Here is a 72,089-nt window from a genome sequence, read left to right as displayed (position 1 = left end):
ATACAAATGGCGTAGCTTCATAAATCTAAAACCACGGACGAGACAGAGGGCGGGGGAGAGGCGAGGGAGAGAGAGAGAAAGAGCAAGAGATCAGCTCATTGGTGGGGGGGGGGGGGGGGGGGACACATACACCGTCTGTGAGGGGACGTGTACGGCGTGCTCACGGCGGACCAGCGGCGTTCCCGGGCACCCGCGTCTCGTTCCCGGGCCCTCCTCCTCACGCTCCAGCGGCTGTGATACGTTCGGCCAGTGACTCATCGCCGATCCCCGCTCTGATTGGCTGCCCTCCTTACTCCGGTGGGGATGGGTGGGGAGCTCTTTTCACTCAGTATCCTACTGGGCACCATGTTCAATCAGGATATTGTTGCTGTCGGGTCAAAACCTCAAATCTCAATTTTTTCCATCTTTACCTTCCCCCTCAAATAGAAAGCTGGGACTACCCTTTACAACCTCAGAACACCCTCCAGCCCTGGGACCAATTCAATTAGTATTCTACACATATGTGATTTTATGTTCAAAAAGATAGAGTAGAAAGTGGAATGTTCTTTTCAACATTCTGAAAACTTGCCATTTTGGAGATTTGACCAGACAGTAGCGAGTACATATAGTATTGATTCCAGTAAGTTAATGGACGTTTTGGCCATTACCATTTTGGTCATTGTTCAGTCAAGGCTGGTTTTGGCGGTTTTGAGTTTCAGGATTCTGTATTCAATATTAGAAAAAACAAAATTCTACCTTAAAGGACAATGCTTGTTTTTGACAACCTGGACCTTATTTACGACATATTATAAGACGTTTGACTCACCGAGATCACTTTGGTGTAGTTCGGAGGCCTGTAGAAGAAATGTAAAATCCAGCGCGAGCCAGTATATCCATGTAATGCCGGTGATCGGGGCAACGAGAATGCAGCTTCTAAAAATCTATTTTCTGCCGCGAAACGGTTGTTTTCATCAATCTGTCTGGATGAATCGCTAGTTGTGCTTACATAGAGAGCATAGGCCTGTTGTGGTATTTCCCATGCCTCTGTAATATGATCTTTAGAAACGTCGTTAGACACGAAATAGCTTCCTCACTTGCTCCAGCACGCATGCGCACAGCGTGCTGGAGCAACGATTGCGCGCTGTGCGCATTAGTGCTGGAGCAAGTGAGGAAGCTATTTCGTTTCGAAAGACGTTTCGAAAGATCATGGCATGTGAAAACCACAACAGTTATGCTCTATGTAAGCACAACTAGCGATTCATCCAGACAGATTGATGAAAACAACCGTTTCGCGGCAGAAAATAGATTTTTAGAAGCTGCATTCTCGTTGCCCCGATCACCGGCATTACATGGATATACTGGCTCGCGCTGGATTTTACATTTCTTCTACAGGCCTCCGAACTACACCAAAGTGATCTCGGTGAGTCAAACGTCTTATAATATGTCGTAAATAAGGTCCAGGTAGTCAAAAACGAGCATTGTCCTTTAAAATGATGCAAACAGTTTGTCTCTGCTGATTTAAAAATTGGTAGTATTCTGGACCTGAGAGGCAACACCACCCCGTCTTCCGCTGACCCCCCGGTCATATTTAAAAACATCCAGCACACATCCAAGCTGCCAGGCCTCTCCTGCGTGCAGATGAGGCCGTCACATGTGACAGCCGGGGCCCACTGAGACCGGAGCTGGCTGGCCGGCCGGCCTCGCTATCTCGCTCATGCCGTCTCTCCAAATCACGTCCCAGTGGCGTCCAGCGTCTCTCCAGGCCCAGCTAGCGTACTTCAGCAGCTCTCGCTGTTGGACCGCGCGCCACCTGGAACGGCCGTGCCGGAGACTCATCTGCTCTCATGGATAGGGTCACTTCGCTTTGGGTTTTTTTGCGGCCGTTTTACTTCTAGCACTCGGACTGAACTGGCATTTAATTTCACTTACATAATTCAGTCTGGACCAGCTCGCGTTGCAGCCGTTCCCGAGGTGGGCGTTTGCCGAAGAGCGAGTCCTCAGCGTTTGGGACTAGTTCATCCCCTAGCCAATCACGGCATCTGACATCACATTGAAAGGACTCTGATTGGCCTGGTTGGGAATCCAACCGAGAAATCACTCTGGACTGTGGAGCTTTTCCAGACCCTGCATTTCTAAAAGTAAAGTGAGCGTGCGATTCAGGGGCTGGAGCCAGGAATTAGATTTCAGAACCGCGGACAGCTCCTCCTGGACTAGTACTCGCTGGGTTTCAGCACCGCACCTAGCGGACAGCGCCACTTGGCTCAGCAGCCTGTGCAATCTGTTTCAGTACCTTGGACAGTTCGTCAGTCCGTTCAGCTTCGCTTCAGTTCAGGGGGGAATGGTGGAGGTGTCAACAAGAGAAAGCTGTGAGATGTCAGCACCACCCTATCTGGTCAGCGACAGTGGTCAGTTGTCGGATTGGTAGGATTGAGGCGCTAATGAGTAGTCCATTCAGAGGCCGTACTGTTACAGTGCCATTGTGTTGAATGGTGGGTGATACATGTTGTGAAGGTACAAACACATTTGCAACAACAGTGTTAATACTATATTGCGTGCTGCTCTTTATTTTGACCCCCATATCAAATTAAAACACGAACTAAGTCTTTTTTCCCCCCCATAGATTGGCTTTTGACTTGGAAATGTTAGGCCAATTTCGAGCTTTAATCCTGTGAATGTAAAGACACTCCTTCAAGCCTGTGAGGTGTATGTGTCTTTGATGTGTTTACTCAGCATCGTTACATAAGAGGCTTCAGCTGGAGCCTGCTGTTTGGTTTAGGGATTAACACACGGTGAGATTATTGGTTTGATACATCCCTTTTTCCGCCTCAGAAAAATTATTTTGGACAGTATCTTTACTTTACGCTGATAATATGATTAAGCCACATGACGTACTGTATCCGGAACAAACATGGCTTGAACATGGGATCATGCAGATACTATGACGCATGTTTTAAGCAGGAAGCATGAAGCGAACTGTACTGTAAGTGTTCTATAATATGCTATGCTGATATATCATCATGCCTCAGGCTAGCGTATCAACCAGCCCAAGACCAACAGTGCCATACCAACAGGCTTCATTTGGCCACCCAAATCAATGTAATTCATTTGGTCAGGCTGTATTAGATGTTATGTCGGTCTCTGTCAATGCAGGATCTTGATTTTAATCCATACTTTTCCTATTCGAGTATGTGCCGAGCATTGTAAGCACACAGCAGCTGGAGGGATTTGATTTATGGTCTAATTTAAAGACTGCCGTTGTCGATAACCCCAGAAGCATTTTCGCTAATTCAATGCGCTCAAGTAGTTCTATAGCTTGTCTTCTAACGCCCACATTCATAAATCAATGGAATTTCTTTGACCCGTTTGGATGTGGTGAACATGCTCAGAGGGCGCCAGCGAGAAACAAAGGAAACAGGACATGAAACAGGATTATTTCTATCTATTTTCCTGCAATAGATGAAAGCAGCTTTGATCCGCTCTTTAAGCTTTGGTGATGGTCCGTGGTACGGCGTGCATGGAGCCACTGTAGATCGCATGCTGTTAAGGCTCCGCCTCCAACATTAAAATTCTCTACTGGAGAAGCCATGGACCTAAGAGGCATGTTCGTACGCTTAAAACACAAAAAAAACTTTAACACACACATACACACACACACACACACACACACAGGAATGTTAACACGGGCACTCACAGCCCTATACACCCATATAAGCACACACCGATGCATACAATACACACACACACGTTCAAAAAAGCATGCACAGCATTCGTTTCAGTGTCTCACTGTGAGTTCTCCAACTACAGAAAATCTTTCTCGCCACGGATTGAATTGTCAGAGTCCCTCCCCCTCGGGAAAACCAATGAATAATAACACAAGTACGATCCAGGGTGGTGCGGTTGGGGGGGCTGAAAATCTTGCCCCGCGGCGCTATCCTCTCACACTGACAACACACCTCCCACCAGCCCTCACAACACTCTTTCCCCTCTGACTCATCCCCCCTAATTGAGCCGGCATGTGGTAGCCAACCAGGATCGCCTGTATGGGGGCATTAGCATAATTGAATAGGCGAGTGAGTTAAGCATGCTCCAGCCGTGTGTTAATAACATGGTCCCGGATGGAATGACAAGCTGTGTCCCTCTGTTTGCTTGGCGCCACGCTACCTTGGAGCAGGAGGCATCCATCCATCCATTTATCCATCCATCCATTCTCATCCCCTCTTTCCCTCCCTCTTCTCCTCCCGGAGGCGGGGTCGACCTTTCCTCTCCCGAGGCGGCGCGGGCTGGAGCGAGGGGGAACTGGGTCTGAGTGACAATGTCCAGCTCAGGCCTGTGTGTGTGTGTGTGTGTGTGTGTGTGTGTGTGTGTGTGTGTGTGTGTGTGTGTGTGTGTGTGTGTGTGTGCGCGTGCGTGGCTAATTTCCCCGTGTGACACAGATGTTCCATTTCTGTCGCGAAAGGGCCTCTCCTCATAACCGGGTCCTGGAAAGCCTTCTTCAGCTCTCTGACCACCATTTTCCATCAGTTCCCCTGTCAGCCTCACTACTGAGGGTCCATCGGTGGCATCCAGACAGAGGTTGACCCCACTGTGTGTGATGTCAGCCAGCTGCACAGATCAAAGGCAAGGGGATGGCAAACAAGGGAGAGAGAGAGAGAGAGAGAGAGAGAGAGAGAGAGAGAGAGAGAGGCATGATGGAGAGAGAGAGGGATGGAGGGAAGGAGACAGAAAGGGAGAAAGAGGCACAATGGAGTGAGAGAGAGAGGGAGGGAGAGAGATAGAGAGAGAGAGAGAGAGAGAGAGGCATGATGGAGAGAGAGAGGGATGGAGGGAAGGAGGGAAGGAGACAGAAAGGGAGAAAGAGGCACAATGGAGTGAGAGAGAGAGAGAGAGAGAGAGAGAGAGAGAGAGAGAGAGGGGCATGATGGAGAGAGAGAGGGATGGAGGGAAGGAGACAGAAAGGGAGAAAGAGACACAATGGAGTGAGAGAGAGAGAGGGAGGGAGGGAGAGAGCGCGATGGAGGGGTGGGGGGGTGGGGGGGTGGGGGGGGGGTTCCATCCCAGTATACTGCAGCTGTCGTCCCTGTCGCTTGCGTGTGTTAATCACCGGTCTGACTACTGCTCGGAGTGGAACTGAAGCACTGCTCACTTTATTTCTTGTCACCGCATCCTCCCCCATCAGAGCCGTCCTTAGCGTCAGTCTCCACTGCGCCCAGAAGAAATACATGTAGTGGTAGCTGTATTACTGTGATAGTAATATTAGCATGGTGGGAATAGTGTAGGTAGTCGTCACAGAAGCGGTAGCCGTTTGCAACATTGTAACATTGTATTGTCTTTTTTCTTTTCTTATTGTTGGCACCTCTATGGCTCCAAACGGAATTTTCGACCTTGCTGGCCTGTTTTGGGGGCAACGCCCCCGGCCGTTTGAAGAGAAGATCCATGTGTGTGTTCAAGGTCATTTAGAGCCTCCATCGATCCTCCTGAACCACTCACGGGCCCCTCTGTTTAGCACAGCTACTGTAATTGATTTGTCTCTTCAAGGAACCGGGGGCACATTTTTAGAACTCCCCCTCTGCTCTGATGACTCTGTATTGACCAGGTTCTTTGTTTAAGACCCGCCAGATAATGACGGAAGAACAAAAACATTGTCCCGTCCAACGCGTTCCCCCTGTTATCGGATTCCCCGCTCCCTTCTCGTTTACGAGGGGTCAGTGACAACCACCTCTGTATGTTCCAGTCCAGTGCAGCTTACGGTAATTACAAGAGCAGGGTGCTTTTAAAAGGCCGCCTGATGGATTGAGATCTTAACATGAGGCGGTGGTTATCTTCAAATGTTTGCCATTTTTCTCAAGGCCCGTGGCCCTGGGATGTATTGATGTGCCTGTCTGGGGGACAGATTATGCTAAGAGACAAGTAATTACGACTTTTAGCCGTCCATTTGTGAGGCGCTATCAGGCGGCCCATCTCCCAGGTCGGATGGAGAGACACTGATCTGGTCAGAGGTGTGACTCAGATGTCTCTAAGCAATAAGTACGCTTGTGTTTTCACACACACACACACACACACACACACACACACACACACACACACACACACTCCAAAACATGCACACAAACACATAAACACATAGATATTTTATACATATATACGCATTTTGTCAAAGCAAAATACACCATCGAAGATAAATCGGAGGGCTTTTCAAACAGCCTATTCACACTGAAAGCGTAGAAATAGTGTTGGCCCAGTGTTGGCCCAGTCTGTCATACCCACATGCTTCAAGGAGTCCATCATTATCCGAGTACCCAAGATATCTAGACCACCAGGCCTCAATGACTACCGCCCAGTAGCGCTCACCTCTGTGATCATGAAGTATTTTGAAAGGCTGAACAAGGACTACATCTGCGCACAACTGCCCGACACACTAGACCCTCTACCGTTTACTGAACGATAAAGAGTAAATGGTAAATGGTAAATGGACTGCACTTATATAGTGCTTTTCCACCTGAGCGGCAGTCAAAGCGCTTTACAATGGCCTCTCATTCACCCATTCACACACACATTCCCACACCAACGGCGGTAGTTGCCATGCAAAGTGCTTACCTGCTCAGTGGGAGTAATTTGGTGTTAGGTGTCTTGCTCAAGGACACTTCGACATGTAAACAGTCAGAGCTGGGATTCGACCCACTGACCCTGAACGATCCACTCTACCAACTGAGCTACAGCCGCCCCACCCCAAGAGGACATTATTGCCCACATCCTAGCTAACCGAAGAGCATTTCACTCGTTGTACCTGATTGATGTACAGTAGTACAGTCTGTGACGAATAAAACTGACTTGACGTGAAATAGGTCAGGGGTGCTGGTGAGCGAAGCAGCAGGCTTTGCTAACGGCTCGGTGAAATGCTAATTCACCTTCTCCTGTGCCTTCGCCAAGCTAGTGAGTGCCAGGTCTCACAATCAGCAGTTGTTTTTTTTTGCTGCTTTTTAGTGTCCCATGGTGAGCCGCCTCAACCAGCCATTTTAAGTGTTGAAGCCACTCGGTTGGGCACGATAGAGGAAGCTGCCTGCATGACGCTAAACGGGAGGTCGGAGGAAAGGGTGGGTGGGGAGGTAGGAGGAGAGGGTGGGTGTGGAGGTAGGAGGAGAGGGTGGGAGGGGATGTAGGAGGAGAGGGTGGGTGGGGAGGTAGGAGGAGAGGGTGGGTGGGGAGGTCGGAGGAGAGGGTGGGTGTGGAGGTAGGAGGAGAGGGTGGGAGGGGATGTAGGAGGAGAGGGTGGGTGGGGAGGTAGGAGGAGAGGGTGGGTGGGGAGGTCGGAGGAGAGGGTAGGTGGGGAGGTAGGAGGAGAGGGTGGGTGGGGAGGTAGGAGGAGAGGGTGGGTGGGGAGGTCGGAGGAGAGGGTAGGTGGGGATGTAGGAGGAGAGGGTGGGTGGGGAGGTAGGAGGAGAGGGTGGGTGGGGAGGTAGGAGGAGAGGGTGGGTGGGGAGGTCGGAGGAGAGGGTGGGTGTGGAGGTAGGAGGAGAGGGTGGGAGGGGATGTAGGAGGAGAGGGTGGGAGGGGATGTAGGAGGAGAGGGTGGGTGGGGAGGTAGGAGGAGAGGGTGGGTGGGGAGGTCGGAGGAGAGGGTAGGTGGGGATGTAGGAGGAGAGGGTGGGTGGGGAGGTAGGAGGAGAGGGTGGGTGGGGAGGTAGGAGGAGAGGGTGGGTGGGGAGGTCGGTGGAGAGGGTGGGTGGGGAGGTAGGAGGAGAGGGTGGGTGGGGAGGTCGGAGGAGAGGGTGGGTGGGGAGGTCGGATGAGAGGGTGGGTGGGGAGGTCGGAGGAGAGGGTGGGTGGGGAGGTCGGATGAGAGGGTGGGTGTGGAGGTAGGAGGAGAGGGTGGGTGGGGAGGTAGGAGGAGAGGGTGGGAGGGGATGTAGGAGGAGAGGGTGGGTGGGGAGGTAGGAGGAGAGGGTGGGTGGGGTGCTGGGGTTTGGGGGCTCATTCCCGTGGCCATCACCTCGCCACCTCATCCCGCCGACAGCGACGCTGATTTTTCAGGGCGGAGAGACGTGCCATTCCTGAAAAACGTGTGCCTATCCAAATGAACGGCCCGGTCCGAAAGAGCTACCCTCTACGGGAGGGGAGGAGTCTCCTGGCGCGCATGCTCGTCCAAAGCCGGTGACACCCGAAGAGCGTCGCCTCTCTTAACCCCCTGGACAGCCAGCGACGTCTCCTATCGGGCAGTTTGTGAGCGGATAATAAAGTTAGAAATGACAGGAAGCCGTGTCACCAGCCAGTGGGAATGTGACCAACCAGCAGGCGATGGCGCGAAGATAACTTCAATGACTGCAACATTCCCATCTGAGTTTTACGGTCAACAGGCCTTGTTTAAATGTGCGAGTAGTAAAATGATCAGTGCACAAGCTGGTGAGAGCTTAGTGAGTTAAGTCTCTTTCTCCCTCCCTCCTCTCTCTCTCTCGCTCTCTCTCTCTTATCCATAGCTGTCAGAATAAATGACTTGACTGCCTCTTGATATAATAAACCCCGAGGAGAAACAAATTACCCAGGATGCACCGAGAGCGCCACATCCACGTGGGATTAGATGATACAGGATTATGGCATCCATGATTTTGACGCTCACCAAATTAAATGCAGACAGGCTCACTGTGGCGCCAAGATTACCTAGCTAACAGTATGTGGGTCTCTGTTCACTAATTGCATTGTCTCACCAAATCAGTGGTTCATTGTTGCTTAAGTATTTAAGGTGATGATAGCTGTAGCCTTGTACCTAGGAATGTTTTAGAATCTCAAGGTGAAACGTCATTGATGAACTCTAATCAACATCTTCATAAGGAAGTGTCAGTCTAACTCGCAGCATAAATCATCTGAATGAATAATACCATTGTAGACGTATCACTGCTACTGTACTGTGCTGTACAGCTCATCCATTTCACACAGCCCTGAGAGATAAGGTAGTTGTCACTGTGCCACTGAAATTAAAATTATGAGTTTCTTTTCGTGCTCAATTCCAAGTGAGTTCTGTATTGAAGCTCCTCTGCTTGCTGCTCTCTAGGCAGTGGCTGGGAAAATGTTTTGATGTATCCGTGGTGACGCAGGCCAGAACGAATGCGCTGGCTTCAAAACACGGGTCACCGTGTACAAGACATTGGAATTGGAAACAAAATGAGATGTCGCTCATATTTTTTCTTACATGGATTTTGTGGTGTGTAACGGTGGATCTTGAAGATATTTAACCGTTTGTTGTCTGTGAGATGAATGACATTGTAACCTACAGTAGGCCCCTGGGACCTATCTCAGTTCCTTTCACATGATGGCCCTCCCAATGCATCCACAAATAACCCCTCCGGGCCCCCAGATGTCAGTCCAGCTCCCATCATGCACCAAAAAGCTTGAGTGACACCAAGGATGACGGCGCGTGTACTACTAAATGTGACACGCCTCTCCAGTCAATATCACTGGGTAACTGACCCTTGTTACGATGATGAAGCTGGTGGAGTTAATAAACCTGGATAGCCTCCATGAGTCATTGGCTTTTAGAATGTTTAAAAGGGCGCAGTCACACTTGTTTAAGATTATATTACTTGGATTAAATGCTTAAAGCAATACATAGAGTTTTCTCCGGTTTTCTCGGAACTGCGCCCCCACAGGCTCTGCGAGTAAGTGCACTGTTGTACTGTTGTAACGTTATCAGATCGTCTTTTTCTTTTTCTGGCTTCCTCCGTTTCGCTTCGGTTTTCTCACCTCCGCTATGATATCATTGTGCTAAAAAAATGCATGATATCCATAGACGCCGGAATAGTTAGCTACTACTGTGTTGTTTAAGCAACGTTGTGCATGCGCACTTCGACTGAATGCTGCGTCCCGGGGGCGCAAGTTTTAAAAGGTAATAAATGTCAATGTATTATCTTTCTGAGTAGACTGTTTGGGCGATTCAGCTTACTTTTAGTAAATCTAATTGGAGAATTAGCACCAGACATGTTTGTAAAGGTCCAAATATCGCAATGTATTGCTTTAAATTATGTGCGTATGCCTTTTTAAAATTAACATCAGTGCAGCCATTTCCCTACACGGAAGACAGAATCGTGGAAATCATGGAAAAACTTCAAAGGCAGACTGGACTAGTTTGGCCTTTGAAGTTTTTCGGTTGTTGGTCTAACTAACCTTACTATTGCGTGCGCAATATGAATTGCTCCTATGGCTCAAGTATGCAATAAGTACGCTATCATTTCACTGATAAGACTTGCATTGTTGTCCCCTACTCTTCACCCTGTCGGTGTAACCAACAGCATGGATGTCGACAGCCTGTGAGGATGTTCGTCCATGGAGCAGCTTGTACAGCGTGTGTTGTACATGTGGGCATAGCGTGTGTGCGTGTGTGTGTGTGTGTGCTGGAGCATGCTGGGAACTGTCGACCCCGGGGAGTGAATAATAGGAGGTGGGGGGTGGAGGTGGGGGATGGTGTTGGTTGTTAAAAAGTGACCGAGTCACTCTTCTCCGCCACACTGTCAGAGCGTACTACCCTGCCTTCGTCAAATTACATGATGCTAGTCATCCCAGTGCATTATGGGATGTTGTTTTGTTTGGGAGCTGTTGATATTCCAGCTTGTTTGTACACAATTACTGAACTGGCTTTCATCATACTGAAAATCGCCTGTGGCTCAGTTTTGTCCTAATTGATGTTTTGCTCAGCTGTAATCAAAATGATGACGTTCATACATGCTGAAATAGAGCACCTGATTCCATTGTCTTTTTGCTTAATTCCCAACAGCCTTGATAGGTGGATGGAGGTGAGTCAGGTTTGATATGAACAGCTTGGACAAACACATCGTATTCTGATCATTTGTGAGTTCAGTCAGGAGCAGAGAGAGATAGATAGATAGAGAGAGAGAGAGAGAGAGAGAGAGAGAGAGAGAGAGAGAGAAAGAGAGAAGACTCAGAAAGAAAGTGAGAAAGAGAGAGAAAAGACTTACAGTAGTGAGAAAGAGAGAGAGAAGAAACAGAAAAAGTGTGAAAGAGAGAGATAAGACAGAAAGTGTGAAAGAGAGAGGAAGACAGAAAGAAAGAAAGAAAGAAAGAAAGAAAGAAAGAAAGAAAGAAAGAAAGAAAGAAAGAAAGAAAGAAAGAAAGAAAGACGGGAGAACAAAGTTTCCACTCTCCAGGAGGGGCAGTAATAAGATAAGCTGTGCAGCATGTGTCCACAGATGGCCGCCCTCTTTCCTCGTGTGACCAAAGCACTCCGGTATCATTTATCTCTTCTTCACAGCTTTGTCACAGCGACCCCCCCCTCCCTTCCCCCCAACCCCCTCCACTTCTCCTCCCCAGGGAGAGTGGAGCCACGACCCCTACTGGTCTCAGCCAAGCCCCGGCTTTCCCTTCCCATCTGGAAAGATGAGAACGTCTGCCAGACTTTCCCGTACTGTGGGCTTATCTCTCCATACCATGTTTACAGGATCTTGTTGTGCAATCCTTTAAAATGGCTCCTTCGTATGTGTGTGTGTGTGTGGGGGGGGGGCATGTACAGTACAGTACAGTGTCGGTCCTAGTTATAGGTACTGTAGGTACCTGCTATTGTTTATTATGGGCCCTAGCCGAAGGGTTAGGGTTAGGGAACATCTTAATAATACACGCTACTACATATATGTGATTTGTGATTGAAACATTGGCCTAAAGAATGAGAGAAATCAGAACAATCACAGGATCAATACACTCAGCTCTCTTTACTGACGTGAAAGAGGAAATTAGTCACGCCGTTCTATTTTTAAGAGCTGACGTTGACTCCATATTTCTCCACATCCTGAAGAATGTGTAACCCGATACCTTTGGGGTAACAAGAGAAAAATAGAGTCTTTACGCCTCGGTTTCCATGACAACCGTGATCTCTGCATGATAATCGGATTCCAGCTCCAGTATAGCTGTGAGAAAACGAGACAGAGAGAGAGAGAGAGAGAGAGAGAGAGAGAGAGAGAGAACAAAAAAGACGTGTTCCTGCTTCCCTGGTTGATCTTGGGATTTATGGTAATAATTTGCTGCAAGGAATTTGACTCCATGACCGTACCCAAAAAGAAATGTCCTTTGTAGCTCGGCCAGCCTATAGAATCACAGCTACCTGGTTTATTTATATCAATCCAGCCAGAGGCTATCAGATGAATAAGCCACGATAGCCCAACAAAGTGCTCAACTATGCAAATATAGTGGAGGAGACACTCAAAGCCTCTCTGTTCTATCAAGTGCACTATAGTCTGAAAAGAGGATGGGCAAAGTGTAATACAATACAGTAACTGAAAAACAAAATATAGCCATGCCTTTAAAAGACCAGACATACAGTAGGACCATGCCTTTAAGAGCCTACAGAAGGCTGGGTCCTTTCACGTTGAATTAGATCCCGTCTAGTTTGACGAAGCGCAGAGTGGGTTTTGATTTAATAACAGAGTTTTCCGCAGACGTTGTGTATTCCTGTCGATAAAGCCCAGTGAACACACCGCATCATACGAGCTCTCTTATCAACACGAGATGTTTTGTTTTGTCAGCGACACACTGTTTTAAAGCGTCACCGGCTCAACGACGGCCTACACACGTAAGGCAGTCGCAATTATTGGTCTCCCCGACCCCTTTATTGCACAAAATGGCCGTGATTCGTTTTGATAGCAGAAAAGGCCGTGCCGCATCACCGGAAAATGTCCTCCGAGGTGAAGGCTGCGTCTATCGCATCCATCTCCAGCCGGCGGTATGACAACTATCAGGCTATAGATCCCGTCCGCATCAGCCCAAAGACAAACGACCTTATTACAGCAAAGAGCCATTCAAAATAGGATCACGCCAGGCATGGCAAATATCTCTTCCAGGCAATATACAGAGCTGTCAGCTTTATCTTGAGGGGTATGCAGCTCACACACTTTCGTAGAACAGTGCCGGTCATGGCTATCAGCATCAAAGGCACTATCTGTAACGCCTTGCCTAACGAGTGTCTAGGCCAGTTACTGTGAGTGTCCATGTGTTTCAGTGTGGTCTACGTGTTTGTTGAGGGGCACCAGACACCCTGGGATGTTTGATGTTCAGGACACATGCACCTGTTACATCCTAATGAAGTTATCCCTGTGTACCGACAAGAGAGATGCCTGGCGGACAGCTCTCTGTCCTGTTGGTTTACCCTGTGTGTGTGCATCTGTGTGTGTGTTTGTGTGTGTGCTGCGTGCACATGTGTGAGCGTGTGTGTGTGTGTGCGTTGTCATGGTGCTGAGAGAGAGAGAGAGAGAGAGAGAGAGAGAGAGAGAGAGAGAGAGGAGAAATAGGCTAGACACACAGTGTTCTCCCCTATGGTAAATTAGTGTCCACATGCATAATTATACGCTAAAACAAATGATTATACCAGGGATTTATTTGTCTGCTTTATAATACAAATAAAACTGCTTTATCTGGGTATTGGACACCTGAGCTAGCACTATTCTTTACATTTGCCTGTACATTAGTATCTTATTTTTGCAGATGTCCCAGAGAAAAACACATTCTAGACAGAGATGCAGTTGGGCGGATTTGGCTGATAGGCCTCCGCAGCTAAAGCAATCTCAGGCAATTCTGGGGGAGGCTGGCGTCCGCTTGACCCTTGCCCTCCAAAGGTCACAGCTGTTTGTTATCCATTTAACGGTGGACCTCATTGATTCGGAGCCAATGGACTGCTGAGAGCAGGGGCGGGCTAATTGGAGGAGCACGCATTAGTGTCCAATCACAAAGCATCAAGCCTGATTCATGACGGGCCTTCCAGCGTGACTGATGGCTCGACTGATCAATCACACGCTGGTCTGCAGGGTTGATGGTGGAGTGGCTGTGTGTTACGATTACCGATGCGTGGTACGGCACAGATACCTGACCTTATCTCCATCGTTACTAGCACGTGGCTGTACTTCCCCTTTCCTGTCAAGATCGGGGTGATTTGGACCCGGCTGATTTATTCACTTTGGTTGTGCCCTTTGGACGAGGGCGCGCATTTCACTCTCTGTTTATGCGGCCTGTCAGCGACTGACAACCTCTGTAGGGGGGGACCGCTGGCCGGACCCGGTCAGTCCCACCCGGATCCCAGCCTCCACAGCAGTCCGCAAGGTCAAACCAGTGTTGTCAATCCATGGGTGTTGGTGTGTGTGTGTGCGCACGTGTGTGCATCTGAGTGAATTATAAGGATGGTATTCTGGAGGATATTTATGGAGGGACCAGGTAGCGGACATCTGGAGGGAGAGTGATGCCGGGAGCTGTGCTGAGCCCATAGGACAAGTCAGGTGGAAGTCAAGGTGGCTTGCAGGACGGCAGTCTGACCAAGCCTAATGTGAGGGACCTGGATGCGCCGGTTGGGGGACATCCAGTTGATGACGCACAATGGGCAGGAGATGTATAATGACATGGAGGGTTGTTATGTAAGAATGACACACATTGAGGCATTGGAAGAGGCCTTAACTACTGCATGTCCATTACTTAGTAATCATGACGCACTCATCTTATTCTGTGCTAGTGGGCGACCATTAGAATCCCCTTCTCCTGCCCATCGTATCTCCAAATTTGCAGAGTCCTTCTGAACCATTTGTTTGGCTTCTTGCCCTATTTCATCAGACTGATGAGTGGCTCTTGAGATTGGTCTCCCATCGGGGTTGCTGTGACACTTCGAGCTCGGTGGAAGCAACCTGCTTTTTGTCTCTTTTTCTCAACCATCGCTCCCAAGTCTGAGGTAATTTAAGTGTTCCGGTTGAGGGTCAGGGACCTTTGGTGCTATGAGGCCTCTCAGCCTTGAATCTACCCCTCGACCCCCTCACCTCCCCGGGGGATGGGAACGCCATTTATCGGCTCTCACTCCTGTTTGTCTAAGCGTATAATTCTCAGTAGTCTCAGAGGGGCTGGTGCTAGTAGCATTCTTAGTAGTATAGGCCTCTGTCTATTGTGAGACCAGGTATCAAGCCTACCACCTAACTCAGAGGACCTTCAGCCATCACCGATTCCTAATAACCCCATTTGCAGCATCCCTCTGCGGGAGACAGGGGACACCCTCTTGCGTGACCCTGGTTTCTCCACAGGGGACGTCATTATTTTGGCACCACCTCCATGAGTTGACCCGTGGCCTGGATATTGCTGAGGCCATATCTGATCTCTCGGCCATCTTCCAGACGTACTGTGATGCATCGCATCCCGCTGTAGTTTTGCCACAACTTGGCCATAACTACTCCAGCTGAAGGGAATCACGGGCAGCCCCGTGTCTAGCGGTGGCCGAAGACCGAGCGACCAGGGCTCTCGGTTAACTTTTTTCCTCAGTGTCTCACAGCTGTCCCAAATTGTACTTTCAACTGTCCCAGGCTTAACAACCATTGTCCCATTATATCTCTGCTAATCCTGTGGCCATATAATAATGACACAAATCTAACGTGTCTGGGAAGAATTTAACAATAACAAATAGGCTATTCAGCTGTGAAGTGTAAAGTTAGACATTCTATCTAGGACACAGGCCTGTCTGTTTCGATAACAACATTTTGTGACCATGTTTTTGTTGCTAGCTAACATTAGCTTACTAGCTATAACTTGTTACTGATGTCATTAAACATACTGTATATGACATATTGAACGTTTCTGCAATTCATTTGCCTTCATTTAAACGATATACAATGAAATAATGGAATACATTTAGAACTGAAAAAATGTCATCCGTTTGAGATTCTATGCCAGCACTAGAAATGGCTAGATGACCGAAGCTGTTCATAACTTACTGGAGTGTTGGGTAGATGAAGTGAATGGGAAGGAGAGTGTTGGGTAGACAAAGTGAATGGGAAGGAGAGTGTTGGGTAGACTAGGAGAATGGGAAGGGGATGGATGGGTCTGGCAGCCATGGGAGGAATATTCCACCAAGCCCATAACCATGGAGTCAACTGAGGACCAAATCTTTCACTCACCTCACACACTCTCCCTGTCCTGTCACCATCCTCATCTTCTCTCTCTCCCTATCTCTCGTTAACGCTACTCTGAACCCACCAGAGCATGAAAGAAATATCAGTAAACAAGTGGGGTTTCTTGCTCGGGTAGCCTACCAACCATTTCTGATCTGAATGGCAGTGATTATTATGTCAAGAAACATTGACTCGTCTTTTGTAACCTACCAACGTACACTTATGTCATCTGATTGGTAACGTTAGGCCTATATTACTGCTCTCAACTTACTTTTCGTCTTTTCTGTGGCTGCCCAAAAATGCTTAGCCTATGTCTACACTGTCACTGCTACCCTTCCTTTTGCTCATCATGACTCATTGAAATTACATGTGCAGCACTACATAAATGATTGACTCTTATTCAAAGTTTAGGTGGGCTTTCTGACCAATATGTACCAATGTAATAAAGACATTGACGCTAGTTGAATACCGGTATGCCTGTGAGCAGTTGGTTGCTGGGTGAATATGTGGTTAATAAATTCACTTTCCAATAATGTTTCACGCAAAGCTAGCGAGTGGAATATATATGCTCCGAATTTACTTTATATGGACTGTTCCCTCATCTATCTAGTTGGCTAACTAGACAGCTAGCATACATTCCATGCAACATTGCAAGTCGATAACCATTCACTCCAACACTTTTACAAAATCACAACAGTTATAGTCTACATAACACTAGTTGTCCACTTTTTAACATGTTTTAAAGTAATGAAATAGATAAAGTTGACATTGCTAACTTACCCAAAGCAGTCGAGCAACGAGTTGTGTTCACCTCAGACTTTTCACGTGTCAAGCGTGTGACAGCACATAGCGGTGTGCATCACATTTTTCAAATGTGAACGTCTAACAATTAAAATCGTATAATATCATATAATAGGCCTACCCCATGACACAAACATAATAATATTGTTCCAGGCACCATATCTTTGTGTCCCGGGTGTTATTTTCTCTATTGTCCCAGAACTGTCCCAGACATTTTATCTTTGTGTCCAAGGTGCTATATTTATTGTCCCCGGGACAACGGGACACCCTTAATTCCGAGCGCTGCGAGCGACCTTGGCATGTTCCTCCGAATATTACGCAAGGACTTCATACTGCAGCGTCCAGACTCCTGTGGTGTTACAGCTGGACATTAGGCACCCCGCTAGAAAAAGCTAAAACCTCTTTCGTCTCACCCCCCAGGAGGAGGGAAAATGTGTTGTCATTCCAGAAACATTTCCTCACCCCAGCACGTTCAAAGCGTCCCGAGCCTCTGCGTCCTATTCAGATCAATCTGATATCAATGAGGCAGGAAAGAAGCGATCATCTCTCTTATACAGTAGTATGCTTCTTCTCGCCTCTCTGGTTAATGGCATTGCCTCCTGGCAATATACATCTATTTACTGTATGCAGATTTGAAACAACTCTTTTGATAACAAGCCAGCCAGTTGATTTTTCAATTTCGGCTGAATACGTTTTTCAGGGTGAAATTTCACAGATGCACAGTTTAAGTGCATGTTAAGTAACACTTTGGCTAAGTTATTCTCAATGCCATTTGCTCATTTTGTGTGTGTTTTTGTGTGGTGTGTGTGTGTGTGTGTGTGTGTGTGTGTGTGTGTGTGTGTTTGTGTGTGCGTGTGTGTGTGCGCATGTGTGCGTAGGTGTGTGTGTGTGTGTGCATGTGCATGTGTGCGCGCATGTGTGTGGTGGGGATCTTTTGAGGTAAGGTTTGAGAGCTCACAGTTTTACTCTCCTTCTCCCCCTTATCTCTAAAACTCTTTGAGCAGGAACAAAGCAGTTGCAGTCCTCCATTACACCCCTGTAATCTCCCTGAATGTCAGGAGAACGCAGTCCATTTTCAGTTAAATGGCAGCAACAAATGTCAAGCTGGGATACTGTATCGCTCTCTTTTTCTCTCTCTCTCTCTGGGTGATTGTCCTACCCAGTAACTCTTGTAGAAGAATTATTTGATCTAAAGTCAAAAAGGATTTGCCAAGGTTCGCTCAAAGAGGTTTAGTCTGGTTTATTGAGAAAACATAAGAGCACAAGGACTTCAGAGGAGACGCACGTAAGTGGTATCCAGCAGAAGTGCCGCAGTCTGGTCTTGCGCGGCCTTATATTCCAAGCAATACACAGGTATGACGCTTCCAGGGATGTGATTGGCTAACCTATCTGTACACGTCATAATAAATGGCATACGTCATCAACAATGGTCAAGAGTTGAGACACGTGATATGAGAAAGAGCGGTAAATCTTGCAGGGACAATAGAACAAAGAATGGTTATTCAGGCCAGACAAAGTCTAGGTGTGTTGACCTCCTGAAGAGAGGTCATCCTGTCATAAATTAGGTTAACACAGCTATGTGAAAGGTTGAGGGAGGTGGTGAATTACAAGGGAGGTGGTGAAACTACAATTTTCTATGACACTCATGGCATTTACACAGTGGTCCTCCGGGTATGTTTGCCATAAGACCTTCAAAACACCCTTCTTATACAGTAGAGATACTGTACAGTCATACAGAGCCTGCTCTCCGAGTACTCATATCTCTACCCCTTCTCTGCATTGTCTGTACATGTTCCGTCCCTTCAGTAACTATCAACATACATATCCGCTGTTGAAGTGGTCTTAGAGGGGGTTGTGGGGGTTGTAGTTTTCTGCTGACAGGAAGACCTTTTGATTTCTCTCCTCACTCCCACTTGGGCTGACTAACAGCTTGTTCAGTCAAGGGTTATGAGCTGCAGATGGCTGGAGACAATAAACATGATCAAATACGGGGGTGTGGGTGTTCAGGGGCAGCAGGCCTGGAAGCTTGTCACCAGATGATTCGCTAATATCTCCACCTAATGTCTCTATACATATTTTCTTATCTTTACTGTACTGTAGCTTGCTCACCATTAATATTAGTTTGCCATACCATCATAATTCTTTATCACAATTTTAACTGCAGTTCCTTGGGAGGATTTATTGTGTGGGTATCCCCTCAAGCAAATCGGTTCCGTAGCTTTCCTTGAAGCGTAGCATCATGGTTATTCATCATGAATTACAATTATGTATGCACTTCATCTTTTTATTTGGAACTTATGATTACGCTTATGATATTCAAATTGATTATAATGAAATATGGACTTGAACTCAGGTGTTTAAACCACAATTTATTTTAAATTTGACAAATACTGTATTAATCGCCACTGACACAGTTGATTACAGCAGTGTTTTGATGATTTTTTAAATGTGTTTCTACTATAGCAACCTTTCATACAATTCATTTTACCCTGGGAGTGGGATCCAAACAAAGGCGCTTTAATCTCTCACTGAGAATAAGTACTCAGGGTTAGTTCTACCACCTCTTCAATAGTGGTCCTTCTAATCTACAGTATATCATAAACAATCCAACTAGTTTAATGAGATCTCCATGCCCCTCACTTTTAATGGCTATGATCAATCACCTGGTTTAGAACCATAGGGTGCTGAATCATTAGTTCAGGGCTAACGCTGAATTGCACATAGTAATCAGGATTAATTTTGTTTTCCTCAAGCCAATCAGCATAGAGAATGGTCCCCTTAATTGCAGTGGACAGAATACCAGACCTCCTCCAGAGGTCCTCTAGAAATCCTTAATTTTGAAACTCTAGTAGTGCCTTCTTCTAGAGGCTAGAGGCACCTGTATGACAGTATATCGAGCACCTCCAATTTGTGGAATAACCTGTAGAAGGTTAAGCATAGACACAAGGTTGAAATCACATATTTTTCTTAGTGGGTTGTTTATGACGTCGACTCAAATTACAGTGCAGTCTGACACAGGTTCAAGCCCCTTTGGCTTGCACACAGCAAGGCCTCGCTGTGTAGCTTGTCTTGTGTAATTTGCAATGCAAATTTCCTGTGGTAAATGGTTTGGTCGTCTGGTGTCCTGAAGCATTTCCATTTTGCCTAATGACCATGGAGAAGAGAACTACTCCAACCACAATGCCTTGCTGATTGAAAGGCACTCAACTGGCGGTGCACCTGACCAAGCTTCCCCCGAGGTCAATTGAAAATCTTGTGTTCATAGATAATGTCTAAAAAGGGGTGTTTGCCCTTGAATAATCTCCCTGTCTCTCTCTGCTCTCTCCCTTTATCCACTCTCTCATCTCAGATGGAATGAGGAGAAAACAAATCAATCTACTTGTGTGTCATGGTGTGTTTAAATATAAGGGACGTTCGAGGACTCTTGATTAGGTATTGTGAATTTGTCTCCGTCTCAGTATACAAAGAAATTTGACCAAGCAATCAGCGAGCAGTAAAAGGGAAATGGTGTACAATACACGGTAGGCAGCAGGTAGGTACAGTACAGTACCCCAGGTCTTTCTCAGTGGAATGAAAAGATGATTATGCCCCATAGGAAGTGATCTAGCTTTGTAATCACAGCTAGTCAAAGCTGATTGTCCCCTTAGCATTAGTTACACATTTTCAATTTGACTTAATCATATTCTCGCTTTCCCCTCTACCCATTACAGTCATTGAAATCGAATGAAGATTGAATTGATATCGCTACTGGGGTAATAATGTACTATCTGCTATGTCTTTGAGAGTAGTTTGAAGCCTATTATTAAAAAAATATGATTCTGAGGTATATTCAGGAGGAATATTGGTATGCAAGTTAAGTATTTATCGCTTCAATGGCAAAAAGGAATGTTGGCTGTTGCTGAAAAAAAGGACGTAGCGACGGGGGGAAGCCTAGAGAACTCGCCTCAGCACTCACTCTCTCTCTCAATCACAGACGTCAAACAGGTCCCAGTAATAGTGCAATTCCAGCTATGCGCCTGGAGCACACCAAACCCTTTATTCATATATTCAGCCCTCTCTTTTAGCACAGGTGTGTGTGTGTGTGTGTGTGTGTGTGTGTGTGTGTGTGTGTGTGTGTGTGTGTGTGTGTGTGTGTGTGTGCAGGGGAGGGTTTAAGGTACTAGGCTGTTTGAAGCTCCGCCTCCCTCCCCTCTCTCTCCACAGCCTCATCCGGTGGGCTCTGCGGGTGTTTCTTAGACCAAGGTCACGGAGCTTAGCTTAGCTCAGCCGAGCCGTGGCGCTCCATGCATACAGTATGGGATCTCCTGCGACGACGGCTGGGGCAGGCCCAATCAGAGATTCTCATCTGGGGTACTGTAGTAGTGCAGAGGGAGCCAGCTCGCCTCCACCTGCTCCCCGCAGAGAACAACTCAGGAGCAGGGAGATGGAGAAGGCTATGTATGCACCGAGATAACGGCTATCGGGATTTTTACCAGCCACGTCTATTAGGGATGATAATGGATTGTTGACTAATTTTTGGCTAATCTTTCGAGTTCGGCCTCACCTCCTCAGCTCTGGCCTCGCTCCACTGGACGTTTCCGACAATGTGTTTGTCCATGCGTCGTGGTGGTGTGTGTGTGACCTCTCCGAGGCTGGGGCTTTTGTTTTGCCGGCCAGCGCGCATTTGATTGGATTTGGGCAGCATTTGAGCAGGATGTCCATTGTCACGGAGCACAGTGGGTGCAACTGGGATTCTATTAGATCCAAAATGGCCAGCACGGTAGGCCCGCCCGGGAAAACAGCTCTTTATTCTCGTGCTCAGCTGCTCCCTCATCCCTGACTGTTTGCAGAAGAATGAGCACTATCATACCGGTCCACACTGCCTTATATTGTCATCTCCCACAATTCAGAACACCAAATGCCACCCATGCATGCTTAATTAATTTGAATTAACCACTGTCTGGCTTTTCAGAAAAAAACAAAGCGAGACTAATGGAAAAAACAAGAAAAAAAACAAAAAACAAGAGACACATACCTAAGCCTTCTCTCCTGGTTCAGTTGCTTAAAGGAGTAGTAAAGGGGAAATCATGTTTAGCCCTGTTTTAAGGTTACTTATGATCATATACAATGGTTCAGATCAAAACGTTGACAAAACTACAGTAGCACTTTTGAGAAAGTCTGATAATTGCTCTACCACCGTTTTGGTCATACAATGGATGTGGGTGGGCACCGTGAAAAATCATTCAAAAACATGTTAAACTCTCAATTTCAAAGACAAGTAACTCACCGAGGTGTTAGTTGGCGTTCTGACATATAATTCGCCATAAAGTAAGATTCTAGTTCACCTGGAAAGGCTTTTTTAAATATTTAGCATAGAACTATTTAGTCGCAGCACATACTTGTGTAAACTTCCGCTTGCACTGATTCCGATCTCGTGCAATGCCTTGATCTCGTGGTAGGCGGCGTCCGTGGATTCCGGCTCAGCTTCCTTCCTTGAAAAGCAAGCCGCAGCAACAAGACAAGCTTGTGCGAAGCATTTGTGTGGGATCTAAACAATGACACGCTCGTGTGCCGTTGCCAATTGTGGCAAAATCCGTTCATCTGACTTCTCATAGACTTCCCTACAACGATCCCGCAAGATTGAAGTTGTGGCTAGAAGGTTTGCCATGTCAGCTGTTAGCAACAGGTCCCACTCGGTACAGCACAAACATTTCTCTTCGGTGGGCATCTGTCAGCAATGTTTGCAAGCACACCACCAAACACCTGTGGTTTGTGGTATAGCGACAGCTTCATTGACGGTCTCTGGCTCTGTGGTTCGGTGAGCCTCCATCTCTTCCATTTGCTGTAGTTCCTCCTCACTATATTCAGGCTCGAAACGATAAGCGCTGCCGTCAAAGTCTAATTCATCGCGATCAAATTCATACTCTTCAAGATCAGCCATTTTGATAAGCGTTTTCTAAACTGTAGCCTAGGGTTTCCTTGTCTGTGAGCGAAAGAGTAGCGTGAGCAGTGAGCAAACTAGCTAGCCTAGCTAACATAAACAATAGCTACCGTAAGTAGTTCCGCTTCCTGAATCCCCTCTGCGGATTGATCTACACATCTACAACGATCGCGTCAATACAAGTCAATGCATTTCATAAAATGATCAATAAAACCCTACAGGATTCATACTTTGCGGCAAAATTGATTTCAGAACACCAACGGACACCATTTACCCCCTCGGTGAGCTTCTTGTCTTTGAAATCGAGAGTTTATGTTTTTGAATGATTTTTCACAGTGCCCACCAACATCAATTGTATGACCAAAACAGTGGTAGAGCAATTATTAGACTTTCTCAAAAGTGCTAGTTTTGTCAACTTTTTGATCAGAACCATTGTATATCATAAGCAACCTTAAAACAGGGCTAAACATGATTTTTCACTTTACTACTCCTTTAATACTAGTGTTTATCTCCATTGTGGAGGAAACATTTTAAAAACACTTTGATTTGCTATTGGACATTCCACCTCAGCCATTAAGTGTCCCTTTTCCTACCTGCGCTGCTGTCAGCAGCCCTGGTTGCCAGAAAGTTCCTCTCTCTACACTTTGGGCCTGAGGAAGCAGACAGTTTCTGGACCAGCCCGCCCCTGACATGGCTGTCTTCGAATAACAGGGGCATGGTAATTGGCCCCGTAATTGCTTGCTCTGTTGGACATATCTCGCCATGGCGCCCTCCAACCACCCCCCGCCCCAATCTCCCATTCTGAGCAACAGAACATCAGACAGCTATGGGAAAAAAAAACGTATTCTGTATCCACCCTCCTTCTCCTGCCCTACCTCCTACTTTTCCTTTGTGCGTTCGCTCGGTGTTCTATTCCAGTCCACCCTGTCACTGTATCTGTCCACAACGGCACTAAACCTCCCCCATCCCTCTTGGGGAGGCACTCCTTTACTCCAGGCCCACATTCCTGTCAGTGAGTGGTAAAATGTGACCAGAATCGATAGGAATTACGTTGCTGTTGCCATTTTAAGCATTGTAATTGGAGAAGGCCCAATTTGGCTTTTTTTTTTTTTATTTCCTCAGGAAGTCAATATCTATAGTCTAGTCTATAACACACTAGAACAATATGGCATACAATTGGTACTCACAATGCACTGTTTAGGAACAGTGCCCAGAGATTAACATATCATGGGGGTGTAGGCTATCGAGATTCTCATTCACTCAGTAAATGCTGAAAGGAGACTGAAATGATATATTCATACATTTTCTTTTCATGCAGAGTGAAAATGATTACCTAAAAAAAATGTATGCTTCGGAATTAAACATCAATCTTTGCAATGCAGAACGTTGCACCCGAAGGGGCCAACTTTTGATTCAAACCTCTGTGGAAGCTTCATGCTAGCACTTTAATCTTGATGGAGCGGCTTTAGCACATCAAATAGCTTGCCGAGTCATAGAGTAGGCTGCCATGACAGAATAGCTTATAGCGGTTGGGGATTTGAGCAGCCATCTTGGAATTAAGATGTGAAATTGGATGTGCTGGATTTTAGAGCGATGGGCTTTATCCACTGTAACATTGTGGTATGTCATTGACAGTTCTGTATGGAGCAAGACTTAAAGCCTACTGTGTTGAGTTTGACACACACAAACACACACACACACACACACACACACACACACACGCACACACACATACACATACACACGATCCGGCCAGGCAGTCATCACCTCCCAACCTTAGGGTGTGTCAGTATTCCATGCATGGATTACCATAGCAACCTAGGTATACAGATCCTACTGCTCTTGATCATAGTGTTCACCGGTATCAAACTGAGCTTGCTACAAATAGAGTAAGCAGAAGCAGGAAGAGCCGTCCCATAGGACCTTATTTGGGGGGAAAAATGTAAGGTAGTCAATGGCGATAAACAGTTTCTTGATCCTGTTTAAATTGTACCATGAGCATACACATACTGTATGATGTTTGTCAATTTAAAACATAATTTTGCAAGTTAAGAAAGTCGCAGTTTGTAGTAATACTGTAAAGCATTTATTCCAGAACAAGTTTAAAGTTATTAAAAGAGGTGAAAATCACTTATAGTCTAGCCATGTTGAGAGCTGCAGGAATGCGAAAAGAGAGTTAAGCCTAATTTATGCTTCTTAAAAAGTGTCGCTCGACAAAATGTCGCTAGACAAAAAAAAAGTGTCGCTCAACATGTTGCATTTATGCTTCGGGCGACACTTTGCGTCGTCTCTATGGAAACAATCAGCCGCGCGCCTGTCATTCTGTTGCGCATTTGTTGTCATTCTGAGAGAAGCGGCTTTCTGAGTGAAAGAGTTTAATCTGAGGTAAAGAGGTTGTTCAAAGAGCGGTTTTCATTGTGGTTTGCTTTCATTCTGATCGGGAAAGATGCCAAAACTGTCAATTACCAGTGTGTGTGTTTGTATGTGTGTGTGTGTGTGTGGTGGGAGGGGGGGGGGGGGGTAGCCTGCGGTGGCTCTGAAACAGATGTCAAGGTTAGGAGCCCTGTCCCTCTCCCAGGATTAGGGCTGCTCGATTATGGCAAAAATCATAATCACGATTATTTTGATTGATATTGAGATCACGATTATTTAACACGATTATTCATTGAATTCTTTTTTTTAATCAAAAGTTTTAACATTTTCTTAACAAATTTTCTTAACAAATCAAATTATTGACTTTGATAAAAATTAATTTATTAAATGTTGACAGTGGCTTTTCTTTTTAACAATGTTCTTTGGATTAGATACATTTCTCCCATGGGAGACAAATAGTGAACCTTGACCTTGATAAATAAATTAATAAAAGTGCCAAAACTGATAAATAAAGAAGCTTCAAAGCACCGGCACCACCACAGAAGAAGACTACCTCGGAAAAATAATTTCACTAGGACAGAACGCGTCTAAATAAGTTATTTAATGGTAGCGCCGAGGCTTCAAAACCCAGCATTGGTTAAAATAGACCCTTTTGCTTAGGTGAGTGACGTTTCATGTTTATCTGACACTTGTAAATATGAGCGCCTCTCCTTAATAGGCCGACACCGATTTATTTTGACGGCAAAGTGAATGGACCGGCAAAGGACTGTTGTCTGGCATGAGCGAGCGGAATGTGACAACGGGACTGAGAAGGGCTGCTTTGAGGGGCAGCTACGACTGCGTAGCAAATTTTACACACCGTGTCAACTTGGTCCAAATCTGTCTCCGCGAACCCATAGTGTTTCCACACCACTGACATTGTTTTAGCTCTCTTGTCCACCTCTCGTTCTACTGCCATAATCTTCTTCTTGTCGTGTTTTGTTCGAGAGGAGCATGCGTGCGCCTTGCTTGACAACTCGTCTCGCTTTGAACTAAAGTGTCAAGCGCAGTATAGCTCTGCAGTGTAGTGTGCACTTGATTTGTGCAAAATCGTTTTATGGCGATTATTTAGTTTTAATGATCGTTGACAGCCCAAATCCTAATCTAAATTAAAATCCGATTAATCGAGCAGCCCTACCCAGGATCCCACATTAATGTAATCGCCATTATGATTCTACCCCCAATTAATAGGATATGTGTCAGGGTCAGTCAATTTCTACTAGTGGGCGGGCGAGAGGGGTGGAGTGAGGGCTGGGAGGGCAAGTGATCAGTGAATTACGCTCAGTAGTGCCCTTACGGAGTGGAAAGTGTTATTACACTGTACTTTCAACAGTTGTTTCAAAGATAGCATAACACAATGCATTATTCACAGAGAGACAAGAGATGACGCAAGCGAGAAAGTGAGAGCAGAATGAGTTTTCTATGAATTGAGCAAAGATTAGGTTTAACTGATATTATCTCACTTTGATTGGCTGTGACGAGCAAACTCTTTCGTAAATCAAATATCCATTTAATAACTTTGAGGCTTGATGTGAAGATCATCTCTCCCACTTTTGGTTAGGATTGGAGAAAAATTGTGGCCTGTGATTTTTAAAAATGTTTTTATTTTATTTTATGAATTATAAATGAATGAATTATAAATTCATAAAAAAACATATTTTTTTCATTTCAGAATATGGTTCAGAATAAGCGTATCTCCAACTGACACATTGGTGGCGATAGTGTTCAAGGTGTCAACATGACTATTGGTCACAGGGGTCAAGGGACTGTCCCCAATCAGTGTGCCAAATTTAGTTTTGATACATCAAAATGTTGCTGAGAGTGACCTTATTTCCTATTTGGCGGCTTTGTCGCCAGTTTTTGTGAGGCTTGGTTTGAGGATCATCTGCCAATTTTGTTGAAGATTTGAGAACAATTGTAGCGTGTGAAAACGTTTTTGACTTTTTCATAAAATCCAATATGGAAGACAATCCAATATGATGGAAATTCAGTTATAGAGTGTGGCTTGACCCAAGGAATCCAACGGTACCTCATTTTTGAGTATCGGCCTCCAGCTTTGACCCATTGCTGGCACTAAAGTGTTTGAGGTATCGATGTGAGACTTGGTGACAAGAGTCATGGGCCTCTGCCCGATCAGTGTGCCAAATTTCACAACTTTTGACCAGACGGTTCTAGGAGCTGCTGTAGACTCTAATGGCAGAAGAAGATGATTAAGCTTGATTAACAATTGAGACTCCCTATTCTGGCGCAGTCTCACTGCTTGCCCCCCCCCCCCCCCATAAGAAAAGGTAGAAACACAATGGTGGCCTCACAGCCTCGCTACTTGGCCCTCAATAGTAATAAGAAAAGGTACAATCTATGCTGGCCTACTGTACACTGCTTCGCTGGTTTTCTCCCAAAAAGAGAGAAAGTGAGGAAGAGAGGGAGAGAGTCAGAGTTGTTACAGTGTGTTCAGACAGGAGAGAGAGAGACGTAGGAATAGAAACAGGAGACATCACACAAGATGTTCTCTGGCTGTCAGCTCACATCAAGTCGAGGAGGATCTACACCGCTCTGACACGGCGCCAACTAGCATAGCATCTGTCGGCGCGTCGCCCGCTGCGTCTCCCTATTTGGCATCGCAGCCACCAGAACCATCTCCGTTCCTCATTCCCCCATCTCCATAGCTCGCCATCGCATGGCAAAGGATTATATTATTCAACACCAATTTCAGGCTTGCCCACTGCATTGATGGAGCCACGCTCGATGGTAATCTTTGATTGTTGTTGGCAGAGGAAAGCGGAAAGACTCTTCAGTGCTTCTTATTTAGCTTGTGTTAGCTACAGCATGACTGACTCACTGGACTGTGTTTTTACCCCGGAGGCGTCATTTGTATAATTACATCTGGGTTAAGGAGAGGAGGGGGGGGAAAAGAAAGAAAAAAACCTCACCACAGAGGCGAGAGAGGGTGACAGACATCCTGTCGCTTGTCATCTCTCACTGTCTGTCTTGTTATTTCTCTTTCCAGGCTCTCGCTCTCGCCCTCCGCCTCCCACTCTCTCTTTCTAACGCTGTGGTGTATTGTGCCGCGTTTTATATCACTCTCCAACCCTCATCCCTCTGTCTCTTTCTCAGTCTGACCTAGGGGTATGCAGATAACGACAGCTCTCTTGCAAATGAGAGAGTACCTCGCTCTCCCAAATGAGAAAATCCAAACTCTTATTAATGCAGTGTCAGAGATGCCTGATGGCACCCGATAGACGCTGAAAGATTGACGCTCACCCGTTCGTTTCAATGTCACCCTCACAATGTTATCTTTTCAGGCGCCGCCACAGTCATTGAGTTTGGAGTTGCAGTATTCGGCTTGGTTTTAAAGTGCGCTTGGGAAACACATGCCTCATATATATATATATATCTTAATGGCCTTCCTATCATGAAACACAGTATTGTTTGATGTGCAGTAAACCAATGTCTCCTTTCGAATACAAAGATTGAATTAGAACACAGTTTAGTGTTGGCTTGATTGATTTGTTCTTGTTTATTTCTTCGGTTTAGGCTTTGCTCAGTTGTCTAAGCTTCTGTGGAGGACAATCGTACAGCTAACAGGTGTGTGGGTTGAGGCCGGAGGTGCACAGGAGAGGTGTTCTAAATGGAGAGATGAGAGGGACAATCAGGGAGGCAGACAGGAGGGAGAGAGAGAGAAAGAGAGAGGATGAAGATAGAGAGAGGTCCTCTTGCCGAAAAGAGAGAAAGGATACAGAGCTAGAGGCAGTTCATCAGCACCCACGGTCTCACTCCTAACGCGCGCGTATGAAAGCCAGGTGTCTGGGGAGAGAGTCTCCGGGAAGGAATACCAAGCAACCTCACTCCCTCCCTGTCTCTCTTTCTGTTTCATCCCACTCCCATCACTCATTCTCTACTCCACTCTCTCTTCTTTCATGGTTTCAAGCTCTCTCTGTCCTCCCTCACTTTTTTACCCCTTTTTTTTAGGAGAGCCTCCAAAATGGCGGCTCAGCGACTCCTTGCCTTGACGGATCGAGGCGGTGCTATTCGTCAGCATCTAATCACCCTCACTCAGTGGCACCGTTATTAGGCTGTCGGAGGTATACGTACAATTCACAGTCAGGTCATTCAGCAGATGCGTTTATCCAAAGCAACTTGTTTTGGAGCTATAGTGTTCAAGGGCGCAACGGTAGGCAATGATGTCAAGTGGCCAGGCCCAGTTTTGAAGCAGCGACTCACATGAGTCACTGGTTAGATGCCCCCCACATGCCCAATGACACAGCATCAGTGTGACACACACATGGTCAAAGTACAGGAAATGAGGCCCAAGCTGCGATGAGGTGGCGGGCGGATGTTGTTGAAACAAGCCTCCAATCAGAACGCCATGCAGTCCATCAAGCCAACCTCTTCATAAGCGTCAATTAGATTCCAGACGTGGGTGTTTGGAAGGGAAGGGATTCCGGACGGCGGATTAATAATAGAATGCATGAACCGCTCTGGCAGCTGACGTTTAGCAAGCTGCCGCTCAGAAAAGACACACACACACATGCACGCGCACGCACACAACTCACACACACACACACACACACACACACACACACACACACACACATACACACAAACATCAGATGCACACATATTGTGCATAAACATAGACACAGGTGCATACACACACACACATACACACATATTCACTCAGCCCCCACCTCTCCAAACACACATACACACGCCGAGGCACGAATGAGAGGGTCCGTAGTCAAGTGTTTGGCAGGAAGAGAGCTTGGAGGGGTGTCTGTTATGAGCACAATCAACAGCTCGAGTGACATCTCTTTTGACACTCGGGCGCTGCGGAAAATGACAAACAGCGTGCTGTCAACAAGACAGAGAATGGAACTGTCCCACCTGCTGGCTGGTCTGTAAAGAACAGAGTATGAGGGATGGTGGCTTCTCGCTGTTTTAACCTCTGATGGTTCCTGGTATATGGAGTCCCACCATGTGGGCGGAATGGCGGTGGTGGTGAATGTGTTATTTTAGCCCCTCCGGGGCTTTCAAAGGACTGTTGGCGACCGCTATGGCGGAGGGTGTATTTTCAGTGTGTTCCCGCGTGTGTTCGTTACATAGCAGGATTACGCCAAAACGACCAGACGGGTTTTCACGAAACTCGGTGGAGGGGTGCAGCATGAGCCAACTTAGAGCTCATTACATTTTGGAGCCGGATCCAAATCACTGGGCAGATACACAAATTAAAACAGAACTTGAAGCTGAGGAATCATAGTCTGCTAGGCGGACACACACACACACACACACACACACCATTTCAGCTCGGTTACACCAGCAAAATGCATGAATGGGCGGAGTCCTGGGTTCTCTGAGCAGTGAGCACCCTTTCTAGTTTAATCTAGTATGCTTGTGGAGGAAACGGTTCTAAATTCTAAGCGCACATATGATTCAGTTAGGATGCCATGCTGGTTGTCCCCTCAGACTGCTATGACACGTACGGCACCACTTTTTCACTTACCTTGATTCCTGTCATATCCTATCACGTCTTTTCTTGGGAACGCAGCAGCTAAGCCCAGCGAGATTATGGGTAATGCGGCTGTGGAGGGAACTCTCCGAGTGATGCCCTCGCTGTGACCTCACACAGTCCATCAGCAGCCTTCCCTCTCTCTCCGCCCTGTGTCTGGGCATGCTGGGAGGGTCAGTCTCGTTCCTTTGGCCATCAGAATCCTGTCAACCCCAGCGCTTGTCAGTCACATTTCCCAGTGGGGTGCTCCGGACCCAGGCGGTGGTCTGAGTAAACGTCCCCCTCTCTACCATAGGACCCACCTGACTGCACCCACACCCGGACCCCAACCCCCCAGCCTGAAGCTGCAGTATATTATTCCCTCTATCTGTGTAGACTGGAGCCCTTCTCTCTGCTATAATTGTATCTGGGAAACCTGATAGTGAAGAGAATTATTCAGCTACACCACACCGTTCCCTGTTGTTGATGTTAGCTATGGGGGTGGAGAGCGGGAAACAATAATGGTCTGTGTGTGTATGTGTGTGTGTACGCGCGCCTGTGTATGTGTGTGTGAGTGCATGTGCATGTGCGTGTGTGTGCGTGCGTGTGTGAGAGAGTAATCGATGAGTAATGGACACTTATGACTCCAAAAATAAGATAAAACCACAGACCCACACACCAGAAAGCAGCTCTGATGATATTTGTGTTGTGGCGTGTTCCTGAAGGAAATGCTATGAACGTACAGTAGGCCTTCTTCTCACATGTCAGCGGTTGGTTAAGGTGGTAACAAAACATCAGCCCAGACTACGGATGCAGAGAAGGGTCAATAGAGAGGTGTGAAATCCCAAGTCCTGAACACGTGAACACAGACCGGCCGCCGTGTCGTCGACGCCAACGTCTTCACCGCTCGGACAGCCTCAGGACCCTCTAGTCCCTCGCGCAGAGCTGTGACGCCACGGTTCAAAACGCCCGTATTGACCCCTTCTGGTCCGAGCCCGAGCACCTCACCCTACCTGAGAGCATCTCTAGAGTATAAACTCCCTCGAAGCCAGCACTCTCCGTTCTCTGCACCCCCAACTCCAACACTGACCCTCTGCTCAGCCACTAGCTGACACCCTCATTTGTCAGAATGCTGCTGCGGCCGTCCCAGTATTAGTGAGACGAATGGGCTATACTAAGTGACCGACGCCGACCAAGCGGTACCCTCCCCTCTCTGAACCGCCAGGATTGGAGGATAAGAGGGGCAGGATGTGCAGACCGCTACCCTTATACCTTGGCAGTTTCTGAGTTATAAGGCTACTGTATTTAAAGGTTGTTTTTCTCGGGCGCCTTGTGGGCATTACTGTAATTGAAAACAGGTAAATCTTGGTGCGTTTGCTTAATAGAGCTGTCCTGGCCCCTTTGTAAGGCGGGGTTAATAACTTTTTTTTTTCCAGTTCCATTACCTCTTGAGATTGCCTGCAGGTGAGTAAAGAGGCCGGTCTGGAGCTCAGGATCTTACTCGGCCTCCCTCTTATCTCCCATCATGCACTGCAGGCGGCTTCATCCAGAATCATTTGCACGGCTTTACAGACACAAAGGCACCCTCATCCTCTTGCGTGTGAGTTTGTGCATGCGTGTGTGTGCATTTGTGTGTGTGTGTGTGTGTGTGTGTGTGTGTATGCGTGTGTGTGTGTGTGTGTATGTGTGTGTGTGTTTGTGCGTGCGTGTCCAGCATATGTGTGTTAGGTCATGTATTGCCTGTGTTATGTATACAACTATAATAAATATAGTAATAAGCTATAGTAAATGCTCCAACAAATATGAGTATTGAATGTATAGTACCAGTACTTCTTAATGGACCCTTGTACTTGTTTACCAAATTGAATCATTGAGATCAGACGGAACAAAAGTCTTTGTTCATCCTCTCAAACACCGTATTACAGAAGCCTTAGATACACCCTTAGCCACTTATCTATAACTGTTTTGAAGGATTGGATGAACATTCGGATACAACATTTTGCTACATGTTCTCCTGTTGCCTATAAGGTAGCACGAAAAAACATGTATTTTTAATCACATAAATGTGTTTCTTTCACACATTAATGAAACAATTTCTGGTTTGATGCAGTACCTCTGGGCTGTTTATGGACAAAAATGCAAACTCAATTTGATAAATCCTTTTTCTCTTTTCATTTATTGTAATTACATTGTTAGTGTTTGTTCCCTTTCGATCAAAACAAATGTCCTCGCTTCGATTATTAGTTTATCCATGACTGAATTGCAAATGAAAAGTGTCTCATGCAGACAATTTACTTTTAACTGGTGCACATATGAGTTTTCAACAGTAATTAAACCTGGCATTAAAATGAAAACCCTAAACACTTGTTAGAATCTAAATGAATAGGGTTTGCAGTGTTAGAATGTGACTACAAATAAGCAAGTAAATAAGTCATTACCTAGTTACAAACATAAACAGATGCGAGAACAGCCCCTTCTATGTTTTTCTGACTTGTTGACTTGTCTGTAAATCCAGGGCCTCTCCTGTTCCCCTGGGCCCTGGGCCCCACAGCACTCTCTCCCATTGATTCAGACCATTGATCCCAATGCTCTCTCTCTCTCTCTCTCTCTCTCTCTCTCTCTCTCTGTCTCTCTCTCTCTCTTTGTTTGATCTGTTCTTTGACAAAACAATTACAACACTATTAGTGCTTTACAATTAACCAAAGTCTTTTTTTAAAGGCCTCATTGTCCGCTGATGAATTTGAGGGCCATATTAATTTGACCCCTGTACGTGCGTGCGTGCACGTTCGTTCATCACTCATATACCAGAGCAGAACCCACCACCTGCAGATCCACGCCACAATTAATTTATCCCATTTTCCCGTATAAATCTAAACTAGAAAAGCCCATTCCACAACACATTCAACAATTTATTCTTTCATTTCAAAATGGGTAACATAATTTACCTTTCAGTCTCAACAGTACCTGTCTATGATATCGCAATTTGTGGCATTGGATGACATTTTGCTATCCAGTGTCTGGATATCTCTCTAAATGGCTTCCATCTGCCTTGAGCATGATTTTGATTCATCTCTGGACAGAGAGATATTTATTTAAACTGTCCTTTTAGGAATTAAATCTGCCTCAAGCCTTTGATCTGAAGAAGAGGTGGATGTCACTTGTCCTCCAGTTAGTGACTCTCGTTATCTCGCTATATTTCCTGGTTCTTGAATCAATATCCTTGGTGCATGTTGGTTTCAGACAGTACTGTCATCCTTTCCACAAAATGTGTTTGCAGAATAATTTGTGACAATTACTGTAGGCAGTCTTGCTAAATTGATTCAATGAATGATTCAATGGGTGGTTACCTCATGAATTCCAACAAGCAGATAATAAGCAAGTAAAGACAGACAACATTGAAAGGAATATCTTACCCTGTTCATTATTACCACTCAGACTCATACCGTGGCCTGGGTGAATACTCTTTCCTGATTGGCCAGCAGGTGTGCATTAAAACCGTATAAAGCACACATAGCTCAGCTGAAGTTTAATCACCGATCTAAATTAATGCACTATCAAGCTGTAACTATAGCAACATTAAAGAGCGGCGGCTTTGACAGCAACCCAAACTAGCTAATCCCATGGCCTGCTGTACCTGATACAGCAAGCTAGCCATGAACGAAGTGTAGTCCAGTCCATATTGTCCAGTTATCAGATCTACTGTATAAATGTTGCTATTTAGATTCACATCTGACGAAAGGAGTGCTGGGGCACTCCGCCAGCCCCTGCTCTCTACTACAACCAGATATAGTAGTAGTTTTGAGTTAGGAACCAAGGATAACTTAGCAGCCTTGTTTTTTGTTCAAACAGTATGCCGCCACACTTTGCCGTCTGAGAGAACTGGCCAAACATTGGAAAGAAAGAAAGAACTCCCCATGAAAGCAGCATGCCCTCTAAATACTGTAAGATCTGGGACAGTGGATGAAAATAACTATTGTCTAGCACTTTGGTACATCCCCAGATCTATAGATCGCTATATTCTCTCTCTCTCTCTCTCTCTCTCTCTCTCTCTCTCTCTCTCTCTCTCTCTCCCTATCTCTATCTCTCTCTATCTCTCTCTCTCACTGTCACTCACGGACTCTCTCCTCCCTCCTGTCCTCTCTAAATTAAAAGTCATACCCATGTTGGGACTGTTATGATGCTTAGGGAGAGAGATGACCCAGTTAGAGACGGAGCGAGACTTGGGAGCAGCCGGGCAGGAGCCGGGCTCTGGCACCGCCGGGCGCTGGCGAGATGAGGGTCCTGCTGGGCCATCTGGACGGCCTGTAATTGGGTAAGGGCTTTTACACCAACAGTACGTGACACAGCTCAGGAGAGGCGAGATCCAAACTACAGGAGACGGAACGTTGAGGAAGAGACGTCTGCCTGTGCATCCGCAGGTGTGGTTCTATTAATGCGTTAGGAATCTATTATCCTCCAACTTCATTCTGAGATGTTGTTATTTTGAGATTTTACTGGTTGTGTCCTGCCATTTTAGCTAGAGCTTTTATCGCCCACCGTTGTAAGGCTGCCTATGTTTGACGTGGTGTTTTGCCACTGGAGCGTAGAGGTCGTGTCAGTGCACGACTGCGCGAGGTAGCACCTGGAATAACAAAATGGCTGCTTTGTGTTCAAAGGGCAGCACTCTGCATTTTATCGGCACACATCGGTAAACGTGGCGGGTGCAATGTATTATCTAGCACTGGCTTGAAGCCACTTCATAATATAGGAAGAATAAAAGGGCGCCTACTGTATTGACTTTGTGTTGAAATGGAGATATGATCGCTATGGTGATGACAGCCCATGGAAAAAGGTCAACTCTACTTTCAAGTTTCCATGAGGGCAAATGAGTTTCCAGCCAGCCAGAATGATACTTCCTGTTGAAGTGGTATCCCACAGTGATGCCTGTCTGAGTCCTGGAGATATGAAAGTGATTATTACAATAGACTTGTGCAGCCAAATACCACATGAGACAGAATTACCCTTTAATATCATAGAATATTGTGTCCATACCATGAAAGACTCAGCTGTAACTCTTCTACATATACTAATATTAGAGTATTAATACTGCCCATATTACATTACAGTCATTTAGCTGATGCTTTTGTCCAAAGCGACTAAGAATAAGTGCATATCTGTCACACTCCGCCAAGGCAAAAGTACTGTATAGCTTCTCACCAAGCCTGTCCAGTATACATTGTAATTGAGCTTAAATGCTCTCTTTTATGCCAGAACCAGCATTGGATCTGAGCTCCAAGGCGAGCAGGTCGCGTCTTTTCGTTTCTAACAATGCAAAACCCGCTCCGATTGGATGTTTTTTTATCTGCTGGTCTCTTGTAAGTAAGTGTAGCGCACTTCCCCTGGCTCTTTTGTCCCCGAGGCTGTGACTCACGGCCGACAGCGTTTCCACCAGCACACCGGGCCGGCGAGCCACGGCAGAGAAACCCAGCCCTGCGCCGGACCGCTTTCTCCTCCGCCGGACCGCTTTCTCCTCCCTCCCACCCACGAACACAGAAGAAGAAAAAAAAAAAAAAACTTCCTCCCACGTATTCTCGGGAGAGGGGCATTGTGGTCCTGAACGTCCTCGCTGCGGGGCCGCCGTGACTCTGTCGCGGCGCCGGCGCCGCCCGGCCCCTCATGCGGCTCAGCCCCCGCCGTGACCTTGTGGAGCTTCAATGGGAAAGAGGAGAAGAAAGGAGGCGTGGGTGGAAGCAGGTGTAGAGTTATACGCCTGCACACACAGCCAGAAGTGTTTTGGAGGAGCAAGAGCCTTTTGTAGAAGAAATTGGTTTTATTTTTGTATCCTGTAACCTGCTGTACAGCTCCGTGAGCCTATTGGCTTTCACTGTCATCTTAAACCAAATCAAATCGAACTTTATTCGTATAGCGCATTTCATACACAGAGGCAACACGATGTGCTTTACAGAGAGCAATGGGGTTGGGCATACTGTAGGTCCTGCTGTGTGAGTGACAGCCTCATACAGTAGCATGTCTTTGTCATGGCCACTGGAGCCAGAGAGGCTGTTAGGTGAGTGTAAAGTAAGTGTCGAAAGCACAGCTGGATGACACAGAGCTGGCTTACATTAGCACAACAGCTGGCAAACGATGTGAATCTGGCAATATCTTAATTAGTTTCATGACAAAACGCATCTGCAGATAATCTGTAATGAACATGGAGTCTCCAGCCTGGATACAGTATATAATATTATTACCTTTATTGTCTCCAGTGGGTTCATTTTGTCTTAGATCCAAAGACCCCAGTAAGTACTATAGGCTATAACTCCTCAGTCATAATGGTGTTGCAGTCTTTTTTTAGCCCAAATTCCCATTCTTATTCAACTGGAGCCACATCTCTTGCTTCTGGACTCAGGCCTGTTTTAAATGTGGTCCCCGCTGAATGTACAATTCCAAGAACCAAAAGGCCAGATGGAACTTGAGCAGAACACTGTGATTCCCAATCAAGAGTTTAAAAGAGAGCACATTGAAAAAACTCATTTTATATAAGCATCATTTTTTTCAACGGCAGTCTCTTTCAGTTTTATGATCTCAGAGTCACAGAATGTCCTGCAGTATTGTGCTTTCTTAACCCAATGACAGATGAGACTAGCTATTTTTTTCATGACTACGGTAGCTGAACAGATGTACTGTACTGGGTGGTGGCCTTTGTGTTGCTGTGAAATTATAGTTTTTTTAGGCTTTAGTCCATCTGTGTAGTCTCACTGTGGTGACAGAGCATTCAGGGTGACCTGTGCAGAGGAACAGGACAAGAACAAGTTCCTTTTGCCCATCTTCCCTCCCAACACACACCGCTACAACAGATACACAAATACTGTACACACACAAACACAGATGACACATATACATCAGGAAAGACAAGCCAAATACATCCCCTCCTTCACAAAGACATTGATCTAAAGTAAACACACCTGTTGTCCTGCGTCTTGCTCATAGAGGAACCAGGGTGTGCAGGGGTAGTAGGGGCTAGTCTCCTCTGCTACAGACGTACTGTTCACAAACTCTGACTTTCTGCCAGGAATTTCAGATGTACCACTAGAATTGGTGTTACAAGTTTTGGAACAAAAAAAGAAAAGTGACAAACCTGTTAATTTGCGTGTGTGTGTGTTTGTGCACGCGTGCGCACACTTGTGTCTGCGTGTGTGTGTGTGTGTGTGAGAGAGAGAGAGAGACAGAGAAAGACAGAGAGAGATTGAGTGAGGGAGACAGAGAGTGAGAGAAAGAGGGAGAGAGTTTTGTTTGTCGTGATCTGCGGGTGGTGGTTGGGAATTGGCAGGTTCATTCTGGAATCCAGGTGATGTTTACTCAGGCTGAGGCAGCAGCTGCTCAAATGGGCGGTGCTCAAATCTGTATGCAAACTCTTCTGATTGTTAAAACATCTCTCTGACCCCCCCTCCCCCCCCCCGCCCCCACCCCTCTCCCCCTCCACAGTATCTGCCTGGCTGCTCCGCACCACCTCCACCATGAGCGAGAGTCGAAGGGAAGCCCTGGCAGCGGCCCCCGTGCCCACCACCGCACCCACGGCCGGCGCCAACACCACCGACCTGGCGGGGCCCGGCACGGGCGAGAAGGACGAAGCCTTCTCCAAGCTCAAGGACAAGTTCATGAATGAGCTTAACAAAATCCCACGTGAGTACAGCCATTTCCTGCCCGGTGACGGCAATACGGTGACTCACCATTGGTCGAGTTGAATTTGAGTGCAGGGTCACCATCAGAACACTTTCTTTGGAAAGCTTCTCTTTAAAGCTTAAATAATAGAGCTAGGCTATTGGCGACGGTGATGCACTGCTGATCCAATTTAAAATCCAGCGCGAGCCAAGTATATCCATGTAATGGCGGCGGACGGGGCACCGAGAATGCAGCTTCTAAAAAAAATATTTTCTGCCGCGAAACGGTTGTTTTCATCAATCTATTTTTATGATGTTTTTTTAATGATTTTTCAAGGTGCCCACCCACATCCATTGTATGACCAAAACGGTGGTAGAGCAATTATCAGACTTTCTCAAAAGTGCTAGTTTTGTCAACGTTTTGATCTGAACCATTGTATATGATCATAAGTAACCTTAAAACAGGGCTAATATGCATTTTTCCTTTACTACTCCTTTAAGTTCTGAAAGCCCAGTAATGAGAATCTTTTCTGAATACATTTCAATTGATTAATCAAGTGCTGCATGAAAGAAATGAAAAAGTAATCAGTTCAACCTTTGAGAAGAAACAATTTTCCATCTGATTAATTTCCATCTGATTACAGACCATTACTGTATGTTTTGGATTTTGATTTTGATTCACCCTGAAGAAGGCAAACTCCGACTTTTCAGGAGTATGTTTTGGAAAAAATCCAATGCAGCTGGATGTCACAACTCTGTCTGCTGTTCGGATTGTAAATAAAAAAGCAAATGTGGTTTTCAATCTTTTGGTTGTGTGGCCATCATCCCTCTTTACCAGTCTGTGCACCCTTACCTCTGGGTCAGTTAACCCATCACTAGTAGACTACTATTCCACCCCAGTAACTTCAGTGGTACAGTAGGTTGTTTTTGCCTGCAGCATCTGTGTATTACAAAAGTACAGAAGAAAGAGAGTGTTATGAGGTCTTTCAGGGTGAAGCCTGGCCTGTTTATCCAGTGAGTGCATCCTAAATATAGGTATCTGTTGGCTCATGTGGAAGTAATTCCCGTGTCAGGAAATGACTCTTTTGAAAAGAGAAGCCATATTGCTTTTTTGTTGTGCCGAACGACGCCGGTTGTCACATTACACCGATGCTAAGATGTATAAACCAGAGAAGTCAGATAAGATTTTACGTTTCTCCATCTGGGGAGGGTCATTTCAAGCAACAGTATGTTTGCTATGGGAAATCAAACCGTAATTTAAGTTTAGATAGCCTGTGGCTAGGGCTTTCAAACGCCAGGGAGTGGAGGTACAGTAGACTCTGATTTGATTGATTGAAAGCAGGGACGGACTTCCTCATCTTTCGGAAGGGCGTCGGAGCCGTCGGGGGTTTTGGATGGCATTAGAAGTGTGGAAGAGCATATGGGGACGGCGATGTTGCAGCTAGGGGCAGCTAACTATCAGGCACCCCCATGGTTGGAGTAATGAACCCTCACATTAGAACAGACTCTTTACGGGGTGAGAGGGCTTTTAAGACCCGCTGCACATCACACGTCGACAAAACTCCACTATCCTCAGTTGTCAACAGCCGAGCTAAAAAAGTTCCCTGACTCTCTGTCTCACGGTGGCGTCGGGCTGCCCATCCGTAATGCCCACCCCTCTGTTTCAATGTCTGTACTTGGTAAGGCCACAGCAGCAAGCAAGTCATTAGGCTCTTACCATCTCCCACCTCTCTCTCCCTAATTATCACATTGTGTGATGGGGACAACCGCTAAATAAGTGGTTGTTGGGTACGCCTCAGACAGAAATGCATTTGGAGAGCTTCCCGAAAAAGCCGGTCCATTATAGTGGAGCTTAAATTACTGTTTTTGCTTCAGCCCTCAGTCAAAAGGGGCGAATCTAGTCTCGGTGCTGCCAGGTCCACCATGCTAAATTCCCAGGGGCTTGTTTGGATGCCTCCCGAAAACATCAATTCTCTGAGTACCGGGACAGCACATTAATAAGGAATATTCAAGGGAGAGAGAGGAGCTACATGCTCCTCAGAGTCCATCCGTCTGGCTGTCACAAATGACTTCCTGGTGAGTTTACCCACAAGCCTTAGCTGCGGGGATTGGATGCATGGGGCTGTCACACTGGCCCGTCTCACTGCTGCATCTCCAGTGTGGCTCAGACAGACAAGAGGTACTAACAAATAGATACAGCTCCAAGTCAGACACCCCTCTCCATCTGAATGTGCTGGCGGAGGGCTCTTGAAGTGGATTTGTCTCTAACATGTCACAGAGAGCTTAATTTACACCAAGACCAAGACTCTCTTTTGAGATACAGTACGTGTTAGATATTTTGTTATTCCCAAAACGTGCGTGTCTTTTCTTATTTGCTGTTGGCAGAACTAATGTTACTCCCAGTGAGGGCCACTCAAAAAAGAGCATTCGCGCCGAAGGGTCAGGACTGCAACACTGAGAATATCACGGCGCACACACACACACGTGCACTCGCACGCACACACACACACACACACACAGTTACACACACCCAGACACACATACAAAGGGGAGTGTATTGAGAAGTCACTGCACACTGTCATGTTGTCCTTCTCAAGAGACAGGTCCTCTCACAGGGAGCTGTCATAAAGCATTTATCAGCACCCTTACTAAACACCCCCAGGCCTTTGTTTTTCAATGACAATTAACCTCTCAGCACAGAGTGCGCTTGTGTTTGATCCAGAGTCTGTTTGATCCATAACTGCGGGTTCCACATTGACATTTGCAAAAAAGTGTGTAATTAGGGTCCACTGCACCAGCGCTGCACTTTCCTCTCTCCAGAGCTGTCAATGTTCCATAGTCTGTATTTTTCTTGTGATGTGGCGCTGAATGACAGCACTGCTTTTCTAGTGCTTTCGGGAGGTTTCAACAGCTCATGTGGCACGGCCAAAGAAATCTAAAATAATTATACAAAATTCTCGTTCCTGTGTGTTTCGGGTTTGACAGCGCTCACAAAAGACAGCACACTTCATTAGTAAGGATTACACCGGGGGGTCTGCGGACCCAATCTCCCGTCCTCTGGCGTGGGCTCTGCTTCCTCCCCGTGCCCGTGGGCGGCGCGGCCACAAGGCAACAGGAGGGGCTGAGTAGAAGAGAGCCGTCTCCCGTCGCAGAGCCAACGAAATGACAGACGGGAAGTCCGGAGTTCCGCGCCCCCACCGGCTATGGGGCCGAGTCTGGGGCCAGGCCGGCTTGGACAGCTGCTAGGAGGTCACCCTTCACAGGCCGCGCGATGCGGGCCCCCCTCCGTCTTCGACTGGCGACGGCAAACAAACAGAGATGTCCAGTCCACTCTCTGGCCACACACACACGCACACACACACACACACACACACACACACACACACACACATTCTCATTATCAGCTTGAATTGAGATGTCTGGTCCTTTTTCATTAAAATGACATAACACCTATAACACGAACATGCCATATTTGTTTGGTTTTAAGTGTCTATCAAACCCCTCTCCCTAATGGCAGCCGGCGTTCCAGTCAGCACCAAAAGGCTACTGGACTACTGTGGATGTTGTTGTTTGCCTGGACAACCCACAGCTTACGAGGGCAGGGGAAGGATTCTGCTCCTGTTGGCATGACAAGATCTAATACGGAGGTTAATTGACCAGCAGTGGTGCTGTCACATTATATTAGTGTGTGTTGCCAGTGTGCTGGATATTACCCTGATACAGTTGCTCGCCGGCTACGTCATCACCCATAGAGAGATAGAACATTAGAATGTACGGAGGAGGTGTGTTTTCCTTCAGAGGATCATGGGTAGTATGCTAACTAGCAGACTTTTGCCAAATCCAATGGCAAAAACGTATTTTCCACTGAGAAACTCCACTAGTGCATACTCTTCTTGTGTGTGTTCTTTGATTGTTGTTATTGAGTTTATTTCTGCTAGAACTGCACTCACAGCTGTGTCTTCTAACGTTAACGTTAACGCTTGTTGCTTCATTCTACTTGCGGACTCCTGTTGTATCTTTCGTTGTCATCTACGGGAACCAATCAGGGACTGGGGGCGGGACAGCAGTTAAAATGCATGAAAACACACACCGACTCCAAATCCCTCAGACCAGTGGACTGAAAATATTCAGATTATGTACAAATCCGCCCCCCAAAATAGAATGAGATTTTCAACATGCTGTGACTCATTGTGCAGGCTAATGCCTCACACACAGATTGTTTTTCTCCGTCGACTGCCTCTGAGCATCATATTAATGCCCTTTGTAGTGGGCACAAATTATGCCGTGACAATCAGCCAAAACAATTTCTCAAAAGAGATGGCAACAGTGTCCCAAAATGGCCTCTTTATTTCCAATAAAAAGATACACTTGGTGAGAGGAATACTGATCCATTGTGTTATAGGCTACTGGTTTCTCCACACTCCACAGAGAGCTCAGTCTGACAGGATGTCTTTTTTCTGAGCTGGACCCAAAAAGAACCTTCAGTGTATTATCAGAGTATTATCAGTATTGTGGAAGTGTCAAGACCACCCACAGACAGGGAACCGAAAGCTGCCGACGAGATTTTTGTCCAAAAGATTCCGTCCGATTCCGTCATATTATGCCATCTCAATGGTCCACATTCTGCCCTTTTATCAGATCAAATTCTGTCAGGATCTTTTTTTTTTTAGTTTAATAACAAAAGATACAGCAATGAGCGTTGGGCGAATGTGAGGAGAGACAGCCCCACGGTGAAGCGAGCCATAGAGCAGGAGAAAGACGTCAGACTTATCAGGCGCCCGCTGATATTCACAGCTACAAGAGCCAAGTAGGCGTTTCATTGTGTGGTTGAGCACTTTGGCTGCCGCCAACAGAGCGGTTTCTGACTACGATGCAAGAAACGTGACTCGGGGCCGTCCCAAGCGTTCAAGCTCGGTTACTATCAGCCGCCGTTTTGCAGAGTCATCGTATTTGGCGGAACGCGGAGAGATAACTGCCATTGTAGAGTTGAAGTGCCACATGCTGGCATGGCGTTCTTAAGGGAGAATAGACATTTACACAATGGAGTTAATTAGATGACGCTGCCATTGCATTCTGGGATTTAGTTTCTCTTAATTAAGGGACACAAAAGTTACTTGCAGCATCCGACACATGCCTGATGGAGAAGATACTGTAGGGTAGGGATACTTGCAGGCCAAGTATCGCTCCAATAGTGTATTACGTTGTGCTCAGTCATTCGTAAATAACTACAGTGGATGGGAGAAGGATTTTAAGAGATTGTATTTTCTGGCACTGTAGAATTTCATTAAGGTGAAGCACCAGATGGTCTCACAAAGCTACAGTATAGGATTCCATCACTGTGCAGTCTGCCGTGTCCAGTAATACCAGGTTTGATTAATATATCAGGCCGTTTGCTCAGACTTATGGAGTGTCATCGTGTTAGATATATAATATTTTTTTCTATCTTTGATTTCGCTTAAAAAAAAAAAAAGCCAGTTCTTTCAGCGGGAACGGTTGCTTATCATTGTGGCTTTCAGGCAGCTTGAAATACGAACCTGCCACATCTGCGACACTTCCATTAAAAGATAGTCTTCCTGGGCTGTGGTGTGTGGTGAAAATGGCCAGTCAAACGGGCAGAGCGGGTTGCCACGCATCCCCAGGGTATCAGTCGCGGACCGCTGCCCCTGCTGTGACCAAAGTCGGGAGTTTTTTTATTCTACATATTTAGGGTCGGCCTAGGGTGTTGGGGGGGCAAATGAGAGCGTAGATGGTCAGTGACATGTTATATGCGGTCGGGGGCTACGGCACCGTCACGGTGTATTTCTCTGGAAAGGAGTCATGTCCCCACTGTATCTTCCATTATTCCTTGTAATACCTTTTGTTTTGCGTTTTGTTTTATGTTTTGGAGATTCGGTTCACTGGCAAAAAAGACAAGACGATGTCAAGCTCTTCCAAAGACAAAAGCAGTAATAACTTGGCGAGCGAGCCCTCGAGTCCCTCAAACGGTCAGGGCTTCCTGTGACCAAATAAAAACGCCGGGCAGCCGGCCGGAGTGTCCCTTCCATTATCGCGGCAGCTGGGCATGGCGGACAGAGCCCGTAGATCCAAAGTTATTTCAAAGCTTCACTCACAGTTTTTCCTTGAAAGGAGAGTGCTTATCGATTTTGTCAACAGAGCATTGATTTCCCCTCTCCCTCTCTCCCCCCCGTCCCTGGAGAAAGAAAGACGTTGGTCTAGCACAGGTCAGCCCAAAGCCCTGTGGAGCAAGGCTGTAATATACTTCTCTTTTGATGCTTCTTTTTAGTGGCCTGCAGATATGAAGTCTTCAAAGCAGGACTGAAAGGAGACACAAAACAGGTGGATTTCGAAAAGGGGAGCCACTTATCTCAGAGTGTTGATGGTATAGACAGTATGGTGGATTTATTAATATTGTAAACGGTGATTGTGTCTGGGTGGAGCATGTCACTATGGGCATTAACTGTCTCTTATAATATTACTTAGCTGATCTGGCTGTTTATCTGTCAGATAGCAAGGTGGTTAATTAATATGCAAATGCCCCGGTCCTCCAAGCTGCCTCACTCTTGCACATGTTAAATATTGACAAAACCAAAATTAGCTTGTTTGGAGCTTTGTGTGTGTGTGTGTGTGTGTGCGTGTGTGCGTGCGTGCGTGCTATGGGGTGTGATTAGTGCCAGCACACCATACTGAAACGCTTGACTTGCGCCTACTTAAGAAGATGCGATGACATCAAACGTCTAAACGCACGTGTATAATTTCCATTGACAAACAATGGAGAGACAGACGTCTCATAGCTGTAACGTACCTGTAACGCAGACGCTGTGCACATGTTGTTTACACGTATTGCGCATCGTGTGCGTGACGGCAACACTACAGGTTAGATGCGCCTCACATATGCAACACCAACACTACACATGACAGTTTGGTAAAATCATAGATGTACGTACGTACGTACGTCTTGTAATGTGTGCAGAAATTGCATAGCGACGTGTCAAACGTGCCAGTGCCTTGCTAGCGCAGCAGACGTGTTAGCGGCCGCACGCGTAAGGTCAGTTGCCTTTAAATCATAGCTGGTTCTAATCTCCATCCATCTTCTTCATCCGCTTATCCGGGGTCGGGTCGCGGAGGCAGCAGCTCCAGCTGGTTCTAATCTCGTCCTTGCCAATTGGTAATGCATTCTCAATAAATGGAATTCGCACATGTTAAGCAACTTGTTTTTAATAAAGCCTAATATCTGAATGACTCTTTCTTCGCAATTTAAAACAAATGTTCAGATACACGTGTTTCTTGTCAATAGAGGGCGCTGCAGCACCGTCAGCACCAGTTCGTGCGCGCTCTAATTTGAAAATGTAGCGATAGTGGAGATAAAACGACACATATCTAGGAAAAGTTATGCAGGGAGGGTCCTGGAATTTGATTGAGTGCAAATAAATATTCTTAATTTTTATTCAATATGGACAAATGAGCCCCGCTCGCAGCTTCTAGTGCCCGCTGACTTAACACGAGCGTGCAAACGTTACATGCATGTGCGCAAAAGTGGCACGGCACTTTTGACACGTCACCCTCTGAGAATGCGAGCGACTCGTAACGCGTGCGTATATGCACGCCTATTAATCAGCTCGCCAAAGTACCTTTATACACGAAATGCAGGCGACGAAAGCACTGAGTGTTTGTTACGCTGGCACGAATCACACCCCATAGCGTGCGTGCGTGTGTGTGTGTGTATGTGTGTGTTGCCAGGTGTCTGGTGAGTCGAAGGTATTCTGATGTTCCTCTATCATTTCCAACGTGTCTGTGCACGCTACCATCCCTCTGGTACCTTCAACAGCCCATCTCTGGGATCCTGTAGAACTGACAGTGTGTGTATGCGTGCGTGAGTGTGTGCGTGTGTGTGTGTGTGTGTCTTTTGTTTAGACAGGCGTCTCCCTGTTTGGCAGTAGGCTGTTAGCGCTGTGGCTTTGCTATGGAGCAGCCAGAGACGGGTCTGGCTCGAGTTTTAAGCTGTTCTGCTTCGTCCAGCCACTTTCATGCAGGGCCTACAGCGGAGAGGAACACAACCTTAGTCTCTCAGTCCATTTCCAACACGTTTAAACCTCTCCAGCAGCGTTGGTGAGCGTCACAAGTGTGGCATATAATGTCCGTATGAAATACAAAGGCGGAACCTGACAAAAGCTTTATTGGTGGGACTTGGGATGAATTTGAGATTGCTAGAATGTAGAGCACTTCAGAAAGGCCGTGTCCAACCAATGGTTGTGCATCATTGACCGGACACAGTCATGGTGCAGTTGATGACCTCTCAAAGAGGCCCAGGCAAATGACCTTTGCTCTCAAACCCACAACTAGCCCTGTGTGCTAGTGATTGGCATGAAAGTGTCAATTGTGCAACAACCCTTTGTTTAAAATGGCAAGTGGAAAACGCCAACATCTGTTATTACCACTAAATTGGTCGAGTTTGTCTGCTCTGATGCTTTTCCTGGCATTTCTGTTTGAAGACAATCATGAGTCGATGAGTCAATGTCTAGACCTCTGAGAGTTCCGCTGCTGTTGATCAAAGCCATGTGCGTGCTGATCGTCCTTGGCAACGCTTGAGCGACTTCCTGTTTTTTTGTTTGTTTTCCAATTAGAATGCATACAGTGGTAATTGGGTTTATAAAGCACTGAATGGTTTAGAGCCAAAATATATTTCTGATCTGCTGCTACAGTACGTTATGAACCATCCAGACCTCTCAGGTTGTCTGGCACAGGTCGGCCTTCTGTCCCCAGAGTTAAAACAAAACATGGAGAAGCAGCGTTCAGTTTTTATGCTCCACATATGTGAAACAAACTTCCAGAAAACTGCAACTCTCAGTTCTTTTAAATGAACACTTTTCTTTTTGCCGCTCCTTTTTATTAAATCAAATAATTATTCATTCATACACTGCACTGTAACTTGTATTCCTGTATTTTATTTGTCCTGCATTTTGTTTTAAATGTCCTTTTTTTTGCATTTCGTTTTATATGACCTTTTATGTGTTTCATGCACTTTGTCTACATGTCTCATGTAAAGCACCTTGAATTGCCTTGTTGCTGAAATGTGCTATACAAATTGCCTTGCCTTGCCCTGTTTCACCCCTGTCTGACCCCTGTGCCCCTACCCTCCCCCCCCCCCCCCCCCCCCCCGCCAGTGCCGTCATGGGCCATCGTGTCCATCGCCTTCGTGGCCGTCATCCTGGTCCTCACCTGCTGCTTCTGCGTCTGCAAAAAGTGGATATTCAAGAAGAAAAACAAAAAGAAGGGCAAAGACAAGAAGAACGCCATCAACATGAAGGACGTCAAGGACGGCGCCAAAACCGAGGTAACGGCTTTCTGCCACAGAGAGCTCTTCATTTACATTCACACTTTTGTTACTGTTACAATCGTATTGCTTACCAATAACTGAAATGATGTCTGCCTTATATACTACTGTACATGTTACAGTTTATGCTCTACTTTGTACTTTCAATTCTCTGATAGTGCTTAAGTCAGTAATGTGCTCTTTTTACTGTTTGTGTGATGGACAATGTCATCAAATGTCATTCACTGACTTTTACACTATTACACTCACAGTAAATGGCATAACCAAACACAAGTCTTTGTTATGCTGTAGCATCTTCACATACCTTTACCTGTTACCTGCATCAAAGCAATGTCTCAAAAATATTCATAGAAAAAAATCACACACACACACACACACACCTACTGTACACCTACTGTAAGACTGAACTCCCCACCCAACAGGATCTCTTACACACAACTTTGGTTGACATTGTCACGTCAAAGACGTGACAAACACTTACCATTCACTCCAGTTGCAGGGCTGTTAAATGAAGCTTGGCTTCCTTCTTTTATTTCCTTGTTTCTGTTTTTTTCTTAGTTCCATTTTTTCCCTGTAAAAAACAGTCCCCTCTTTTAGAGAGCGCTGAATGTGGTACGTTATGCTATGTTATGAAGTGGTATCAACCCAGAGAAATGACGTCAGCTAATTTCAAGCGAAGGGGAGTGAATTAATTGAGCCCTCCCTTTCAATCGCAAAGAGATGATATGGAACACGAACACTTTAACCCCAGTTAGCATACTAATTATATTAACAGGAGATTCTCAATACCGCCCGCAATAATTGACAGTTGCTTTAATTTGCATTTTGTCCATGCCAGCAACACTTACATCAACAATGATGTTGCCGGCCTGCATCAGAATGCAAGCTTAGGAAGAAAAGTGAATATAGTAGACTAATACTGTAGTTAATAATTAAACTCCATAGGTTTTACTGAGCTTAGCATAATTAGCTTCATGTAATTATATTTTTTATGCTCAGATTTGTATTTTGAATAAATAAATAAAAAGTAGCATAGCCTACTTAAACACAAGTAAACGAAGCAATATATCTATATATCTATATCTCTATATATCTATATCTATATCTATTTATTGTCACAGCTATAGCATAGTGTACCGTAGCTACTTCACTCTTACAGCATCTCACCACCACATCTCTTGGACCTAGTCCCTAGAGGCGGAGCCAGCAGCTCCGCAGGCAAAGGGGTCATTTCTCCTGGTGTGCCCAGACTCTGGTGTTTGCTCCTGTGTGTGGTTGTTTTAATTTGTGTTTCTTCCTTCTATGTCCTCCTTATCTGTGTGTTGTGTCTGATGACTGTTCGGGATTGTCACTGGCGGTAGGTTCCCAATTGCTGTTGGATCTTCTTAAGCCTGCTGCTCTGACGTTTCTTAGCCTCTTGACGACTTACTCCCGTATGACCAAATATATGTAACTATGCACACAGTACATGTATATCTACTGTATATATGTGCGTAGCCCTGCATATGCACATATATATGTATGAAAGAACCACTGGGTGCGCTTTGACAAGGTTGAACCACATTGATTTTTTACCCAGTAATATTCTCTAGCACCTTTCAGACCGTTAAATTAGCATTTGCACAACGAGTGCCCATGAGCAGACATACAGTAGAATGCTTAAGCTGAGCTTCTACTAAATGCTCTTTTGAAAGCTGCAATAAAAGTAACCTTTAGTCAGAGCTTCACACTTAGTCCTACGCATGTCGACCTTGAAGCAAAAAAGACCAGGCTGTGTGTCCTTTCTACCACAGAACTAAATAATTTACTGTTTTACAAGTTTATAGGTATGATAGGTAGGTATCCACTATGGTATCCTACTATTGCCTTAATAATTTTACCTGTCATAACCTCCTCTCTGTGTGCAAGGAACATGGATGAGCAATTGTCATTTGAGTAAATAAACCGCAATGTTTGCACCAGACTGCACCAGAGAGAGATGCAGGCCAAACCGAGATTCAATTGCAAACAAATCAATGTCGTTCAGCCTTTTGCTTTCACACCAGCAACCTGACAAACGAACAGGGCAGAATCCCACCCATACACATTACAACCCCTCCTGCCAACACCAATAGTATAGTGTACCGCTGGCATGTTGCTTATAGCTACCATTGACGTGGGGGTAACACCAGCCGAGAGTTATGGTGACAATGCAACTTTTGTCTCCGGATGGGGATGTGGAGACTTGAGAATGGGGGTCACACAAGAGCACTGTTCTGTACTTACTGGGAATGCCTTGCATGCATGGTGGAAAGAGAAAGTTTGACAGTTTGGAAAAGGCAACTTTTGACACTTGAATGATGAACCTTGAGAAGCTAGTTTTTTTGCCTCTTCAATCGCATGCTTTATAATAACAAGCTGCCCACACCCCACCAATGCCACAGCCCACCACCAGCCCTGCCTCAGAACCAGGCTAGTGAAGGGCTACTTCACTCTTCTTCACACTCTTCTTCACACCCTTCCTCATTTTCTCTCCAGACATCGATTTGTTTTTGCCAAAGACTCGACTCCCTTGAAATGACATCAAGGGATTTGTCGGTGGTCTATCTTCATAAGCATTCTTTCTCTCTTTCTCTCTCTCTCTCTCTCTCCCTCTCTCTCCCTCTATCTCTATCTTTATGTACAGGGTATCTCTCTGCATCTCTCTCCTTTCTCCTCTTCACCTACTCATCCTCTTTCTCCTCCTCTACTTCAAATGCCTGCCTGTACATCTCATCTCTTTTTCTCGCCTCCTGTTCAGAAAGAAGCATCCACAAGACTGTCAGGCACACGTCAACAGGGGTCCTCCAGACCCGAGGCTAATGCATTTCCAGAGCATGTTCTGACCTTAACCGCTATGGTGTTTTAGTGCTTGCCCCCCTCCACCCCCCACCCCTCCCCAAAACAAAACAAAGAAAGGCAGCTTTTTCAGGAGTGGGGGCACTGCCGGCAAACCCGCTGGCAGGCCCTCGACAAGGGTCACCGTCGGCTGGAGGCCGGCCACGGCGCGGACGACACTGACTCTTGGTGGGTGTCTCCTTCAGGCCTTGAAGGATGAGGATGATGCTGAAACAGGGCTGACCGATACGGAGAAAGAACCCGAGCCCAAGGAGGACGAGAAACTGGGCAAATTACAGTACTCGCTGGATTACAATTTCACGGAGAATTCGGTAAGGGTCCGCTTGTCCGAATCGCTTGTCACTATTGAGTGTCGTTGTTGCGAAAGGTCCTCCTTCGTAAGTATGGTCACTCTCCCGTCCTCTGTGGTTCTCCGCCCCTTCACCTGCCCATGGAGCGCAACAGTGCAGACCCGGAAGTTAATTTTGTCTTCATTCATTCCATTGACGTTTCAGAAAATCCTTGTATAAAGAGTTTTCAGCATGAAACCAAGCCAACTGGCTCGCTGATGAATCATGACCACAAGTCCATATGATAGAAGCCACAAGTCCATATGATATCAACCCTGTTTTCAGGAAAACATGTTTTATTTGCGATGTCTTGGAAAAGTAGGCCATTTTGCGCGCAAAGCATTACTGCCTGCTACCATGGCTGCCACTGAACTCGATGATCGCCTACCACAGAGCAACCATGATTTCTTGTGTCCTTGTGATTATTTTCATTAAATGAACGAGAAAAGTCCAGTATTTGATATTATATGTTTATTTACATCAGTAACAAGGTAGCTAACTGGCAAGCATTAACAAAAATGGTCACAAAATGTCATTATTTTAGGTTGGACGTCGTTGGAAAGGTATCATTCGCAATGCTTTATGGGATGGGTAGTTCCTTGCTAAAATAATTATGTACAGTCTTGTACCCCATTTTCCCTTCTGTTTTTTGCCTCTTAACCTTTTGAAGTTATTAAGGTCACGATACATCATCTCCCAAGTTGGCTTGGTTCCAGGTTTAAAACCCTTTATATAAATAAAATATCTGAAAAGTCAGTGAAGTGGGCGACATTCACCTCCTGATCCAGAGCCCCACAAAAAAAAAAAAGGGGGGGGGGGTCACTGTTGCGCTCTTTTCTGAGACTGTACTGGAATCTATGTAATGCATAACATGCTGCTCTTACTATCATCAAGGACTTCATTCTAGTGTAGCTATATGGGGTGGCTGTGGCTCAGGAGGTAGGGCGGGTCATCCAATGACCACAGGGCTGGCGGTTCGAATCCCGCCTCCTCCTGACGACATGTCAAAGTGTCCTCGGGCAAGACACTGAACCCCAAATTGCTCCCAATGAGCAGGTTAGCACTTTGCATGGCAGCTGTTGTGTGTGAATGGGTGAATGAGAGGCCATTATAAAGCTCTTTGGATAAAAGCGCTATGTAAGTGCAGTCCATTTACGACAGCTACTTTCTTTACAACGGTTTCTTGACAACGCCACAAGAGGACCGCGGTCATTGGGTTTTGTCTTTTCTTGTGTCACTTCACATTCTCTTTTCTAAGGGATTCTCTTGGGATGTGTGGCTGTCTGAAAAGTATGTTTTTTCGTCCTCGACCGAACGTCGTCCCTGCTGACATCCATCTGTTCCCTTTCCCGCTGACTGAGTTTTAAGAGCAGCGATGCTGGAGAAGCAGATCAACTTCCTGTTGACAGATGTTCAGTGACAGATAATAGTGGTGGCGCGTGAGCACGAGGCTGCCTCTCGCCGGGCTAGCTAACTCCCTGACGTAAACAGACCTGACAGGCTGAGATGAACCACTGACGGGTATCACTCATTCACACACACACACACACACACACACACATACAGTGTACATAAACAGACAGTACAGCATACATCTGTGTTCACATACTGTGTGTGCAGACAGACATGCAAACACACAATAGGAACAACCGCTTCCACAGTAATGATGACAGTGCTAATGATCACTAGCATAATTGTAATAATGATAGTAATTACATTGTTATCATGAAGATAATCATAAGCCTGTTATAATCATGATACCAAACAGAATAGCACTGAACGCTCAAGTCCCTGCAGTACATTGAGTACCACATAGAGAAGTATGGAATGTGGAACTCTCAGATATTAATTTACTTTTCAGTGGTTGACTTAAGCTGTTAAGTAATCTGACTCACCGGATGTAGGTTTTGGGGATAAGCCTTGCCATTAGTTTATTACTGCCCAATCAGTGGCGACAGAAGATTTCCCCAGCCCAATCAGATTATATCAAAACTACGTGAAATAACAGCAACAACAACAACAACCGCTCCACCCAAGATGATTGTGATTGGTTTAAAGAGGTACTGCATTTTCCCATCATATCTCTAAATGGTAATGAGTGCAGCCAGACCTTTCTCTAGCGCTGGCACAGCGTAAACGAAGTGTGGAGTTCGGTCTTGGTCTCTCGGTGAGAGAGGATACTGGGTGGATGATAGCTCTGAGACACTCTGGGCTCTGACGTCTAACCTGGCTCACAATAGCATGGAGACACAAAGTCAAGGAGCCGGCCGCCAGACTGACCCAGTTTCAGCTCAATGGCGGGCAGCCGAAATGGCTCCTGATACACAACTATGCTCTGGTATCGGATTCCACAGCCTCCACAACGGCAGAGAAAAGAAACTAGGGCCACTAGAGGAGGAGTGACGATTGTTGAACTGAGTGGGAAGGTCTGTCAAGGTGGGAGAGGGAGGAGATGTGTGTATGCGTGTGCCTGTGTGTGTGTGTGTGTGTGTGTGTGTGTGTGTGTGTGTGTGTGTGTGTGTGTGTGTGTGTGTGTGTGTGTTGTGTGAGTCTGGTTCTGTTGTAACGTGATATGTTCGGCTCAATAGAGCAAAGCCTGTCTGAATGGAGTGGAGAGAAAGGGAAAGGGGGATCTGCCAGGGGGAAAGTCAAATCAAATCAAACTTTATGTACACAGCGCATTTCACACACAAAGGCAACACAATGCACTTTACAGAGAGAAAGGGGTGGGGGGTATACATATACTGATCCTACCCCGAATTTTCCAGAGGGAGGCAAAAAAAAAACAGCTCACCCCCTTGAGCCGATATAGGAGAACTGAAAAAATTATTACGGCACGATTATTACGGCACGATCCAGGAAGCTCCTGGGAAATGTTTGATTGTTTTAGCTACAGTCTCAGCTCGTTTCTGTCAGTCAACCAGTAGCGATGGTCGGGGTGCTGGCCTCTATGAGGCCGGGCCAACGCCGGTTACTATTGCTAAAGGGGCTCGGTGCTGTGGCCGCATGCACAGCCAACGAGCCCTCGGATGAGCACTATGCGCCACACAAACATATAATACATCATTTCTACTTTCCCCGTCATTCAGTTTTTCCTCCGCCTTCGAACAGGTCTGAAGGGGACTGAAGGCACTCATGAGAGACGACAGTTATGCAGCATTAGCATTTTGAAAGCTTAATAATAATCCCTTTGCGATATACAGTACAGTACCCAGTTATCCACTGTTTTCCTATTTAACTTTTCTCTCAGCTGAGCTAACCCATCCAATTGAACTTCAGACACAGGTCTAATGTGAAGAACTGTAACAGAAAGTTAACCACAGAGGGAATTTGACAGTCCTCCTTGGGGCTTAGGAGTCCTACTTCAAAGTGTGCAGCGGGCCTGTGTGTATGTGTGCGTGTGCATGCGTGCATGTGTGTGTGTGTGTGTGTGCGTGTGTGTGTGTGTGCGTGTGTGTGTGTGTGTGTGCGCGTGTCTGCGTGTGTGTGTGTGTGTTTGTGTGTGGAACAGTTGGAGTGGTTGGCCTGATGCATCAAGACAAATCCCTCTGGGACAGCTCGACAGGGGCTGAGTCATCACACTGTGTCCGTGCTGCTCGGTTCGCTGCTCTCCTGTCTGTGTCCAATATCACACAAACAGAGAGGGGTTAGGGTCCAGCTGCCCACCCCTTGGGCACGGCCCCGTTCCTCAGTTAAACACACAGGTACACACGCACCAGTGTTCATTTTAGCAGCAAGGTTACGTTTTAATCTTCTGACTAAAATGCTATTTAGTTTTAGTCATATTTTAGTCTTCTGAATTGTTTGATTTTTAGTCTAGTTTTAGTTGTCTAAATAGCATTAAGATTTTAGTCAACTAAATCTAGAGTAGATTTAGTAGACTAAAATCAAGTGGGTTTAGCTAAAGTGTAATGTTTTCTTTAACCATTTCTCTAGAATTTCCAAACTCATATATACTCCTGAAGGAAGCATCTATTAGATGGACAAAGCTACTGAATTTCTATGCACTCTCCTTGCCTGTGTTTGAGTTCAGCGTGAGCCTCGACTCAGTTCTGATGGGATCTCTTCCCAAATCGTAATCCTAACATTATCGTCTAGTTTTTATTTGTTGACAAAAATGTCAATAGATTTTGTCATAGTTTTTGTCATTCTAAATTAGTTATTATTTAGTTATCGTCATGCAACAATGCCGTAGTACTTTTGGCTAACGAGCCTTGTTGGAGGCGCACCAAACCAGACGGAGGTAAACAGGACGTTCTTGACTCAATTATGGTTTTGGGGGAAAAGCAATTATTTTATCTGTACCTTTCTAAAAGCTCTGTGGATGTTTGTTTTTTCTTGAAACTAATATTACAAATATTGTCTATGACCTTTAACTCAATCACTCCTCTTAGAGAGACCATGTTAGAGTCCATACAGTATCTGTCAGTGTATCACAGTGTAATGTATAAAATTATGAATTATCAGATTTCTTATCTCTAGTTTGACAGTAGGGTGGTGACAATGTTATGCATTACCTGGGTGTGTATTTTTGCACATGGCAGCCATTGATCCAGTTTATCATTATACAGTACATGCTTTCCCATGATGCTCTCCTGTGTGTGGTGTTGTGAACTGTGTGTGTTGTTGTGAACTGTGTGTCTGTGTGTGTGTGTGTGTGTGTGTGTGTGTGTGTGTGTGTGTGTGTGTGCTTGTGTGAGTGTGCGTGCGTGCGTGTGTGTGTGTGTCAGTACTCTGTGGTGTCGTCTGTGTGCCATCGAACCTACCCTAACATACCCCTCCATCATCCTTTCGAGAAGACCTTTCTGTGCTGGAGTCCCACCACCATCTTCCCTGAGCTTTACCTTAGCACCAGCTAAATAACATGGATACCAAAACAAATCTGTCTGTCACTACACAAAGTATATACATTTTCAGTAGGGGAAGAGTTGCCGCCTTTTCCGCAAAGACAGATTATTGTGCCACATAGTTCATCCAGGCTCCTTGACAGCTGGGGGGATCAACGGTTGACTACCCTGGCCACCCTAAAGATTGCAGTTGATAGGCTGTTTGATAGGAAGTTGATTGACTGACTAGATGGGGCCATGAGAGGCCTTGGAGAAGACATCCTGACTGGCAGATCAATCAGCCTGTCAGCCACCTTCCCCCCATCAAGTGTGGTTATCAATTATCAACCTTATATAAAGAGGGGGGAGAGAGAGAGAGAGAGAGAGAGAGAGAGAGACACTACTGTAGCCCCGACTCTCACTCCCAGACTGACGAGGCCTGACCTCTAGTGCTGGCGGAGCGCTGAGTATTTAAACACACCCCCGTGAACACTGTGCAGTGTTACAGTGTGACGGACCATCAATTATTCATGAGCCCAAGGCTTAATCCGGTGCCTAAAACTGTTTCCAAGGAGACACTGAAGAACTGGTTCACACGTTGGTCCACCAAACATAAGGGGTCCACGTTCAGTGTGTACTCCACACCAGTGACCATTAAGACAGTAGAGTGATCAAAGCCATATATGGTCTCTCTCAAGATGGTGGCGGGATGACAGTCGTGGCTTTAGTGCTGTTGTCGGTAGGGCTGTGGAGGTTCTGACTAGTCTCCCCGTTCTCCCCTCCTCCTCTCCTCCCTCGCTCCCTCCAGCTGATCGTGGGGATCATCCAGGCGGCAGAGCTGCCCGCCATGGACATGGGCGGCACCTCTGACCCCTACGTCAAGGTCTACCTGTTACCCGACAAGAAGAAGAAGTTTGAGACCAAGGTCCACCGGAAGACGCTGAACCCTACCTTCAATGAGCAGTTCACCTTTAAGGTACGGCACCCGTGGTCACGGCAGTCTGTTCAGACCTCGTCTGTGTTGGTATCGACGTATTACGGGAGCGCAGTTTGTAGTTGCGGTTTGCTTTGACAAACGGATTTGCATGCAATGGTGGATTCTGGGAAGGTGAGGAGACAGCGACCAGCTGGCACATTAACAAGCCCTTGACAGACTGCCTCTCACATACAGTACACACACACGCACACACACACACACACACACACACACACACACACACACACACACACACACACACACACACACATCTGACTGGGATTAACACAGGCATCGATCCAGCCTTGGCCTGGATTTAAGCAAACACTTCTTGGAGGTGTGTTTCTTGTCCAGTAAAGTTTAGCCAACCACACAGCGATGAAAGTACACGGGTGTTTGTCTGCAGTTCAGCTGATTAAAGAGCGTATTTGGTTGCCAACTCTTCCTCTGTTTTCATTTTGTTATTCAAAAAACTTGTTGAATCAAGAACACTATCCCATCGCCAACCTCTAATCAGAAGAGGATGGACTATTGAAATGAAGGAGCCAGAAGGGAGTCCGTGCGATAGCCTCAAGGACAAACCTTGGAGCCTTATCGCTCCCCTAGCCAATCAGGCAGCTTGTCACCGCGTTGTGACGAGTCCCCAGCGCATAATGAGTTTCGTCCTGAAAAACGGCTCTATTGGAGGCAATTAGGAATCAAAAGTCCCAGCCACCCGTTACTATGTCCCCCACCTCGTCTCTTCCTCATCTTACCCTGCTTCTCCTACACACACCCCCCACAAACATACACACACACACACACACCACCCCTGGGTCGTCACTCTCACATACGTACTGTACACACGCACTCACTCACATGCACTAACATGCACTCACTCACTCACTCACTCACTCACTCACTCACGTGCGCTCACTCAGCCACATGCACTCACACGCACACACACCATCCCTGGGTCGTCACTCTCACATACGTACTGTACACACGCACTCACTCACATGCACTAACATGCACTCACTCACTCACTCACTCACTCACTCACTCACTCACGTGCGCTCACTCAGCCACATGCACTCACACACACACACACCATCCCTGGGTCACTTCCAGATAAGGTTGTCTATCAAGCGCCAAAGTGGAGCAAGGCTATGTGATTGATTGGCTATGCTCTAGATTCTGAACTTCCCCCAACACACGTCTCCTTCTCCCCAGTCCTTGACATGCAATTACCGGCGCCAGGCAGGACTTCTCTGTCGGAGTGACTCTATGAGCCCGGCAGCCATTTTAAACTCCCACCTCCGCCACTGCAACTACCAGTAATCAATAGATTTAGGGACTTTCTATTGATTGTGTATAAAAGCAGCCAATTCTAGGTGTCAATGACTTTTCCCAGCTCTTACTCTAACCCAGAACCATCTACTGTACTTCTCGCATCGCAAGTGATATGTAAGACTAGGCTTCCTCCGTCATAGAAAGAGCCTCAGCAGGTCGTGCTAAGTGGTGTGTTCTCAGTGTCACTCCGTTCTCCAGGTTCCCTACGTCGAGCTGGGAGGCAAGACGCTGGTGATGACGGTGTACGACTTCGACCGCTTCTCTAAGCACGACGCCATCGGAGACGTCAAGGTCCCCATGAACAAGGTGGACTTCAGCCACGTGACCGAGGAGTGGAGGGATCTGCAGAGCGCAGAGAAGGAGGAGGTAGGAGTCTGATAGGCTAGTCTGATAGGCTAGTCTGATAGGCTACTCTGATAGGCTACTCTGATAGGCTACTCCCCCCATGGGGATTTTTGCATGAGCAAATCCAGGCGTTTAGATACGGACTCGTGAAGTTCAGTTGCTCCATATGGAACCAGAATCATAAACAGCTGACAAACCAAGCAGAAAAAAAATTAATGGTACATTTTTATTGCTTAATAATCATATTAGTGTGTGAAACACGTTTGGTGGGATAGAATTGCAGGTTGAGGCCTATAGCTGGGGTAATCCATCTTTCTGGTAAATGTCACATAATCAGACCTGCATGCTTCCCCTCCCAGTAATAAGTGTGACTTCCAAGACTGCCATTTGTTCTATTCAATTTTCATGGTAAATGTCATGGCGTATAGCATTTAACACTGGTTGCCAGGGGGAACCTTGTTTTTAGCATTGCGCTGGGATTATGTAAAGGTTAATTATTACACTGTCAGATGATCGGTGTGATGCCACAGAGCCACAGAGTCGAAGGGCATTTCTTTTCCTGAAAGTTGAAGCCATTGCACTTTAGCTCCGTGTTAGAGAGCTGCACCTGGTCATTTCAGGTTAGGTTAGAGATGTGTTAATGCCTTTAAATCGCTAACGCTCAGTTGGGTAGGATTGGTGAAGGATCTTTGAGATTGGCACTTTCACCACCTTGAGTACCAAACTATAGTTCGGGATAAGTGATTACAAACATTGAAATGTGGTCATTATGTGAGGTAGAAGAGACTGATCTTAATGTGACACCGGGCTGTCATACGTGAGTGTCTGTAGCCTAAGTGACAATAGCGCAATCTGTCTGTCTAGGAAGTCTCTGCTACAGTACGTGTCTCCTGTTGATTCAGTGTCCTCTCCTAAAATACGCTTCACAACTTAGCCTTGCTTCAGTGCCTGCAGATTACATCCAACAAAGGCCATGCCAAATGCGGGCGCTTTCTGAGCAGCCCAACAACAGCTACAGTCAGACACAGTCAGCCTGCTAACATTCATGGCAATGGGCTGAAAGATCTCTAGAATTACCAGATTCCCACGAATCCAATCCTCTGTTAATCACAGAAAATTGACAAACAGTAGGCTATGCTTCAGTTTTCTTGGAACTTTCCACCACTGAGAAACAAAGTTACAGTGCCTGCTGTCACGAAGCTAAAAGAAATGCAACAACAATTTCACTTCGGTGATTGGTTTTGCAAGCTTGATTTGAAATTTGCATATTATTCACGCTGGAATAACAAGACTGTATATTTTAATGTAGGACAACACTAGCTCATCACAGAGGGTATGCAGCCGTGTTAAACACACATGAAAATAACCTCTCAACCCTGCAGATAAACCTGTGGCACTCAGCATACAGGAGGGTCTCCAGACTCAAAAGCCAGTGCGTTGGCCTTTTTCAGTTATTCATGGAATATATTAGAGTGATCGTCGCTCCAGACAAGCGTGATTAATATCCCCGTCTTCGTCAGCCTCTCCGACCAGCCCTCCCCTGCAGTGTGTAGGCTATTCATGTTGATTAAGCTGAAGCCGCAGTCATTATAGTGAGTCTATTTAGACTCTGGCTTTGTACTGCGGCCCAGTGTTTGGGGCTGAATGGATCTACTGCCTGATAGCAGTTCAGATTGGGAAACCTGCATCAACTGCGCCCAAATACAGTACACATGTCTAGCAACCCCATTATATTATCCCCATATGATATTTAACTTTAGGAAATGGAGCTTGATTGAAATTTGATGAAAGACCTCACATCTAAAAGGAAAGTCGATATTCGGCGCCTTTACTTATGCGCTGGTGATTTATGAGAGCTACAGGTAATGGCTGTTTCCAATCAGCGGTGATGCGACTAAGACCTGAGAGAGTTATTGAGTGCTCGTCCGCTCCACTTGTTAATATGAGTAATAACGCCTGAAAGTATGTATCAGGTTCCGTTCACAAATGTGATTACCATCGTCTGTTTCCACGCTGGATGTGCGTGTGTGTCACAGCAGCGTGATAGAAGTAGTTCATAATGGCTCTTTAGCGATCAACAAACCTAATAATCCCTGCAATGTTCCACCTCCCTGCTGAAATACTGAACCATTACAAAACCAAACATGTAGAGATGTTTTCAGGAGGCGGCGCACGTAGGCCTTCTTCCATTTAACTAAAGAGTAGCCTATTAAAAAAGTGTAAAAAACCCCAGGGTATGGTAGTTTGACAAAGTTTATAGCGTCGTTGACTTAAAGTCGCACTGAAATGAAAAAAGCATTCTGTCCCATTTTGGTTCACATAATTGGTCATAGTGTTCACCTATTCAACGATGTATGCCCAAAAAATTCCAAAATTCTACTTTTGTTGTAATCTTATAGCAAAGTATATAATTTCTTACTTCCTGGAAAACGGTAGGTCACGTGCAATGACGACAACAGGTAGGCTACCTTAGATTTTAGGCCAATAATCTCACGACATCCACCCGTCAATCAGCGCTATCCTTCTATCGAATCTGTCTAAAGTTCTTAAAACCCGTCCACTTGTCAATGTTCCAATTAAATTCCTCTAAACATATGTCCCACCCTCATAGCTTGTTTGCGTCAGAAATACGTCAAACTACGGAAATTAGATGATCTCAAGTTCGTTTCAGTGCGACTTTAAGTAAATTCAATTGGGTTAAGCTGTGTTATTTTTTCTTAAATGAACTACAGTGTCCTGAACCTTGTTTTCACCTCTTTCTCTGACAGCAAGAGAAGCTGGGTGACATCTGCTTCTCCCTGCGATATGTCCCCACTGCCGGCAAGCTGACCGTGGTCATCCTGGAGGCCAAGAACCTGAAGAAGATGGACGTGGGAGGCCTGTCAGGTAGGCTGGGTGACAGGTTCGGAGATGGGGGCGTAGCTTTACCCTTTAGACCTGCTCTCAACTCTGACTGCTAGGTCACCCACCCGATCGTGAGGATGTCCTTTCATTTCAACGCAAGCGTGTGTATGGGAGTGTGTTTGGGGTGGGGGATAAGGGAATGTGTGTGCGTGCGTGCGTGTGCGTGCGTGCCATGTGTATTTGCATGTCTGCATACTTGCCTTTGTCTTTGAAACCCTCATTGTATGTACTAGTGGTCTCGCTTAAGGACGTCTCATTGGTGAGTCAGGCCCTGTTTTGTTTTGTCAGAGTGGACTGTGGATAAGAGGCGATAGTTGGACACTGTGAGCTTTCTGTACAGTGGTTTCACACCCCGCTGGCTTTCCACCCACACAGCATCGCCTTTTGTCCTCCAAAACACATCTTCAAAGGGCAATCATTTTGGCCCTTCTCTATTCCCCCGCTATCTCTCTCAAACAATCGTCCTCTTTCCCATCATTGCCAACCATTATACCTGCCCAAAGAAAATAGATCGCATCAGAAATGTCTGATGTATTTCCAAAGCAATCCTTCCCACTTGCCAAATATCACAGCCAAGCCATCCACTTGAACGGTGTACAGCGATATCATGGATATTTCGCTCAGAACGAGCCTATTGTGTGGCGTTTCCCGCGGGGGAATGCAAACAGAGCACTGGACCAGAGCTGGGTTCTCCCGAGGGATCATGGGAGTGGGTGGAAGCAGAGCTCCACCGAGCGGACCTGCTGTTGTGTGGGAGAAACACAGTGCGACTAATGATCATAGTGGGCACTAATGAACGCACGTTGTGCCTTCTGGTGGAGGAAGGTCCATCAGCGATCACTGAACGAGCTTTGATAAGTAAAGGACATTTTCACCACCTTTGCTAGGTACCCCGGCGCCATGGTAACAGAATGAGTCGATTGTCGTGTGTTGGTGGAGGGGTGGATTTCACACATACAGTACAGTTCAGTATACTCGTAGGTGTGTGTGTGTGTGCGTGTGTGTGTGCATGTGTTTTTTTGTACAATAATCCATCCAGCGACCAGTCTACAGCCCCCCCCCCCCCCCCCCCCCCCCCCCCCTCCATCAATCAGAGAGCAGAGGGGTGGAACAGTCCCTCGGGGACGGAGAACGCCATGATGGATATCAGACACACTCCCATGATGCTGCACCTGAAACCCCACATTCTTCACGGAGAGGCTTATTTTTCTGAGGCTCAGGGAAGGTTGTGATTGCCGCATCCCTCATAGACAGCGGAGAAATCTCATTTTCCAAATGGTTGTTTACTTCCTGTGGGAGAGTGGGGTACCTGGGCACAGGGCCACAGCCGAACCATAGTTCCATAGCCGAACGTGTTACGGCACCCTGGCGATTTGTCCATTCATGTGCCAGTTGAAATCAAACTCCTACATACACACCCTTCCATCCATCCACTCACTCACTCAAACCCCTACATAAACACCCATCCACTCACTCACTCACTCACTCACTCACTCACTCACTCACTCACTCACTCACTCACTCACTCACTCACTCACTCACTCACCCAGCATGCAGATCTACACACCTTACAGCTGGGTCCGGACTAATTTCACTTCCTCTCTCCCCTCCTCTTCGTCCTCCTCCTTCTCCTCCTCACCACCTATTTACACACACACACACACACACACACACACACACACACACACACACACACACACACACACACACACACCACATCCACTGTCTCCTCCCACCACTGCAATTACCAACCATGCACCTGGCCCTCCTCCCCCCATCCCTGACAGCTCTTAGCGAGTCCGTCAGAGCCCGAGCCACTAACTGTAGTACTCCGCCTATCATGAGCCCAGAGCTTATTCTCAGCTGACAGGCTAACGCAAGCAGCCATTAGGCCACCCCCTGCCCCCTCCTCTCCCTGCACTGCCATTTTTACGGTGCAACAGCAACATTAGCTCTCACCTGTGGCCATTTGCAAAATGGGATTGGCCGCGTTCGGAGCTGTCAGTCCAGCTGACGAGCTAATAGAATGGCAGGCTGTTTGAAGCAGGCAGTTACTCTCAAGACTCAGAGGAGGACTACTGTAGATCATGAGGATGACTGGGATTGACATTCAGCGTGCATGGGTTTGTGTGTGTGCGTGCGTGCGTGTGTGTGACATTAAGTATGCCCACGGTGAAAATTCAAATTAATTCAGAGAGTTAACTCAGATGTTTATTCATACAATATCCATAGCAACCATCTTTAGCTTAGTCTCTGAGACGGAGAATGAGGGGGAGGGGGGGGGGGGGGTGTCTCAGGCGTGGTACAGTCTGATGGCTGCTGGCACAAAGGAGCTTCTGAACTGCTCCATTTTGCACCTGGGAGGGATGAGCCTGTGGCTGAAGGTGCTCGCCCTCTGCCACAGCTCATCATAGACGGGATGAGAGGGGATGTCCAGGATGATCTTCCTCTCGTAACTCATCCTCCCCTCCACCACTGCCTCCAGACTGTCCAGTTGTTGTCCAGCAACAGAGCTGGCCTTCCTCACCAGGCTGTTGAGTTTGTTGGTCTCCCCCAGCCTTGATGCTGCCCCCCAGCAAGCCCCAACAAACGTTATACAAACTGTTATACGAACTGTTATACAAACTGTTATACGAACTGTTATACAAACTGGCACAGTCCAGTCAGTCAGGCTAAACATGCTGGAGCCTGAATTCACATGGAAACACACCACTATTTCTACACAGTAATAATTAAGGCTGAATTTTCTCAATTCTGACCTTTGATCATGTTGCATTGACAAAACATGCTCTGGATAGAAGATAAAAGGTGTATTTTCTACACATGGCTTCCTTTGTGGTTCTGTTTCTGAAGAAAACTTAACAGTGAAGTTAAAGTAAAATATTGAATGCAATGAAAGACATTGTTCTCCTTTCAATGTTCATCTCACAGGCTCTGGGTACACATCCCAAAATGAGTGGAAAGACAGACAAAGCATTATTTTTTTTGACGCTCTGGATCAATAATAAATGTTTTTAGGACACCATTTGCTTGCAATCATTTCGTCAATTTGTCACTTCAACAAAATCATTGTTAGAGGAATGCCACCCTGCCTTGACTTCAAAGCTCTGACGGATGGATGAAATATTATGCGTGTGTATAATCACAATAATTAGTAGTGATTGTCTCACATCGTGACACAGCCAGAGCTCGAAAGGGAGGACAAGTAACTGAGGGCCTGCGGTGGGTCGTCTTCTCTGCTGTTGTCTTGTTTATCCTGTCTGATAATTGCTCCAAAGACGACACATGGGGATTTTCATTAACAGACGTGTAATTCTTTAGATTGGCCCTAAAGAAAATGTGTGCTGTTTTAAAGAGAACCTATTCAAACAGTATTCACACTAAATATAATAGATGGAAGAATATCATGATTCACAAAACAATAAGCTTTTTGTCTAGCAGTCTAAAAACCTAGCAGTGGGGAAGAGTCCCCTCGCCTGTCCACTTAGCTAATTGGTCATTGTCATCGTCACACTGTGCTGCGCAGTGTGACATAACTTCTCAAAGTCAAGTGTGATTAGGCCTCTCCTGAAAATCGGCTAAAGTTTCTTCAGGGTGTCGGCCCGTATTAGCCTGACTCGTTGTTGCTTGTGTGACTCAGTGGGCTAACTCCCACGTGTGTGACTCACCATCATGGAAAGGTTGTCATGGCCTGTTACCGCACCATTATGATAATGGTCTGTTATTCAATTCACAGGCAGGTTGTGTGTGAGGTAACGTGGGGGCATGGCCAGCGTGAAGAGTACCCCTTACATTAAAACTGTATCAAAAAAACAGTCTGGCAAACAGAGCTCCCTCTCACTCTCCTATTCACCTGTGCTCCTAAGTGCATTAAGGATGTGCGACGTCCATTAAAGCGAGTTGAGCCACTGCTGTTCACCGTATGGTGGCGGGCGCTAGATAGAGAGGCACCACGTTGCATAATGTGCATTAGATAGAGAGGCACTGTGGTGGGGCTGTGACTGTGGAGGAGGCTAATGGGGGCTTTGTCTGTCAGTTCAGTGCCGTGCCACCCTCTCTGTCTCTGACGGTGTCACCCTCTCTGTTTTTGACGGTGTCACCCTCTCTGTCTCTGACAGCGTCACCCTCTCTGTCTCTGACAGTGTCACCCTCTCTGTCTCTGACGGTGTCACCCTCTCTGTCTCTGACGGTGTCACCCTCTCTGTCTCTGACGGTGTCACCCTCTCTGTCTCTGACGGTGTCACCCTCTCTGTCTCTGACGGTGTCACCCTCTCTGTCTCTGACGGTGTCACCCTCTCTGTCTCTAACGGTGTCCCCCTCTCTGTCTCTGACGGTGTCACCCTCTCTGTCTCTGACGGTGTTACCCTCTCTGTCTCTGACGGTGTTACCCTCTCTGTCTCTGACGGCGTCACGGAGGGTAGCCAGGCTGCTCACAGCAATGTAATGGACCTTGGTGGGGGAGGTTATCGTATCACACACGCCTGGGTCGGTAATGAACCTACACTGCCCCGGCCCAGCACACACACACACGCACACACACACACACACACACATTCATACAGCACATACACACGCACACACTGCATCATCAGACCTCTTGCCTGGGGAATTTATTTGTTCTGTTTCTCATGAATACTCCGACTGGTTAAAAGGAGAGCTTCGGTTCACCAAGCTATCACAGTAGCTGTCGAAGGCAATGAGGTATACGGCCACTATGGTGGTGAACAGATCTGGGGAGGAGAAAGCAATTTGGTGCGGATTAGGGGATAACGCTACTGAGGTTTTCGCGTGCGTTTGTACGCGTCCGTGCGTGCCCGTGTGTACGCGCACCGTCCCTGAGCATCAGTGTTTGTGCGTGCGTGTGTGTGTGCGCGTGTGTGTGTGTTTCATGTTGGATCCTAGTCTGTCAAACTGAGATGACAGCTGGGCCTGGGAGCCCCTCCTCCGTGGCAAATCCAAAAGGACAGGAAGAAAACTGAGATGACAGCTGAGCTATATATAACCTGCCCATGTTGATGCTCATTCAACATACACAGTCAGCCGCCCCCCTCCTCAAGTGAGTAGGCAGCAAACATTCATTCTGGCTTTGCTGCTTGATGATAATTTGCTTATTAAATGTGATTGACTACAATAGCCATTCCAATCCAAATAAGCACCAATTAGCAATTACCAGCTAACCTTTATACCTCTGATTAGCACAGAATTGCAAATCTTTGGAGAGTACGAAGGTGAATGTGTCAGATGCAACATAACATCACAGTCCATACGTGTCATATCACACGCTTCTATACAGCGGGTGAGACGGGTCTATGCACACGTTTAGCGTGGAGGCGCGCTCGTGCCCGCATCCCGCGTAGCGTTGAGCAATTCGAGCATTGAGCGATTCGCCAGCATGGGCGCGCCCGAACGCCACATGTCCTGCCTGTGTGACTAGTCCGGTTGGATCAGGTAGTCTACTGATTTTGGATGTGGACACTGTAGTCTTAGAAAAGCTACTGTCATGTGTCTATGCCGATCTACCTAGTGTCGATCTACCTAGTCTAAATCTACATAATCAGTTCCAGATGGATGTAGAAAGGGTCTGTTTGGGGCTGCTGCACAGACAGATCACACTGGACAGGCGCCTGCGTTATCCCATCAACACCTGCACCTGACAATCTTCCTGAGACACCTGCTACTTCCTGTTTACAGAGTGGACACCTTGTCGGCAACGCTTCTCTTCATAACACTGTGGTTTAGAACTCAGAGCCAGGGCACCTGCACACACACACACACAAACCCACGCACGCACACACACACACACATACAAAGGGAAGCACTCGGTGCTACGGGCCAATCACATCAGTGATGGAGCCACTCATCCAAAAAATAGGAGAGATTAAGGTCGTCTGGGAGGAATTGGAAAAAAATGAGCAGGATGTGACCTGTGGCGATCTTCCCAAAAACCCAGCGGTACCCAGCCTGCACCTCGTCTCCCAGATGCAGGGATAATGAGGACCTGGATAGCGCCTCGCGACACCACAGGGGACGGGGACGGGGGACGGGGTCTTCTGGTGAAGGGATAGGTTATCAGGCACGGTCTCTGAGGGGAGGAGCGCGTTCTTTTCTTCGGCACTGGTATCGGGCCGGAGCGGGCCGAGGCTGTGGTGCCGGGTCAATGCGAGACAGCGACCATAGTCGTCAGTTTGAATCTCAAGCAGCTGGAGACGCCTGTGGACTTTTGGATTTTATGGCTCCGCTTGGTTTTTCTTTTCCCAATTGATTGGGATTTCTCATGGATTCAAGACTGCTGGAGCGCAACTGGTCGCACTTCTGATCAGACACTTCATGTAAGATCTCTGCAGGGATCTTCCCTTTTCCACTCGGCCAAACATACTGTCAAAATACTTTTATTTCATATTTGTAGAACAACTGTGTGAATTGAATTAATATTACACAAGAAATGGCGTCCAGGTATAGCAAGAGGTGACATGTCTGGAGATTCTCATTTAGATACTGCTCAGTCCATTTCAGATACTGCTCAGTCCTCTTCCTTTTTACACACACACACACACACACACACACACACACACACACACACCACATCCACTGTCTCCTGTAACATCACAGGGCTCTGTCATGGTGGAAGAGTAATAAAGTCATAATGACATTGCTTCTCTTTCTTTCTCTTTCCTTTAGTCTGAGTCTCTTTCTCCCTAAAGAGAAAGCAGTCTAGAATGAACCAGACACTTTGCAATCAGCTCGCCAGCTTTACTAGAGCCAGGAATCCCACAGATGTTGACAGTTACAGTACATCGCCTTTTCACTTCTACCCATGAACATACAGTACCGTACACAAACCTAATAAAGACTGCCAAGACAGCCAACATCAAATCAAATCAACTTTATTATTTATATAGCACCTTTCGTACACAAGAACAATTCAAAGTGCTTTGACAATAGAACATCCGGGGACTACCAATAAATCCAGATTGAGTCTATAGTGTTTTATCAGTAACAGACCATTAAGACTGATTTGAAGTTGTTCACCAAAATCATACTGGTGCTTAGCTGTAGGTTTTCACAATTTTAGAGTAACAATATTGGTCATTTAGTTTAATCACCATGCATTCTTCTCAAATGCTAGTATCTGTTTGTCTTTGTTTACCCAAAACATGATAACATATGATAAAGATATTATATGATACATTTTCATGATAAACAACTCAAACCTGTTATCATTATAATAGGTCTTTATTTACTGAGTTGTCCAGTGAGAGGATTGTGATTGTGACCTTATTATTTGTCAATGTTAAGAATTATCTGTACTACTTTGGCAACATAGGTTTTTCATCTGTCAAGCCAATAAGGTTATTTCAATTCGAATTTAAAGAAATACCCCCACCCCCCACCCACTATTACTGAATGGTAAGGAGTCCAGCCAGACCTCTCTCTAGCGATGACACAGCGTAAACAAAGTGGACTATCTTTCCAGTAATAGTTCAAGGCTCATTAGCTCTCACAACATATGCAACCAGGGTCAAACCAGGCGCCGGCACCTCTCCATTCTCCTACCGCCTGCTTGTGATAACCATTCAGCCAGAGCAAACAAATCAGATGATGCTAGCCCAACATCTTGATTGCTAATAAGAAACCCAGGAGACTGATGGGTGGGTTTGCAGCATCTCTGAATGACCCTCGACCTGATTACCAGAGAGGGTGTGTGTGTGTGTATATGTGTGTGTGTGTTCTGTGTGTGTGCTGTGTGTGTGTGTGTATGCGTGTGTTCTGTGTGTGTGCTGTGTGTGTGTGTGTGCGTGTGTGCTGTATGTGTGTGTGTGCGTGTGTGTGCGCGTGCGTGTATGTGTTTGAGACAGCCATAGCTGTCCTCTCTGTCTGAAGGAGATTGAGAAGACATTTAGGGAAATGGAAATGAGACCCTTTTCAGAAAATGTGAATTTAGAGATATAAACATGAGACACTCAGCAGCAGAGAGAAACCTCGGACCGAGCACCCAGACTATACTTTATGGTTTATATGCCCCCCCCAAAAAACCAGACTGTAGGGTCCATTTTCATGTGGATTTAACCAAGTCAAGGAAATAGCAGGGTTTGTCAGAGAAGGACCTTGTGGACTCTGACAGTAGACGTTACTTTCTCTTTTCTCTCTTTTTCTTACTTTGATTCTTTCTGGCTGTTCTTTCTTACTCCGTCTCTTCTCTCCTCAGATCCATATGTGAAGATTCACCTGATGCAGAATGGCAAGAGGTTGAAGAAGAAGAAGACGACAATCAAGAAGAACACCCTCAACCCTTACTACAACGAGTCCTTCAGCTTCGAAGTACCATTCGAACAAATCCAGGTCATTTGGCACAATACCCCACAATGTCAATTGAACTTGACTTGACTACTGTACCTCTCTTCACACACATCTGCCTGTGTAGCTGAAGCACACTACAAACCCACTCTGATTGATTATAATGAACCAACTGATTAATCTATAAAAAGGATACTTCATCTCAGTAATCTCAATCTACATTTTTTATGAACTGTTCTTGATTGTAGCCTCGGGTTGCATGACACATACCATGATATGGTATGCTACATCGAAACAAGTCTTTGTGACGACGGACTAATTTATCTCATAATCAATTGTAGCCTTTTCATCATTTTGCATTATAATTAAAGCCATTCTCAGTATCAATTTCTCAGTTAGACAAGACAGATGCTCAAGGGAGTACTGAGATACAATAGCAATTTTCTACGCATCAGGAATTACATGCCAATGGCATAATCTGTGTCTCAGAACATGCTATACCTGTAGCTATTCGCAGAATGATTACGATTGATTTAGTGGATAGGCCTATAGACGACCCAATATAGCACTCTCATTAAGTGACCATGATTGAAGACATAGAGTCAAAAAAGCTATTATGGCCAGAAAATTAAAAACAAAATGAATGCTTGGAATAACTGAATGGTGTCAACACTCAGGGCATATAAAGGTAATTGAATTAATACTTCACAGCTCGGAAACCTCAAGTATGGTTCCACCTCAAGACCTCAATTGAATTTGGAGCCGAACCGTAGCTGCTCTGTGTCGATGGCAGTCTAAACATAGATAAGAGTGGGGGAAGTGGCTTCCTCTATTCCCTGCTTCCACTTAATGTGGGGTCATTCCCTTTAAAATGATTGTTCACCCCAATCTCTGTTAGATTGTGTACATTTGTTTGAATGTGTACTACCCTTTTAAAAGCCCACCAAACCACAACTCACAGAACAGCGTCCACACACACACACGCCTGGCGGTGACGGTGAGTGGAAACTCAGTCAGAGCTCTTCTGTGCTTCAATTCTTATTCCCTACCCAGGCATGGTGAATGGACTGTGCTTATATGACATCAAGTCAGTCACCAAATCTGCTTTCTACCATCTCAAGAATATCTCCAGAATCCGTTCATCACTCACCAACTCTCTCACAGAGAAACTCATCCACGCCTGGACTATTGCAACGGGGTCCTATTCGGGGTTCCCAACAAATCTCTGGATGGGTTGCAATATGTTCATAACTCAGCTGCCAGGGTCCTTACCCGCACTAAACCCTGGCAGCACATCACTCCCACCCTCCTGCACCTCCACTGGCTCCCGATCCAACCAACGACCGCCGACCCTGCGGTCGTTGGACGACCGCTCTACCTCCTGAGCCACAGCCACCCCTAAAGGCTTGACACATGGGTTACTCCTGCCATCCCACTACTGTGAATGCATGCTGAGGCTAAGTTTTAGTCTTCAGTATTCGGTCAGGCTCCTCAGTGACAGACAATGCTAATGAGCACTTACTGTAACTCTGAAATAGCGTATCTCCCCACGGCACAGAATAGACCACCTTGAGACTTGCTACAGGGCCATTTGGAAAATTAATAGTACGTCCACTCACAGTGCTCACAATGCTTTTGGTATTTCAGAAAATGGTGGAGGTCATTCTTCAGGCTACCATTCCTGTATGTTCCCATTTAGAAATGTCTTATTTCGTGCTGAAAAGAGTCTGTTTCCTTGTGACTGGGGTTCATCTCAGGCAGCAGGCACCTCAGACGTCAGCCCTGTCGGGCTTTCAGAACCTCTCCTGCAAATGACAGCCCCTCCAGGTGTTTTGTGTTTCAGACATGGAGGGATGTCTGGGAGTCTACAGTTATAACCGCTTTCTTTGGAAGTACTCTAACTATAAAGTGATCTTGGATTAACTCCTGTCATGGAATAGACTTCACAAACATTGCAGTATGTGAGTTAGTACTGTCTCTCAGAAGTTTGTTTAATGTTCCCCTGGCCCTTCTCTCTTTCCTCCCCCCTCTCTCTCTCCCTTACAGAAAGTGCAAGTTGTTGTAACCGTTCTGGACTATGACAAGATCGGCAAGAACGATGCCATCGGCAAGGTCTTTGTGGGCCTCAACAGCTCAGGCACGGAGTTCCGCCACTGGTCGGATATGCTGGCCAACCCCAGGAGACCCATTGCCCAGTGGCACGTGCTGAAGCCTGAGGAAGAGGTGGACGTTCAGCTCTCCACCAAGAAATAGGCAGGGCCCCTTTCAGCGCCTGTCCCATAGAGCTCTTTAGCCAGTATGTGTAAATACCTCAGTGATATATGGGTCCATCCCAGCGTCAATCCTCCCCATCCCCCAGAAACCCAAACCCTGACCCGACTTCATACTAGCTAGTTTTATCGCCCACCTTTTTTCTAATTGTTGATGGTCCTTCCAAAACTAAGCCCCCCTCCGCTGTTCTATCTTGTGTTTCTGTCAGGTTCTGACTCTCCCCCCCCCCCCCTCTCTGAGACCCCGACCCAAACTCTGTTGTTCATCTCCAAGGCCCCCGAGCCCCCTAACCAAATGTCCCCTTCTTTTAAGCAATATGATCTGTATAGATAGCGCATGACTGAAAGAATTTATTGTACCACAGTTGTATATATCAGTATGCAGACAAAAATGATTTCTAGTTTATGTGTTTGTATGTTGTTACCCGTTTCCTAATCTGTGTATATCTTGATGTTTTTAAT

At 46.3% G+C, this 72,089-nt stretch overlaps 1 protein-coding gene across 1 annotated transcript; it reads left to right on the top strand.

Moving 5' to 3' along the window:
* Nucleotides 1-37,998: 37,998 nt before the first annotated feature.
* syt1a (synaptotagmin Ia) lies at nucleotides 37,999-71,610 on the top strand (the record flags this gene model as incomplete). Its single annotated transcript, XM_084448168.1, has 8 exons — nucleotides 37,999-38,164; nucleotides 47,304-47,473; nucleotides 50,536-50,661; nucleotides 56,314-56,481; nucleotides 58,012-58,179; nucleotides 60,927-61,044; nucleotides 69,269-69,402; nucleotides 71,404-71,610. 8 exons carry the CDS (start codon nucleotides 37,999-38,001, stop codon nucleotides 71,608-71,610), a joined length of 1,257 nt encoding a protein of 418 aa, XP_084304294.1.
* Between the last annotated feature and the right edge of the window lie 479 nt (nucleotides 71,611-72,089).

The sequence above is a fragment of the Borostomias antarcticus genome (genome assembly GCF_949987555.1).
Source record: "Borostomias antarcticus genome assembly, chromosome: 13".
In the NCBI taxonomy this organism is placed as follows: Eukaryota; Metazoa; Chordata; class Actinopteri; order Stomiiformes; family Stomiidae; genus Borostomias; species Borostomias antarcticus.
Note: the sequence above shows the minus strand (reverse complement) of the source record. Positions and strands in the feature narration are given on the sequence as shown.